The sequence below is a fragment of the Gouania willdenowi genome, chromosome 11, assembly GCF_900634775.1.
Source record: "Gouania willdenowi chromosome 11, fGouWil2.1, whole genome shotgun sequence".
In the NCBI taxonomy this organism is placed as follows: domain Eukaryota; kingdom Metazoa; phylum Chordata; class Actinopteri; order Blenniiformes; family Gobiesocidae; genus Gouania; species Gouania willdenowi.
Genome location: NC_041054.1, coordinates 7,693,038 through 7,765,126, shown reverse-complemented (window position 1 = coordinate 7,765,126; position 72,089 = coordinate 7,693,038). Strand labels below are relative to the sequence as shown.

The 72,089-nt window shown below is 37.3% G+C and overlaps 3 protein-coding genes across 11 annotated transcripts in view; 2 read left to right on the top strand and 1 right to left on the bottom strand.

Annotated features, from left to right (window-relative positions):
* Positions 1–23,113: 23,113 nt before the first annotated feature.
* Positions 23,114–51,141, bottom strand: LOC114472132 (tripartite motif-containing protein 46-like). Of its 8 annotated transcripts, none has more exons than XM_028461247.1 (12): positions 51,115–51,141; positions 38,578–38,839; positions 38,314–38,503; positions 37,279–37,477; positions 35,848–35,994; positions 35,619–35,714; positions 33,909–34,162; positions 31,897–32,018; positions 29,703–30,041; positions 27,225–27,454; positions 25,248–25,315; positions 23,114–24,322 (listed from the first exon to the last, which is right to left on the bottom strand). In XM_028461247.1, exons 2-12 carry the CDS (start codon positions 38,831–38,833, stop codon positions 23,878–23,880), a joined length of 2,346 nt encoding a protein of 781 aa, XP_028317048.1. In that variant the 5' UTR covers positions 38,834–38,839; positions 51,115–51,141; the 3' UTR covers positions 23,114–23,877. The 8 variants fall into 8 exon arrangements, 7 of the variants coding, with proteins under 7 accessions (XP_028317048.1, XP_028317046.1, XP_028317047.1 ...); XM_028461245.1 differs by lacking the exon at positions 51,115–51,141 and adding an exon at positions 43,434–43,703; XM_028461246.1 differs by lacking the exon at positions 51,115–51,141 and adding an exon at positions 42,910–42,981.
* On the top strand, positions 49,230–62,428 carry LOC114472134 (uncharacterized). 2 transcript variants are annotated; one of them, XM_028461252.1, is made up of 14 exons: positions 49,230–49,288; positions 49,390–49,425; positions 50,308–50,438; positions 51,677–51,866; positions 52,806–52,936; positions 53,271–53,400; positions 54,415–54,539; positions 55,189–55,357; positions 56,189–56,319; positions 57,147–57,294; positions 59,722–59,852; positions 60,716–60,875; positions 60,985–61,115; positions 61,820–62,428. In XM_028461252.1, exons 3-14 carry the CDS (start codon positions 50,310–50,312, stop codon positions 61,994–61,996), a joined length of 1,752 nt encoding a protein of 583 aa, XP_028317053.1. In that variant the 5' UTR covers positions 49,230–49,288; positions 49,390–49,425; positions 50,308–50,309; the 3' UTR covers positions 61,997–62,428. The 2 variants fall into 2 exon arrangements, with proteins under 2 accessions (XP_028317053.1, XP_028317054.1); XM_028461253.1 differs by lacking the exon at positions 49,230–49,288 and adding an exon at positions 50,041–50,102 and having other exon boundaries at positions 49,391–49,425.
* A 6,963-nt stretch (positions 62,429–69,391) lies between these two features.
* Positions 69,392–72,089, top strand: part of LOC114472254 (protein S100-A1-like) — a 3,676-nt gene continuing 978 nt past the window's right edge. Inside the window, exons 1-2 of the mRNA XM_028461452.1 lie at positions 69,392–69,581; positions 70,417–70,562. Of these exons, the coding sequence (XP_028317253.1) occupies positions 70,422–70,562 (141 nt within the window). The 5' untranslated portion in view covers positions 69,392–69,581; positions 70,417–70,421. The remainder of the gene's footprint in view (positions 69,582–70,416; positions 70,563–72,089) is intronic.

Here is a 72,089-nt window from a genome sequence, read left to right as displayed (position 1 = left end):
GGAATTTAGGTAAAAAGAGAAATCGGAACATCCTGGTCTCATAAAGCCAGTGCTTGTAGCTAAATACAAAGCAGACCAGCACACTCGTACCTGGTCCTGATCATGGAGAGTTATTGTTTTTTTTACTGTTTATTAATCTGCTGTGCATTTGTGACCTTGAAGAATTTAAGTACAAAGTATTCTAATTTGAAATATTTAGTTTTAAAGATGTAAAAGAGACTGCCCTCTATGGGTAAAACCAAGCTATTACAATCACATTTTGTTATTAGCTGAGAATGGTGTTTTGTGATGTTTGGGGGGCTTCTTACATCACAAACCACCACTGTTGGCTCCACCCCTTCTACAAAAACTAGCTCCTGTGGACTCTGCAATGTATAGAGATGTATAGTGAGTACTGAGTAACATAGCATAGATTGTTGTTTAGAGATTTTATAGTATAGACTAGGCATTGATTAACTGCTCCAGGAGCCACGCCCACAGTCAAAACCTACGGATTTAGTTACTTTTTGTTTATTTGATAGTTCATTGTTGGCAATGGTTAACTGCCATCAAAAGGAGTCTAAGGATGAAAACTGTTGAACCAGACAGAGGGTCACACGGTGACCCTGTGCTAACTGACACGTGTGGTAGACAAAGCCAGGTCCGATCCAAATAACTAGCTTCTGTTAGGCAGAAACTAAAAATGTTGATGCTTGATCTGGTAGAAAAGTGTCTCTATAAATAGTGCATCATATGTTGTTGTTGCAAAGCAGTCCTTATATGGGTCCTTATAGCTATGGTGATGATACCTTGGCACAAACCATCTGTCTAAGCACAGTTGCAAACCATTCATGAAATGCAATTCCCTGACGGAAACAGCAGAATAATGGACACAACATTGTCTGTGATGTTTTGACCTGGCCTTTACATTCCAGAGGTCTACCAAACCTTGCTTACAGGAACTAACGGATCTGCTGCTTGTGTTGTTCCTGTGATAGAGGTTGAGTGTTTGGCAGGAGAGCAAATTATACTTTCTGAATCTCATTGGACATCTGGATACTCTTGATCCAACTTTTCCTGATTAATTCCAAGCATTAGACAGAGTGTAGATAAGAAGAGATGTGATCCAGTTCGGTAAACTTTGCAAATAGCCGTTGTTAACTGTTATCAAAGGCTATGACCAAATGTTAGCCTCAAGCTACATGGCTTCATTTGCGTCAAACAGGAATAGCTTAGCCTAAGGCCATGCCCACAGTGCAGTCCATGCTTAACTAGACAGGACCTGCTGCTCAGTGGACAGCTGGTTCTAGTCTTATGACTTATCGCCGGCGTCTGGTTCACTAAGAGCAAAGTTCCCCGTTTAATTTGTTCACTGTCAGAAGAAAAATGGCATTGTCAAAGAAGCTGTTTTGGGGAGGTAGGGTTAAACTGTGCTCCACTGCTTCACCTGGTGAATAAAATACTGTCAGACACCCAGCGTGCTATTAGAGCAACAGGTGCCGGGGTGGTCTGTGAAGATGCTGAAATTCTTACGTTTGACCCTACAGCTGTGACTCCTGCATGTTCCCACTCTGCAGTGGGATTCACCTTTCCCCTGATGTTTTTAGCAGATCTACAGGCTGAAGGGACTTACTGTTATTCAGGGAACAAATGAGCAGAACTCAAGGGAAGATTGATGAACACCATATCTGGCCATATTGTAAGAAAGAGTGAAGTATTTAAATAATCTTGCTTTTTCCAATTTTAAAAACCAGATGTGTTGAAATTGAAAGTGTGTTGAGTTAAAGCAAAAGATAAAAACACAGCTGCTGCTCGGCTCAGTGATTATTAACACCTGACACTGCCACATGTTGGTCACACTGGAGCTTTAAAGCTGATATCCGGAGTTTCTGAGAAATCTATGTATGATTCTTTTGAAATGCAAAAAAATAACTTGCCAGCCTTTTGCTATATTCCACTGCCGGTGGTCATTCATATACTGTACATCAATGTATATAAGTCCCGCCTTTGTCCTATAGACCCCTATACAAATGGAAACAAGTGCTGTGATCGCCCAGCCAATAGGCTTCAACTTCCTGTTTTTGAGACTGTCAATCAAAGTGAATGCGGGACATCGAGACGTTTCTCAGAAACTCCAATTATCAGCTTTAATGTGTTTTTGCTTATTTAACCAATAATCAAAATGCTTTATTATAAGAATGAAAATAAAGAAAATTAAAAAAATCTTGATCTAACCGTTTTTAGTTACAAGTATACACAACACGTATAAAACACATATGTTTATTTTTTCTGACAGATGTAATGTAGGGAGTGAAGGGTTGGTGAAATGTGGACGTCATTTTATTTTAATATGGTTTTTTGCCCCCGTGACCCTGAAACAAGGAGCAAGCGGGTCAGAAAATAGATGGATGGATGGTTGTTATTTTGAGTATTTCTGTTATTGTTTTGTGTATTATTGTTTTGTTTGGTTTTCATTGAAAAAAAAAAGGAAAAAAAGTTTTGTGTATTTTTGGAGTCTGTGTGTATTTCTGTTGCAATATTGTTCATTATTTCTAATTTTGTGTGTTTTTGTAATAATTTCTGTTAGGATTTTGTGTCTTTTGTTGTTGTTTTTGTTTTTTATTGTCAGTAATTGTGTGTGTGTGTGTGTGGGGGGGAGTTTCTGTTATTTAGTATGCTTATATTGAGTCATTTTGTGTATTTCTGTTATTTATTTATTTTTTTAATGTTTTTATGAAGTCATTTTATGTATTTCTGGAGTCATTTTGTGCAAATACTTTGGGGGCCACACAAAATTGGTTCAAGGGCAGCCAGGTGCCCACGTCTGCACTGCCTGGTTTGTCCTCGCACTGATGAGCATGGCATATTAAAGGTAGGGTGGGACTGGGCCAAGCCATACGAGGATAAACAGAAACTGATTTTGTATCAGAACTGAAGCAATTGGGGGAAAAAAATGTTTATTTTCCAGGATTGTGTGTTGATTAATGGTCGGCTAGTTTCTCCACCCCCTTGAATTCCTTTCAAACAGCAATGATCCCTAACCACTAACCAGTGGACCGGAGTTCATTAAATGACTTTGCAAAATTACAAAGGAAGGTACACAGACAGCTGATGTGACCATGAATCAAAGCAGACACCTAAGTGTGAAGAGCCCACCGAGAGGTCTCCGATTCAAAGGGGGCCTGGCTGGCGAATGTTTTGAGGTTGATAAGCATACGATGATCCCTGAGCGCAGATCATTTAGGGACAGAGAGAGTCTGTATTAAGTTTCTCAGATAATAGTTGTGGGACCTGTGTGCTACTTAAGACCCACTTAATGAAGTCTGTGGCTGCACAAGTGGATGCCGGGTCGGAGTGTGGTCAAGTGTGACCGGCCTTAAACATGTGAGAAAAGCACTAGTCTGGCCCCGGGCCCCTAGCACAGAGACACACCTGTTCCAGCTGCTACTGTGAAGGCCGTAGTGAAACAGCAGAAGAATGCCATCCCATCGTCCTCCGTTTCTCCCTCTTTCCACGCTCTCAATGCTGTCCTAATGAATCACATCACACGGCCTGTGTTTGTCCCACCGGTGCTTTGTTTGTTGACCTTTATGAGACGTCATTACTTATTATCTTCTCCATAACACACCCTACTGAGCAACATCCACTCCCTCACAATGGCCACGTTTACATGAGAGCTTTAATTCCTCCAGAATAATCGTTAAATCCTCTTTAAACTACCTTGTAAACACTTAATTCCTAATGAAAATGGTAATTCCGATCTAAACTTAAATCCGAATTAGGGAGCTGTTTAGTCAGATTTTTATTTCGAATTAAATAATTCCTCGATCTTGTTAACGCTTAATTCTGCTTTAAGTTAATTCTGATCATTCTGCACATGCTCGTACAGTCGCGATGACACGCTGTTGACGACATAATTCAAGATGGCTGCCCAGACTCAAAAAAAAAGTTTGTTGTGGGTTTTTTCCGGATAGATGTGATACGTCTCGTTCCCCTGTCCAGTCAGAACCTTCCCAACCCCCAGACCTCAAACAGAATTTAATAAAGCTGTTTTCCATGTAAACTCAAAATGGAACACTTTAATTTGGAATAATGAATTCCGAATTAAAAAATATCATGTAACCGTGTGTGAATATCTGTCCCATTCTATTCTTCTTGTCAGTGTTATAACAATGAACAACAGGCTTGGTGATGTTTCCCTCTCTCCGTCTGTTCACGCCCTTCAGCCTGACACACAATGTCCTTTAGCATTACCATTATTGACAGTGGAACTAATCGGCACATCGCTATGAAGGTTCCCTTTGGGCCTTTTTAAATTGGACTGCACAATTTCCTTCAACATCCCATAGGCCACAATGGACCTGGGGAAATATTGATTGTAAATGTTTTAATGTGGGTCATGGCTGCATGCACAGGAAAGAGAGGTGATGGAGGGCTCAAGTACAGTATGTCTAGACTGGAAAAGTCTGACCTACTCATCAATAGCTTGATCCTCTGTTTGCATAATTGATGGTAATGTGATAAAAAAGTCTGGCCTACTATCTGCTTACTGCATTGTTTTTCCATGGCAGACACAATTCGAGGAAATGCTCCTGTATGGGTAAACAAATCTGATTGTAAGCAGCAGATGGCATATACGATTTAATTCACCATTATCAGTTTCAGTGCAAACTTTATCGACTTTTTTCACTGATAAGAGGTGGAGTTAATGGACGAGCTGCATCGTGTATTAGATAACTAAGCATGGCAGCATGAAACTGAACATAAAGCGACGTTGGGTAACTAATTACGTCCAATCAATGGGTGCAAGCTCTGTTGACTTCTTACATGATACAGCCTTGGGGGTGTCTCATTATGCAGATGATGTCCTTTCTTGTTCCGGCAGATTAGGTCAGACGCTTGGGGTCGAAGTCCTTTTGTTTTGCATGACCAGAGAAATCACACGGATTTGGTCGTCTGAGCACAGATCCATATGATATTGATTCGTCCTGCAAACTAAATTAGCATATACAGGGTTACAGAGGCTTCACAGTGGAGACCTGCTGAGGAATGACACACACAATGAGTGGCTGTCTTTTCAAGTTTGCAGTTACGTATTGGTCAATCCTAACTCAGTTACCATGGTAACTTATAGTATACAGCTTAATGCTTCGTTCACACTGAATGCGTCTTCTGTGGCGCCGTATGCATCTGCCGCACGAAACGTTCCGCAGATTCCGCAGGATCAAAAAATGTCCCCATTTGCTTCATATGCACGTTTGAAGCGAAGCACCGCCCACCAGCGATATATGCAACTCGGTGAGTTTCACTGCTTGCTGAAGCGAGACTTTTTCTCCTCTCATAAACATAAACCACCAGTGAAAAAAGCCGGTGTGATTAGCGGCTAATGCTATCCTAGCTCAGTGCCGACTTTCAAAAATGAATACTACAGAGAGAACTTTTACCTGCTACTACCACCTACTCGCTGATTCTCCTCCACGCCTAATCCTTCCTAGTCTGGTTCCAGTTATAAAGACCTTGTCATACAGCTCCAGGTGGTCACACACAGCTTCTACTCCATGGTTGAACGGGTGAACAGACCGGTGTCCGTGTTGACGGCCTGATGTCATCATCAACAAAGACTCTGATTGGCTTTCGTCATGCGAAACAGTCGCAGGAGTTCAATATTTTCAACTCGCACGCGCTTGCACGGTCAACGCTCTTGACGTGCGGATACGACCGCACCGCCGCACAGGAAAGATTTTGCATTTGGGACGCATCTATCCATTGACTCTGTATGTAATCTGGACGTACGGCCATTTTGTGACGCATCCGAGTACTACAAGAAAACTAAAAAGTCTAGTACTGCTACGAGTGAGATTTCGAGTGTATTAGAAGTGTGCTAGGTTTTCGGTGCACTAGTGTGTGAAGGTAAAGCTTTGAGTTTTTCCAAGTAACATATTTGAACTTTACTTGTACTACAAGTAACACAAAAACGTCTTCTCGTAGATGACTTTGCTTTACTACTAAGGTCAACTCACACACAAGCTCACCAAAAATCCTTTACGAGGAGAGCAACATTTCTGTTTACATTGTTTACTCGTACAACTCAAAATCTCATGAGTAGACGTTACTCCTCCAGTAGTAATAGTAAAGCCAAAAAAAATCTCTACTAGTACTAGTAGATAAATAAAGTAAATGGGATTATAACCAAATTCAGCTTTCTGATTAGTTGTAATATTTTCAAAAGCCAATGGAAAGCCTGAATTTGCCTTTACCCACCCCCTCATTAGCATATAATGCGCACTAAGAGAATTATTAACACTTTTTTGCTTCTCTGATATGACTAGTGACAGTTTTATTTTCACTAGTAAAGTGTATTCTTGCACTAGTCACTTCTACAGGCCTTTTACAGACCCCAATTAAACATAATGCATCTAGTATCAATGATGGAAATACTGTAGCATCCATTCATACCAAAATTAGTCTGCATTAAAGCTCGGGTAGGCAATTTTCTCCAGATACACTTTTAAAATTTTTGGTTGAAATTGTCTTCATGTCCTGACAAAATTAAGATATTATGTGCTCTGAAAAAGGAATGAAGAAAATCTGTCAACTATAGCAGCTGTAAAAACGAACTGTTTTTTTTTTAACCAATCACGTCTCCCTGCTCGTTCTCGACCCCTCGCATGCATGAGCTCACACTGAAAGCGCGTCACCGCTGACAGAGATAAAACAGAGTCTTTGGTCACGTTTTTTAACATATATGATGGTAAAGTTTATGGACTTGGACTTGATTTTATATAGCGCTTTATCACCACACTGAAACAGTCTCAAAGCGCTTTACAGCTCAGCTCATTCACCCAATCACTCTCACATTCACACACCAGTGGGACAGGACTGCCATGCAAGGCGCTAGTTGACCACTGGGAGCAACTTAGGGTTCAGTGTCTTGTCCAAGGACACTTCGACACATAGTCAGGTACTGGGATTGAACCCCCAACCTCTCGATCAGAAGACGACCCGCTACCACCTGAGCCACGGTCGCCCACAAGTTTAGTGTTTACTTACTGCTGAATGAGACATTAGACAATGACATTTCTACACAATACAAGTGATGAGCTGAGCCCCTCTTTTGCAGCAGCTGTGCGCTTGCATGTGAGTGAGACGGAACACAGAGGGGAGGGGCGAGGGGGGTAAAGGCGGAGCCATCAGGGAGGCTACATTCAAAAATCATGCTCGCTTTTGAAAATCGCCTACCCTACCTTTAAGTTCTTGTCTCCAAACTGTGTGCTGAAGAAGAATGAATGTATCCAATGTTGGGCCTATGATGTGTTGAGAATGGTTAAAGTCTAATAAATATCTATTATTTATTCCGCTAACTGCTAAGCTAAGTCATCCAAAAAGCATTCAACTTGGAGAAGAAATGAAACAACAAATAGAGCTTTTTGTTGTTCACTTTTTACATCAAACTACAACGTGATAGTTTTTGCTCAGACACACATCTCCATTGATGACTGTAACAAGAGAAGGTGAGACTCTCAGACTTGTGTGTTCGATCAATAACAACAACAAAGGCCTTTTTTGTAAAAGACGGCGCTGTTGTTTAACTGAGATCTCCCCTTCCTGTTTATCTCAGTCTTTGTGACTGCATCAGACTGTACGATGAAAGGCTAAAGGTCAAGTATTCAAGGATTATGCATTTATTTTGCACGGTGGATAAGTCCCCGTAAGCTGATTGTGCCGCTCATCCAAAAGCTATGGTTGCGTGTCACAATCCTTATACTCCGTTGATTAGGTCAAAACGCTGCCCTGTGGTCCTGTCTTTCTGGATCCAACATTGTGTCGACGCCCTCCTTGTTCCACTCAAAGAGCGCGACTGCTCGACCTTTGAGAAATCTGACCCCGAGGCTCCTTGCTGCTCCTCCAGGCACCTGCCAACCTTTCACCTTTTCCCCGGGTGAACCCCTGTGAGGTGAGGCGAAGGGGGCGGAGTGGGTTGTTGAAACGTGTTGACATGGTAACATATATATGACCACATCAGAAGAATTGAGCGTTCTTTGTCTAACTCCCCCTTGTGCATTTGGAGCTATATATGCATGTCTCTCGACGTCAGCTGGGGTTTTGTTTTTTCAGTTTTGACGTCCATCGGTTCCCCTGTCCTTTCAGCCAACACAGATTAAAGCAGTTTGTGATGTATGCACAGCTGGGTTTGACACAGCCGTCCAGGAAATGTGTGTTTTATAAATCCTGAAACCTGAAATTGTGACATTTTGGGTTAGCCATGCAGGGCGAAAGGGGGAGTGGGATATAAGGTCCGACTCAGCAGGTTGGACTACAGCACGTGTCAAACTCAAGGCCCAGGGGCCAATTCCAGCCCTTTAGATTTACAGAAACCAATTTAGTCTGCAGGAGAAAGTAAAAAAAACATGACAAAATAAAACATTGAATATGTGGAACTTACCAACTATTTCCATTATAGATGGATTTTTTTAATTTTAAGAGGGATGTTTTATTTTTTTTATCATATTATTGTTGATTTAATGCTTTAACTGCTGATTTTAACATTCTTATTGATTTTCAAACTGTTAAATATTTTTTGTTGCACTTTTTAATCATGCAAAGCACATTGAATTGCCTTCCGTATGAAATGCGTAATACAAATACATTTGCATTGCCTTGCCTAGATATCGCAGTCCCTCCAAATACAGAATATCAATGAAACTTAGCAATATTTGCCAGCGCTTTTGCCAAATTATTTCACAGAATTTCCACAAATTGAATCATTATTATTCCCAAAATCAAGTACATTTTGTTGAAGATCCGGCAGAGACTGACATCTGTCACTTAGTGCTTGGAAATTGTTGGTGTCTTTACGTACTTTACATATCATTTAAAGGTGGAACTGCAAAGTATAGGCATATTATTGTTGAAAAGTCTTGTTTTTTTGCCTATAATCTGCAGCCCACTCGAGACCAAACTGCTCTATATTTCCCCCCCTGAACTAAAATGAGTTTGACATCCGTGGACTGCAGTGTAAAAGCACTCACCGTACACACGGAGCCGCAGCTTGACAAAATGATTGAGCCACTGAAGAGATTTGCACCATATCACACAAAGAGCTATGAGCTATTCAGTTAATGCGACGGGCCCACACCTGCTCACACCATTTGCTACAGAGAATTTAGTCCCATTAGTCTTTCTAAAGACGTGGTCCCACACGTCGGTTTTATGGAAACAATAATATTCAGGTTGTTAACTTACAGACGTATATTTGAGGCTACGCCATCCACAAAGTTACTCCTCAGAGCCAAGTCTCATGCCGTATAGCTCGGCTGACTTCAGAGGCTTAGTTTTAAAAACAAGGCTTTAAGGGATCAAAAAAAAAAGAACCTGAGCCATACTTTTTAGCTCAGAATTACATGATTTCATTCTTCCATTGTAGTCTGAAGACTGTTTGCAATCAAATGTAATTCGTAGTGCATGTTCTCTATGGTAACGGTGCTGGAGAAGTATGTGTTGGCAGACAACAATGTGATCTGAACAATACTTGCAGAACTACGTAGTTTGATATGTTGTAATGTATCAATATATTGGGAAAGATGTAATTGAATATAAATAATCCATCATATATGCATAGTTTTCCTTATCTTTCTTTATTTCCTTTGCAAAGAACTATTTACATGTTCAACTTAGACCAGGGCTGTCAAACTCATTTTAGTTCAGGGGCCAAATGCGGACAAGTTTGATCTCAAGTGGGCCGCAGAGGTTGGGAATCAAACAATTACAACACAAGTGATACTTTGCTTTTCATGTATAAATGTTATAAAAGCATGTATGGAGAGTATATAAGGCAGTATCCAAGCAATAGGTGAAAGGAATAGTGACAATTATATTTCAATTTGGGGAAATTTTGTCAAATAATTTGAAGATTGAGCAGGATTTTAGAAAAATGAAATTTGTTCCAACAGCTTAAGAGTAAAAAAAAAAGACTTCCATCGTGTTATACAAGCACTGGAAACCTGGAGTTTCATGGAATTTGTGACACATTTAATGAAACTCCACTTGAAGAATTGTAAAGTTGTACTTCCAAATAAACCAAAATAAATCTAAATACATTTACAGTGTATTATTTTGCATGGATGCCAATATTTAGGTTTGGATATGACACAGTGATGTAAAATTACTCCTAATAATTCCCATGACAGGTTTTTGTTTTTAAATATTGTCAAAATTCCCGAGCTTAAGATATTTTACACCCCTTTGCATATCCACAACTAAATTATTTAGCAATTTACACAATGATTCATGTTTTCGTAGTCATTTTTACTTTACCCTGGGTGCCGGCTTGGACGTTTAAATGGGCCAGATTTGGCCCCCGGGCCTTGAGTTTGACACACGTGCCTTAGAAGAAGCAGGATTCTATTTGGACAGGATGTCATGAAGTGATGTGCTTGTTCTCTTATTTATTTTCTTATTTATTTTGAGTTGGTTGGAGGTGAAGAGGAACCTGCACATTTCTCTCACTCACAATGATTATTAGTTCTTTTTATTCAGTTCAATGTTTCATTTGTTTGTTTTGGTGCTGATTTCATTATGAGTTGCAGGTGAGGGCAACACCTGAAACCAGTTGCTCTGATTGGCCAGCAGCTTTAAAGCCATGGCTGCGCCGCAGTCAGAGTCAGAGATGCAGAGATGTTAAAAGTGAGGATGGTTTAAGGGTAGGGCAACTATTGGCTCTTGATTTAGTTTGTTAAAATAATTTACTAAAACATACATGTGGCTTATTATGTCTTCATTTTATTTATTATTCCCTTAGAAAACCTTAACAGGGGAACTTTTTAGCCCCTTTTTACCTTTTTCTTTGGCCTTTTTGTAGTGATGGCCAGATGAGACATCATAATACTTTAGTCAATAGCTTTGAGTAACTGTTCATTTCTTGATACTTCATATGCTCATACAACCCCCTACTGGCCACATGTATAAATACAGGCAGCTATATCCCACAGCGTGTGATTCATTTAAAAAAAAAAAAAAAACCGCTTCCCCAAAACAGTCACATGGTGTAGCGAGGCCTCGCTCGCCATCATTTTTGCTCCTTCCCCCCCAAAGAGGCAAGCCTCGATGTACTCGACACGCTTCGTAGCCTCGGCACATTTCAGATCATCGCTACTATTTTTTTAACTTCCTTTGTCCCATTTCTGCCCCTTTTCTCAAAAATGTGACATTTTTGTTTATTCAGATTTTTAGCTTCTTTTGTCAATAAATATCCCTTTTTCTTAATATTTGTAAATTTTTGCAAGTTCTTATTGACACTTTTCTAGTTTTTGTTTTTTACCACTTTCCATCCAAATAAGCGACCTTTTGCCCAATAAATGACACTTGTTTCCTTTATTCTTGACATTTTGCCTCTGTTTGTTTGACATTTTTGCCCTTTTTTACTATTGTTTGCCACATTTTGCTCATTTAAATGACCTTTTTCCATTACATGCCACCTTTTTCCTCCTGTCAGTTTTTTTGCCACTTGACTGCTTTTGGTCCATTTTAGTCACTTTTCACTAACTGGACCAATATGTTTTCAACAATGAATTCCTCTGTAAAAAGTGAGGGGGATGAATTTTAGTTTTTTTTGACAGTGTGGGTTTCACAAGGATCTTAAGAAGACACGAATGCACCCCTTTCTTTTTTTTGCATTAAAAAAATGGCTTGTTTGACAGAATGGACTGTAAATGAAAAATAAAGTCGTATCAACATCTACCTCCTCTGATATAAAGTTATTCTCTGGACTGAGGCGTAACACAGGAACTTGTTGACAATGCTATTTTATTATGTATTCATTTGTGCAATAAATAGGAGATACATGTAAAAACCATTCCCTATTCTGCAGAGTTTGCACCATTCTGTACAAGCGGTAATAAAACTATTAAAGTATGACACCATCTCAGGTTCACGTCTTTTAATGGTTCTTATACAATGTTTTATTTTTATTTTTTTATACAATGTTTTAAACTACACCAGCATGAAGCAAACAAAAGGGAACTTTCACCCTTACTTTCCCAAACAATAGACCCACATTTTATGCTTGAGACTTTTAATTAATCAACTCCTGAACTGCTTTTGTTTTTAAGTTGCAGTGTAAATGCGTAGAGTGCTTTTTTATTAGTTTAGCCGTTGCAGAAAGGCTGTTTAAAAACTTGCACGTGAAACCTACTTGTTTATCTTGTAAAATGTGTTAATCTAATAACTTTGCTCCTTTTTACTACTGTGATTATGTTGTGTAAAGCTTTTCTTTTCTCTTTTATTTTGTCTTTTTAGCAGGATTACGCCAATTCCTCATTACAATTTGAAACAAAGAGGGCGTCTATACATTTGGAGCTGTATGGTTTGGGAATAGAAATATCTTGCAAGCCCTTAAAGCAGTAGTTGTCAAACAGTGGCGTACACCCCCTGGAGGGGCTCGATGTCAAAACATATAAATACATTTTGGCTTTATTACGACTTTATCATTGCTGTTCTGAGATATGATTACATATCTTGTATGATTTATGAGTTATGAAGAAGCTACTGCAACAACCAAATGTCCTTATCTGCAGCAAGCGTGTTTTTTTTTTTTCTTTTTGTGCAATCAAAGCTCGGCCTGTTGTGCTTTTAAATCAAAGTAAATTTTTATATTAAATTGTCACACAGACATGTGAGTGTCTGTTATTGAGTAGTGTAGTGTAAGTATTAGATGAATGATTTCCAGTCAGGTTGATTTTTAATTAATCTCACAGTAAACTCTGCTGTTTGCAAAGCCATCTGCACAATCTAGGGACGATATTTGCAATTTAATAGATAAAGTGAGGAAACATGGTTGGGTACAGTAATCCAACAGTGCTGGATATGTTGCTAGAGTGTAAATGTTACAGTGAATTAGAAGCCTGTCTCCACTCACAGTAACAGTGCACTGGGTTACAGTATGTGGCCATATGGAGCCTGTCTGGCATTACTGTCACCCCTCATTTATTATAGCAAGGAAGATGGCTCTGCTACGCCCTCAAATCCTCTTAGCCAACATTTAGCTGATTTGATTTTTTTTTTTTTTTTTTTTTTCCCCTTTAACCTCCATTCAGATTATCAATGCAATAAAGGCTGGATGTGTTTTATTAATACCATTCAACATGAATGTTTGAGCATTGTGACCCAGTCTGGAGTCATGACATCAAAGTTAAGATTCTATTCAAAAGCAAAGCAAACTCAGAGAATTCAATCCTTTCTTACAGATACAAATGGATTGTCATTAAATTCATATAATCGTCTATAAGAGCCAATCCTGCATCCAGAAATCAAAGCCGATGTTCTTTTAATTCCTGCTGCAATAGATCACCTGCGATGGTTTCTTTTGACGACTCAGCAGACTTCTACTAACCATGGCTCCCCATAAACAATATATTTCTCTCCAGGCTTTAGAAAAACCACACCGTTTTTTTTTTTTTTTAACGTGTGGTTTTGCTTCATACTCTTTGAGACAGTGGAGGTTAGCATTAGCAGCGCTCTGCGAGTCCTATGTGTTCTCCAGATGGCACCGCACTCCGTCTCTTTCAGAGTTGTTGTATACACCATGGATATCTCCCCCCCCCCCCCAGCCTCACTCACTCTCCTTCCCTACTATGGAGAACGCTAAATGATGATCATGGAGATTATGTATTGGTAATTCCTGTCCGGTCTTTTAAAAGAATGCCCACGCTGTGTGCTTAATACTCAGTGGAGGGATTATGCAGACCCCTGCATGTGGTGTTGTGGCTGCATACCTCCAGTCAGACTAAAACCCAATCTGTTACAGATTTGGACTAAAGAAGAGAGGTGCAGTAAACACAAAGGTGGGGGGGGCGAGTGGAGAGCCGCGTGGCGCTATGTGCTTTACAGCATACATTGGCAACTGGCGGCCCGGGAGCCACATGCGGCCCTTGGTCTTATTTTGCGTAGCCCCCAAAACAAAATTGTAATTTGTGAAGTTGGAAATTCTGTGAAGATCAACATAAAACACAAAACTCCAGAAACACAGAAAATGACAGCAAAATCAACAAAGTGTCAAGAAAAGCACAGAAAGTAACAAAAAACCACCAAAAAAGACAAGACGCACTAAATAACTGCTTGAACACACAAAATGACTACAAAACAAACTGAATAACCGCTTAAACACACAAAATGACTACAAAACATATAAAAAAGGACTTCAAAGACTCACTAATACACAAAAGACAGAAAAATACACAAAATGACAAGAACAGAAAAACACAACAGAAATTTGCCACATTGACGAGTAAATCTAAAAAATTAATTCAAAAACACCAAGAAAACACATGACAAAAGAACAACATAATACACAAAACTCCAGAAGCACAAAAAGCAACAGTGAAATGCACAAAAAGTAACACAAAACCCACAAAAATGATTCATAAAACACACAAAATGACAACAAACAAACTGAATAACAGCTTAAACACACAAAATGATGACAAATCATATAAAATAGGACTTCAAAGACACACGGAAATACACAAAATGACAGAAAACTACACAAAATGACAACAGGAACAGAAAAAATACAACAAAAAGACAACAGAAATTTGCCATATTGACGAGTAACTCTAAAAAATGAATTAAAAAAAACACACAAAACGACAACATAATACACAAAACTCTAGAAACACAGAAACCGACAGTAAAATGCACAAAATGTCAAAAAAACTGCAGAAAGTAACAAATATGTATTTTTAAATGATTCATAAAACACTCAAAATGACAACGAACTCACTAAACAACTGCTTAAACACACAAAATGACTACAAAAACAACAACATATACAAAAGGAGTTCAAAGACACACAGAAATACACAAAATGACAGAAAAATACACGTATGACAACAAGAACAGAAAAAATATAACACAAAAGGACAGCAAAAAATTTGCCATGATGATAAGAAAATCTACAAAATGAATTAAAAAACACACAGAAAAACACAAAATGACAGGAAAAATGTGCCACATTCATGAGAAAATCTACAAATTGAATTTAAAAAAAAAAAACACCAAGAAAACCCACACAAAAGGGACCACAAAGACAAAACCCTTCGTTCTTTCCTGTATTAATGGCCATATTTGGTCATTCTTCTAAATCAGGGGTGTCAAACTCATTTTAGTTCAGGGGCCAAATACGGAGCAGTTTTTTTCACGTTGGCCACAGATTTTAGGTGGGGAAAAAAAGCTCAATTTCAACATTAATGTGCCCTAGTTTGCACTTCCATGTATAAATGACATATAAAGTATGTAGGGCACCAACAATATCCAAGCAGTAAATAACAGATATCAGTGCCTGCAGGATCTTCACTTGTATACTGTGAATTTCTGACAAATGTTTGTTTCGTAATTTGAAAGGAAATTGCAAGATTTCAGAAAAAGTTTCAGTTCTTTCCACAATTTGCAATAAAATATAACTCCGGTCGTTTGATATAGGCACGGAAAAAAAATTGTGTAGTTTCATCACAATTTGTGAATTTAGAGTGATCTAAAAAGTAATCTAAAATGTAATTATTTAGTGTTTCGCATGTGTATTAGCATTTTCTTTGTTGTTTTTACTTTCTCCATGATGGGCCAAATTAGATGCTCTCTAGTAATAATAATAATAATAATAATGCATTGGATTTTATATACCGCTTTATCATAAATACTCAAAGCGCTTTACAGAATGAAGCCGTTATTCTTTCACTCCACACTTAATGGTGGTAAGCTACTATTGTAGCCACAGCTGCCCTGGGGCAGACTGAGGGAAGCGAGGCTGCCATAGTGCACCATCGGCCCCTCCGACCACTACCAACATTCACTCAAACACTACTACTACTACTCTAGGGGCTACATTTGGCCCCCGGGCCTGGAGTTTGACACGTGTTCTAAATGCTGACATGAATGCTGATAATGTGGCCCTCAGATCGGTCAATCGCATTTTTGTGGCCCCCACTGTAATAGAAGTTACACATCTCTACTTTTTCTTCTATATCATGAAGGATCAGACCTAAACCTCCAGAGTTTTTTTGTTTTTTTTTTAATATTATCTGTGTGTATTAAAGTAAGTACCTTGGCCTGTGTTTATAATCTTTCTTTTTAAATATCACTCCTTTTGTTCCCCCTCCTACATTTTTATTTTCCCTTTATGTTGAAGGAAAACCCAAATCCCTGTACAGCTTCCCCCGTGAATGTGTAGCCGATTAAACACACATGTGCATTTTCATATTGAAGCTCATAAAAGGTAAACTCTGACGATTTACATTACATTTACATGAGGAATGCTAAGTGCCTGCACATGTGAGGTGGTAATATCTCTATTAAAAGCAGATGGCGACCCCACGACGTATTATTTTCACGTATCACCGAGCGCAGATGTCTTGTTTTAGATGTGTGACAAATTCTGTTGGCCGCATACATTTCTATCAGGAAGCACCGGGGAGGAATGCAACATGTTTTGGATGGAAAGCAATGGTTCTCAAACTGGCGTCTGGGGGTCTTGGAGCTATTGTTTGAAGGTCTCCAGAAATAATTTTACATTTTACATCAAATAAATTCAATTTGTGATTGTAGAGGGAGGGACGGGGGGTGGGGGGGGGGGGTTTAGGGAATGCTTCTGCAGGACAATCAGACACAGCTGTAGCGATGTAACCCATGGTTCTCTCTGCTTTATATTCACTGTAGTTTTCACAGTAGCAATGACATACTTGGCAGATTTTTGGCCCATTGTTGTACTCGTTCACGTATCGGCGAGAACGAGCAATAAAGACGCTCCTGGACGCTGATGTCAGAGTCGGTGTGTGTGGATAGAACCCAGACCCGACATTAATTTCTGCGATAGTGGTGTCAAATTAAACGGCGTACAACTCTCCATAAAGCTTAAGCCAGTGAAATGAATACTCTATTCAGATGATTGAAGAAAGAAACTCAATATAATCTAGTAAAAAATCAATGAAATCACATTTAATGTTATAATTTCACATCAGTTAAACAATCTTTCACTGGTTTTTATTTTAAGTTTTCAAGTTGTTTGTTTATATATTTCTGGAGCTGCTATTTAGTCAATGATACAGATAATCCCCGAGTCACGGATTACAGATACTGAAGCAGTTAACGTGATGCAGTTGAGGTAAGGATTACAACCCTTCCCTGTGAGGGAATCCTGACATAGATAAATTATCTAGAGCACGCCTTCGATACTTCGATAATCGCTGTGACCCCCTTGATATCAATGTTCTCCTCAAATCAATACAAATGTTTACCGCATTAATTCCATTCAATGTCGTAGGAGTCAGTTCAACAGTTGAACATTATTTTAGCCACAAACTAGAAAATAAAAAAGAAACCTTACAGAATAAACTTCCAACCAGTCCAATGGAGGAGAGGTGAAAAGGTCTTCAAGCAAAATCAATATCCAGTTTCGTCAGTTCTGAGTTTCCAGAATCAACATGACCTGAATAGAACCTTCACGGACTCGCCAATACTGTAAAATGTATTTCAGTTTGCTGCATAAATAAACCCCCTTCAAAATAAAATGCAGGGTCTTTCTCTTTCTTTAACAAAGATAAATGCTTGTAAAATGGGTCCGAGACCCACTTTTGGTTCTTGACCCATGAGTTGAGACCCAGAGATCAGGGACTTATTATAGTTCAGTGGTCTGCACATGTGGTCTTTACAGGAAAACAATGGCAATTTTATAAATGTGTGAGGCCAGCTCTACTATACATTGTGAGTCATTTAATCTGAAGAAAACTTAAAGCTGCTCTGGACGATAACTAATGTTTTTTTTAATAACAGATAAATACTTAGTGCCTTTACTCATAGATCAATAAATCAAAGTTATTTCTTCAGAAAACCTCACTTCGACCTACTAATTCACTTCAAGACCATACATAGTTTACATCTTTCCCTTTAAGAGATTCCAAATGACATTACAATCTACAATAAACTGTCATGTATGTGGAAATGCTTCACTTGGGTCATTATTACACATGTTTTGAGATTATCAAATCATTTCTGAATTCTGGCCTCATGTAAACTCAGTGTTAGCAGACGTACTGGACATTTTTTACATTCCTAATCCTGCATTTTGTCTCCTTAATGATAATTCTGATGTAACTTTAACACAAATTAGGCTCAAGTTGATGTTTGCAGGTTTTACTTCTGCTAAAAAAAAAAAAAAAAACTATTTTAAAACATTGGTTTTCTCCAGGTATGTGCATGAAATCATTTTGGTCTCAAGGCCTGATCAATATGATCGACCTGGAACATACGACCAGCGACTGTTCAAGCATGGAACTCTTTTTCATTTCTTGGACCAGAGACAATCACTGAACTTTATCTGATGTACAGTAATTACTTGCCTGCTTTATGTTGTGTGTGCCAATGGAATCCTGTCAGTATTTACTTTTCTGGATATGTCTGTACCCCCCTCCCCCCCTCCCCAATTATTCAATAAAAGTTTTGATTACAAAAAAAAATGATGAATTCTCTCAAAAACAAATGTTGAAGGTTCAAACTGCCATTTGACCCCAACAAACAATTGGTTTCTTGACAAATTGCCATTTAACTTTAACCTAATGTCGGGAAAAAATGTACTGGGATTGGAACAAGGATGTCAAACTCATTTTGGTTCAGGGGCCAAAAATGGACTAGTTTGATCTCAAGTGGGCCACAGATTTTAGGAGGGGGAAAAAAACCCAACTTTAACATCAATTGTGTCCAAGTTTTTAATATCAGTCCCAGCCGGATCTTTGTAACTGATTTACGTGTAATTTAGAGGAATTTTATGAAATTGTTTGTAAAAAAAAATTGCAAGATTTATGGTAAAATTGAAGGTTAATTCCACTATTTTGCCATTAAAAATGACTGCATTAATGTGACACAAACAAAGGAAAACTGCAAGCCCCTAAAAATATTGTAGAGTTTCATTAAATTGGTGAATTTGAGATCTCTCAAACTGGAATATTTTTTTTTTTTTTTGGTAATTTACACAATAATTCATGATTTCTGTCATTTTTACTGTCTCCTGCGGGCTGAATTGGATGCTCTAAAAGGCCAGATTTGGCCTGCGGGCCTTAAGTTTGACACATGTGCCATAGAAGAATGAAAAGAGGACAATGAAGGGAAAACGTGTCCTTCAGAAGTGTTTTTACTTCATTTCTACATGATTTCTTGTATTTCTTTTCTAGTTACGACAGTGATTTCTTTGACGTCGTTGTTGTTCTGGTTTGTTGATGGTGTTCCCTGTAATATGATGTCACTCCGCGTCCTTATTTCCATCAAAGCCACAACATCAACATCCAACATTGTTTTGGCACAACTTTCAATCAGTGACAGTGTTTTTGGGGGGGCACTGGCGTTAGTAGTGGATCAGAACAACTTTTGGATCAATGTCAAATGATATCAAAGGTCAAATGGGAGCACTGGGCGTGTCCCGTGGCTTGACCTTTGAAGTGTGAATAAACAGCCAGCTTTGATTTAGTGCTGGTTTCCTCTCGACTCCTCCTAAGCATTACTCCACATATGTGTAAGAAACCATTTGGCAGTCAACACCGAAGCAGAGACTTGGCAAGTAGCATTTAGTTGGGTTTCATTATAGCTGACCATAGCTCACAGAATGGGAGCAAAGGTTGGTGTGTTGCTAAATGAAGGGCTTTAAATCCCAGATGGTGTGTGTTTAACAGCCGTTAGTGAAGATATCCACTAGACCTTTGGGTTATTCTACTTTTAAAAGGAGATCAGACTTTGAAAAATAGTGAATATGGCTCATATTAGGGCTGTGGAGCGGAACATTTAGACCAGAGATGGTGTAGAACATGTCTGATCCAAGGGCCACGTCATTAAACATTCATGTCAGCATTTAGAGTAATGGCCAATATGAGCATTAATCTGGAAGAGAACAAAGGGTTTGTTTTTGTTATTTTGTATCATTTTCTGTCATTTCTGTGTATTTTTTGTCACTGTTTGTGTTTTTTTTTTTAGTCGTTTTGTGTACATTTGTTGCAGTTTGTGTGTTTTTGCTGTTGTTTTGTGTGTTTTTGGACTCATTTTGTTCACGTTTTTGTCAGTTTACGTGTTTCCTATAATTCTGGACAGTTGTTTTCTTCATTTTGTGTGATTATGGAGTCATTTTGTGTTTTATTATTGTGTTTTTGGACTCAGTTTGTTGTAAATTGTTGTTTTCAATTCAACTAATTTACATCTTTTACGCTATCAAAATATAAAATTCCTAATAAAACACATCCATTGTTGCATGTTGTTGTTGTTGTGGTAATTTTTTGTACTTTTGTAGTTTTTTTTGTGTGTGTTTTTGGAGTCATTCTTGTATTTGTTTTGTGGGGGCCCCCACAGTAGGCCGAGAGCCACCAGTTGCCTATATCTGATTCAGACAACCTTGTGACAGGGCTAACCAGTGGGTGATAGATGTTCTGACCAATCCCGGGGGTCTCGGTTTGATTCTGGGTCATTTATCTCTTTCTATTTTTGTCATGTTTGCATATTTTGATTCCAGACAGAGCTGCTTTTTCACTCTTGCTCAAAGAACGTGCCCAAAGACAGACCACAAGAAGCTCATCAATGACATCCTCCCCAGTATAGACTCAACTGTGGTTACGCTCTCCTGACAGCTGACAGGAATTTTCCAAAACCATTAGACAGCTGTAGCTGGTTCAAAATCCTGCAGCACAGGGATGGACCAGAACAAAGGGATCAGAACATCTCTTTCACTTCCAACATCTTTTTTTTTTTTTTTTTTTTCTGGCTCCAAAGAAGATTTAGAAGCGACTAGGATCAGCCAGTGGTCTACAAGTAACTGAATGGTTTCAATCCACAATACATTAATGAAGTGTTTATAACATAAACCAAAGAGGTCTATGAAAACTAAGGACTTGGGTCAGAAAGTGCATTTAACTCATGCTTTAAACCACATGTGTCAAACTCAAGGACCGGGGGCCGAGCCCGGTCCTTTAGAGCATCCTACTCGGCCCGTAGGAGACGGTAAAAATGACAGAAAACATGAATTGTAATGTAAAGTGTCTGAAATTCACCAATGTAATGACACGACACACATTTTTAGAGGCTTTCATTTTTCCTTTGTTTATATCACGAGTCATGTAGTCATTTTTAATTGCAAAGAACTTTCAATGTCTGGCACAAATCTTGCAATTTCTCGCAAACAATTGCGCAAATTTACTCTCAATTACGCAAGGATTTGTAACAAAGTCAAGAATGTTTTAAGTGAATTGATCTGATATTGAAAACCAGGGCACAATAATGTTAAAATCGTTCTTTTTTTTTTCCATATCAGATCAAACTGGTCCATGTTTGGCTCCTGAACCAAAATGAGTTTGACATCCCTGCTTTAAACAGATGGAGCAAATAAAATAGGACCCAATCAGTCCCTAATGTGCCTCACTTCATTGTTCTTGTGTCTGAGCTTTTAGAAATTTAAAGTCTAATTTTATTTCTGTGCACATTATGCTTTTATGCACATATTGCAGCGTTTGCATTGAGTTAATCTGTTTTTTTCTGACCTAAGTCTCTGAATCATTTCATATCCACACATTCCCAGGTCTTTCTACAGTATGTGTTAATTAGGGGTGGGAACCTCACGATACCATACACAGCTCACAATAACGATTATCTCACAATATGACAATACTGCGATTATCGATATATTGGTCAGAAATCAATCTACGATAATCTGAAATAACAAGAAAAAAATAAATATTAAGTGAAAAAATAACATTTTTGTTTTATATTTCTGAAAGACAATAAATTGAAAAAGTGTCCTATGAACAGTGACACTATTTTAGTGCAACATTTCTGTAAATAAGTGTCAACATACCAATGTTTAGTGAAAAAGAAGAAAAGGTTTTGAAAATAATGAAATAAATCTTAAATTAAAAAAAAAAAAAAAAAAAAGTGATACTTAGAGCGAGCATATTGATTATCGATCGTGCGAAAAAATATCGCGATATATTGCCATATTGAGATATTGTCACACTCCTAGTGTTAATATCTATGTTTTCCTTCACTCACTCATGTATGTTGCTTAAACGGAGTCTTTAAATTACACACATTCATTTCTATCACTACAATTGATCAACAACCTGTCTGAGGCGAGCCCTGGATGGCCCCATGGGGTAATACGGGGCGAGCAAAGACGTAGAAGTTGGATGAATGATTGAATGAAAATCCAATTTTCATTCAATTGTGGACCATGCATTTAACACCTTTGCCTTAAGTGGTGTTCTGCCGGACTTAATCCGGATCATTATGCCCCCCCAAAGCTTTATAAGCACTAAGTAAGTAAGTAATTTATTTATAAAGCGCTTTTTGCAGATAAAATTACAAAGTGCTGTACAGAGTTGTGGTAAAAATACAAATGCAACATCATAATAGATCAATAAAACAAATACGGACATTGATTTTTGTGGAAAATATGTAAAGTATTGAAGAAATGGAAATATAAAAATTGCACAGTATAAAATGTAAAACTATTGCAAGAATATGAAATATAATAATTGCACAGTATGAAATACCTACTCTAATATTATGTTGTTACCCACATGGGGCACATTTGGCAGGGCACTGTTTTAGAGTTCATAAATGTAGTTATACTTAGAGTCTGGTCATTTTATTATTATTATTATTATTATTATTATTATTATTATTATTAATACATTTTTTTTGATTGAATTCATTGGTGTTATTTTATATATGTTTTTTTTATTTTATATATATATTTATTTTATGTATATATTTAAAAAAAATTATATACATTTTAAAAAACATTTATTTTATACAGATGTCTTTGTGGAAAATAAAAGTTATAATTAATATAAATACGTTATAATTGTGCAAAATTTGATCTCTTCCTTTTTAAGTTTATACATGAGATGTTTACTGTATCCAAGGGAACCGTGGCAAGATGTATTACCAAAATCAAACATGGAGGGTGAACGTAGCTTTTACAAAAAGTAAGTTCAGACAACTCCATGTGCTCCTGTTAGTGATTACCTAATGTTCTGCTGCCATCTAGTGGCCAGTTTGTGCAAATAACCCGTCTGCTGTTAAATAAATAAAACGAGGAACTCCCAAGACAGTTATATAATTTAAGTTGACTTTATTCAGTGCTTGTTTCTTCATTCTATCTTTTTTATTTAATTTAGCAAACATTCTGCCAGCAAGTGAAGTTTACACAGGTTTATACTCTCAGCCACACAGTGCTGTTATCGGTCACACTCCTGTGCACGCAGGAACACAAACACTCACAGCAAACTCATGAATTGACATCGAAAAAGAAAAAGAAAAAGAAAAAGCACAAATAGAAATCTGGAAAGCAGTGATTAGCGATGCAGCAGAGGTATAATTGGAGTGTCTGATTACAGTACGACCACTTTCAACTGCTCATTTGCCTCCTATAAAAACAATCACTTTGTTTGGGACCAGAATACGAGAAGGGCAAGCAATGTTTGTGGTTCGAAATAATTAGTTTGCACACATTTGATATTCATATATCTGTGAAATGAGGCAGAAAGACTAAACATTTCAATGGCTTTGACACATATTTGCAGTGGTGCATCTACATTTAGCTTTATAAATGCAAGCAGCATAGCCTAGCTACAAGTGCAAGCGTTAAAGATAATATATCTACATATAAAGTGCTGGATGGACCAGCCACTACATAAGCAAAAAATCCTGCAAAACTGCATGTAACAAAAACTGTAAGAAACATAATTACATTGCATATCTGTTGCAATATAAACCCGTTCCTCGTACGAGAAATCAAATATGAAATCAAATCGCTGAGGTTCTAACGTTTCGCTCTAGCTGTGTAAATACTTCACTATGAGGACATTCCATATTAGCTCATCAGTTGTTCAAACTGGACAATCTGGTTTGAATGGTTACCCGCCTGACTGGAGTCTGATCCGCGTTCCGATTGGCTACCAGCTCCTGCAGCTGCAGCGACCCTCCACCAATGAAACAGAACGCCGGGCACACGGGGCCGGAGCAGTCCACGTGACCTTCCCACAGAGGTCGCAGGGAGTGGGCGTCGTAGAACGTGAGCCGTCCCTTCTCGAAATCCAGACACACGCCGAGCCGGGGGGGCAGTGGATAGGTCAGCCCGGTGGGGGTGGAGGGCCCGTTCCCATTGGTGATGGGGTCTCTGTTGTTGTTTCCATGACTACCCTGGTGGTGGTAGTTTTGTTGAGGGAGGTAGATTTTCCCCATCCCCATGGTGAGGAAGCAGAAAGGAGGAGCTGAGTCCTGGGCGTCCTCCGCCCCACTGTCATGGCCGCTGTCTGGGTCGTAGCTGAAGGCGGAGCACACAAGTTATTAAAAATCATCTTCAGTGGCTATCCGTACCAACTTTCTATCCGTACGCACTGCCCCTCATTGGCCAGTTTAGGTCACATGACTAACGTAAGCCTAACCGTAACCCTAAAAATTGTTGCGATATATAGGGTTACACCCTAACCCTAAGACGCTACATATGTGTACTTTGGTAAACGTATCAATAGCACCATGAGTTGTCCGTACGGCAACCGTACAAATAGACACTTTATTTACTATAGACGCTTAGTCCACCTCACTGAGGTTTTTTGGTGCCTATTTTGAGCTAACATTGGGCTTAAGGTGGGGTACGTCTTAGACCAGTGGTTCCCAAAGTTTTCAGTCCCGTACCCCTTCAGACATTTCCCCTGAAGCCATGTACTCTCTACTCCTGCACACTTAAAATCATACACTGTACATTGTAGCCCTACAGTGAAATTTGTCTCTGATTTTTACCTATCCTGTTGAGGAATAATATATAATAATAAAAAATAATATAACAAGACATATTCATCAACATCTCCCACCAGATTGGTTGTCATTATAACTCACAACATTTTCCTAAATGTCCAAGAACTTAGATGTATACATAGGAAAATATTATCTTAAACAGTTTCTAAGAAAAGCTGCCTCAAACAGAGTACAAAAAAACAAAACAAGGGCAATAACTCCGGAAAAAATATTGGTGCGCTTCTCATTTTCAAACTCCATCAAGGTATTGATTCCATCACATAAAATAATAGACAAATGATTGATATTTAAGGAACAGGAAAATTTTTATTGGTTTATGCAATTACCAGCATTGCCTTTTTTGCTTAAAAAAATCACTATAAACATGAATTTTGTCCTTCATTTCTGCTCTGTCACAGTAAAGTCTTTTCTTATTGTTGTTTTTTTCTGCTCACCGTGGACTGGCCATGTCTTGTGGAAGGTGAAACCACTCCTGTAGTTTGGACTCCAGTCCCACTCCCACCTGTTGGAAACCAAAAACCAAAAATCTCATGTTTCTCATATAAATCTGAACATGTGTTTTTATTTATGTTAGATGTGTTGGCCTAATTTATGATATGCATTGTATTGTAGTATATACAACAATAATGACATCCCTAAAAGCCTTTTTAATACCCCTCAGTCCTTATTGTTGAACTTTTTCTTTTACTCCTGAGTATTTAAGGTGATGAGAAAAACGTATGACACCGAGCTTATACTGAAGAGCTAAGAAAACATCTGCATGTACAGTATCCCTTTAGGATCACCTAAAGAACATGTATGTATTTGCATCTATCTTTGCAGCTGTGGTTCAATCTCATCCACATGTGTTGCTGCAGGGAAATATGGGTTTTATTGCACTCTGGTGTTTGAAAAGATGATATCATATAAAATGCATTTGAAAGACACTTGGTTGCAGAGGGAGGATTGCATTCATGCATGGAAAGATACAATCAGAAAGATTTATACTTTATTATCCCGAAGAGGAATAGTGACCAGGGTCGTGCCCATCATTAGTGCAAAGGGAGATACTGTATATCGCTCTCCAGGGATTATGGGGTTAATATGTCTTGTATTGTTGCAGAATTTAATATAGTATGAGATATACACCAGCAGGTTTGAATTCTAATGAAATATTACGCAGTGTAAGGCAGTGGTTCTCAAACTTTTCAGGCCAAAACCCCCAAAATAAAGGTCCCTGAGAGCGGGGACCCCCACTGTACCTGAAGGTGTTTGAACACAGACATGAACACTGAAGAACAGTCATGTTGAGACAGGGCCTCTATAATGGGGAATAAAGGGGAGAGATTTTTGGGGCCCATCCATAAAGTCAGCAAAATGATGGTTCATTGTTCTATGAATCTGTGATAACCATCATTTAGTTATTTATCTGAATAATATCCACTGTTATCCAGGAAATGTATTATTATTTGTGCCATAGTATATAGTCATCTTAAAGACTTAAATCCTTGTTTTAATCAGAAATAAAATGGGTTAAAAGGGACCAAAAATGGTGGAAAAGGTGGTGAAATTGGTGAAAAGTTACAAATTAGAGTGGCCAAAAACAAACAGAAAGTGGTAAAAAGGGTTCAAAGTGTCAAGTACAGATACACACTTGTTCCCAAACTTATTGAAAAAAATGGCACAGTTGTGGAAATGTGGGCTTCCACCTAAACATTTTTTTTTTTTTTTACGAAAACGTGTATCTTTGGCCTAGTGTTTATTATCATCCCCAAACTTGCTTCAGTTTATGTCCATACATTAGTTCAGTTATGTCTGCATTTGTAGCCTTCCCTATTGACAATTGGCATTATATTTGATATAAATCTCTGGCAGGGGGGGGTTGGCCGGACTACAGATTTCTGTAACTAAAACATGATTTATTGTCACTCAGTATTATATATTTCCAAAATATCACATCATCTGTAACCAATAAAGGTCCTACTTCAATCTGAAAAAGAATTAGCCGTGTAGGTTATGTAGAAGCTTGAAAAACGTTATGTGATTTTTGGAGAAGAGGCTGGGGGTTGTAAAGGTTAAAAGTGGCAGAAAAAAGTAGAAACAATTGAAGTTTAAGTTAAAACTGGCAAATAATGGGCATTACAAATCATGAATGTGGTTAATTTGGCAAAAAAAGCATGAGAAATGGTGAAAATAATGGGTCAATATATGCAACATTAGGTCGAGAAGTGGCAGAAATGGGAGTAATATAGCAAAAATGCATTAAAAGGAGCAAAAATATGGCAAGAAAAAGTGAGGAAAATTTGGTGTAGTTGCAGAAAAAGAGTAAAAATGGTCTCAAATTCAAAAATATTCTTAGTTTCTTGAAGACATTTGGCGATCCACTCCCAGTGTCCCCAAGGTTGACAACCCCTGGTGTAGGGAATTATTACCTTAACAAGATAAGATCCAGGCTCTACTGAGCATGCCCAGTAGTGTCGTCCCTGTGTGATTGCTACGTCCCCCACCAGGAGGTCAGAAGTCAGGTGACAGGAAGTGAGGGCGTGGTCTGCGGCCTGCAGCAGAGACAGACCCGGGACGCTGCGAGCGCATCTCTGCTCTTTGCTGACGACCAGCCGGTCTGCGTGGAGGCCCCAGCGGGAATCCAGGTAGAAGTTTAGCACTGGGAACAAAGAGGAGACGCAGAGACACAGCAAGAGGAAAAAGACGGAGAAGAGTGAGAGGAGAAACTGAGCAGCTGTGTTCACAGGGAAAAGGATGGAATTCTGGGAAAATTCTGGGTGACATTTACAGCCGCAGGGAAAGGGAGAAGCAAAAACAGTGACGTAAAGAGGACCAGACATGCATAAGCAGAGTTTGTGGGGGGCAGAGGGAGCATTCTACCCCCCTAGTGGTCAAAAGTTTTCATTACCGTTTTCCCAAATTCATTATTAATTAAAATGTAAATAATACATACATATTTTAAGTTCCATAAAACACTGACTGTACAAAATATATGAATTCATTTGTTGTTCTTTAAAAAAATACAAGTTATTTTTTGATGCTCGAGTCATGTGTTCATTGAAATGGTCCCAAACTTTTGAGACTTTAGGTTGGTTCTTCTGTTGCTCAACACTGCGCCCAGCAGTTCATGTATGGTACTGCAGCAAAAATGAAGCAGAAAGCAGTCACTGGCCTGATTTTATCACAAATTTCAAACATGAACATTAATTTAAACAGTTTAATGACTTGGTCAGCCTCACAGAGCTAAGAAAGTAAGAAGAAATCAGGGCGGAGCTGCTTTATTCTTGTAAATAAGACATTACGTTTTGTTTTATTTTTTTTACATCAGTTTTACTGTGTTTTGGACTAAATGCTGAGAATCACTGGAGTCTTAGGAAGATTGTGAGACCACTTGAACGACGCATCGATGCAATTTCTTGTAGTCAACATTATCGATTATGTTACTAATCACTATATATTTAATTCTATTTTTTATTTTGCACCCCCCCCCCCCCCCCCCCCCCCGGCAAGAATCTCAAACTCCGCCAATGCAGACATGCGTCTCTTCCCTCCAACAGCAACACAGAGAAGGACATTGAACTACACATTAGAGGACACAGCTCTGCCATTGGGACAGGCTTTGGATTTCCACAGGAAGTAGGAAGGGAAAATGCACAATATCGTAGAAAAACTGTCACAAGGTGTTCACCACTGACTCAAATGAACCATTAAAATGCCAGATCGCCAGTCGATCCCGTGTTGTTAAGCCCAAAGTCTTAACACACTGCAAACCTCATCAGCACTCACGCAGATGTCACTATTACTGGAAAGGAGGGAAAAAAGCCAAGAAATGATTGGGTGCAAATAAAAGGAGTGGATTTAAAGAAGAGGATGCAGAGGATGAGCACAGAGAAAAACCAAAAACAAGGAAATAAGTGGGTTGGAATGAGGCAAAGACCGGACGTGAATCTTACGTTCTGTGGGTTCTGTGGGGGGCGTGTGGGTCGGCAGTGTGTGTGAAGCACAGAGGATGAGATGAAGTGCAGAGCTGTGAGAATGAAACTGTGCATGAGAGGCAGATGTGGAAAGAATAATAAGAAAAAGAGGGTGCAGAGGTAAGTGGATACAAAGAAAAAAAAAAGATAAAAAATGAAATTTTAAGCATTTAAAATGACACTTTAAAGTGTAAATTATTTTTAACCAAGTGGGATGAACTATGGGTTCAAATTAAAACCAGTAAAAAAAACAAAAAAACAAAAGAAAAGTGTGGCTGGTTTGTTTAGAAAAACTTTTTACCACACAAATATTTGAATGCTGACATTTTCCTTAAGCTTCAGCACACACAATAATCTACATACAATATTGTCTGTATAAAAAAAAAACAAAAAAAAACAGTATTCCTACAATAACTTAATTTTTTTTTTCAGATTTTTTATGTTTTAGTTTGTAAATACAATTATTTCATTTTTTTTTTTTTACTTGTGAGAACTAGTAAATGGTAACTAACAGTAATTCAAGTACTAACATCAAAAACAAGTGGTGTGTTTATCAAACTATCACATTTTTCAAAAAAACTTTTAACTTTTAACTTTTGTTTCTATAACAAATTCTTATTATGTTAAGTTCTTAAATTCTTTTTTTTTTTTCCAAGTAACCACATACATCTATAAAAGTGCCCAGTGTGACCGGGTGTTTACGTGCTATGCATATGTTAGCACAATGAACCCCTTAATGCCTGAAATGATACTGTACATGTATATAAAAGAATGTTTTATGTGTGTTTTTGCTTGATTTGGACATTTTTTTTAGTCGATACTATAATTGCGGGGTGAAATATCGCGATATATTGATGCACCCTTATCCTGCCTACATCGTCCCTATTCCCCATTTAGTGTTCAGTGTGACCGGGAGCCGACGTGTGCTCTTACCTGGTGCAGGTGGGGTGTGCAGGTACACCTCCTCACTGTACTCCCCATAGCCCGCCTTATTGCAGCCTCTGACCCTCAGCACATACACACTGTCCATCTCCAGCCTGTCTATCACTGCGCTGCTCCCACTCATCTCCTCCAGCCTCTGCCAGCCCCAGCGGGCGGAGGACAGCCCTCCTCTCATCCCCCCTCTGGATGCTCCCCCAGGGACCACCCCGCGCCGCCGATACTCCACTGAGAAATGCCAGGCGGGGGAAGATTCTGGAGGCAGTCGCCAGCACAGGAAGAGCTGGTCGTAGGCCAGAGAGCGCTGGGTTTCTATGACTGGAGCCAGAGGAGCTGTGAAACAAAGACCGGATCACTTTATACAGATATAGAACATTTCTACTGCATTAGGTTTATACAAAATATCTCAGAGAAAGAAAAACAACTCAATTAAGACTGGAAATTATAATTAAAAAAGATAAATAATGAACAGGAAACATTTTGTATTTTTAATGTGTGTTTTTTGGAGTCGGTTTCTGTATTTTTATTCTACTTTTGTCTGTTATCCGAGCCATTTTGTGTGTTTTTGTTACCATTTTGTCTCTTTTAGGAGTAATCTTTGTGCTTTGTGTTGTTTTGTATGTGTATTGACTTATTTTGTACAATTTTATTCATTTTGTGGGGGTTATTGTTGTTATTTTTGTTGTTGTGTGTATTTGCTTGTCATGCTGTGTGTTTCTGGAGTAATTTCGTTTTTTGTTGACATTTTGTGTTTTTCTTGTCATTTTGTGCATTTTTCTGTGATTTTGTGTGATTTTCTATTCTTCTTGTTGTTCTGTGTGTTGTTAAAGTCATTTTGTGCAAAATAATAATTTAAAATATATATATATATATATATATATATATATATATATATATTAGAGAGAAAATTATGTTGCTGTGAAATCAGGGGTGTCATAGAAATATTAATATTGTGTTACATATTAGTGATGTGTTGACTTAAAAAGATTCCTTGATTTTTCAAGGGTTTTATTATTTAAATAATTTCCATGTAAATTGCAGGACGTTTGTAGAATAATTTGCGATAAAGTGCAGGGTTCTAGAATCATTAGTATTAGTAAGTATCATTAGTATTAGTAAGTATTTGCATTCATAAATGACCAAAATAACATAAAAATATGCAGAGAAAAATTGCGAGCCTGCTTATATATTAGAACATTTCATTGAATTTGTGCATTTGAAGGTCCTGAGATATCTTTAAATGATATTACAGTGATTTTTTTTTTTAAACTATCCTTTTTTGTGCAAATTTTTATTTTGAACTAAATCCTTCCACGGGACAAATTTAATGACCTTAAGTTTGACAAATGACATTCAGACAGTGATCACATGCATGTCTAGTTCATTCACAACAGCTTGAAAATAACAAAATGTAATATTTGGATTAAGATTTGGAGAGATTTGGGGTTTAATAATTATCTACAGTGCAGTAATAATTAACAATTTTAACTACTTTAAAAAAAAATGTTGTTAAATTACATTTCAGACCCTCAAACTAAAATCTTGGAGAATTTCTGGGGTCCCAGAACCCATTTCAGAACTCTAGGGAAGGTACATTATTTCTTAAAATTATTAAATTAAGTGTCAATCAGTTATTTGTGCCTCTGAACCTCCAATTAGCTCAACGTATTTAGTCAGAATCCAATATTACTTTACTCTTCCTACTCCTCTCGTCCTATCCAGAGTCGGCGCCAGACAGTATTAAATGGGGGGGGGCATTAAAGAAAACCCTCCCTTTTGATTATTTCAGACGGCAGATTCTCAAGCTTCACTTCCTGTCCTCCATCTGAATTTTGCGCTCTCGCAATGTGAGTGACGTCACGTGAATCAACAGAGCAGGCCATAGACATATACACATTCTATTGGCTGATCCTAACAACAGCTCTGGGGTGCGTTCAGTAGCACAAATGTAAAACAATTACACCACAGTATAATATACTGTATCTATGGAGCAGACTCCTGTCCGCTGTCGGTGAATGGACACAGTCAGATATCTTTGATTAATATAAAGCTCAGTAGTGGGAAGAGTGTGTGCGGGTGGGGGGAGTACAGTAGGTCAGCTGGTGGGGCAGCGCCCGCGAATGCCCACCCCCATGACGCCGACACTGTCTCCTATCTGTGTGTTGCGCGACTCGTCTTTTCTTCTCACCCTGGATGAAGTTCAGCTCAGTCAGGAGCTTCAGTTCTTTGGAGACGTCGAGCTGAAAGTGTCTAAAAGATGGATCTGCAGCCAGAGAGAAATGTTGCAGGTTCTCGATGCCTTTACTCAACCTGGCACAAACAGAAACGGGGGGAAAATGTGTCAGAAGGACGAAAGGGGATCAGGGATTCTTTCATAAAGCTACAGGTGTTACTATTACCTTTTACCAACCAAGCGAACAAACAAGTCAGTTTGCATTTTGTTTGTATCAGGCCTGTGTGCGTTTCATTAAAACAGAACAAAGGCTTATTGTTACACTTTTTTTTTTTTTTTAAATAGGGTGTGTGAGAGCATGAGGAACTGTTTTTTTTAAACAGAGCATGAAGGAATCCATCACTGTTTAAACTGGGTTGGGTTATCAGTTGACACTCGCCACAGTTAAAGGGAGGCAGATGTTAAAAATGTCAGCGATGCATTCTAATGTTGGTTTAGTGTGATTGTACAGGGAACATGATTAATTTATAATAGACAAACAGGGTGTGGTTGTGCATGTTAACCAGTCAGGAGTATTGATAGAAGCTTTTGACAAAAAGTGGGGCATAAAAATCTGACTTGTAGGATTCAGAGGTGAAAGTAACAGATCACAAGTACTCACGTTACTGTAATTTAGTTGCTTTTATGGGTACTTACAAGTACTGTTTTGAGTATATTTCTAAATCAGTAATTTTACTTGTACTTAAGTACGTTTTAAAAGAAGTATAGTAATTTTTTTACATTTCTATACCCAACCGTTACTGAGTCAGTTATTATTTTTTGTTTTAAAATGATAAACTAACATTGGGAAACTACAAAAAAAATGAAATAACCAGACAACAATCAAATGCATCACATCATAGCTGACGAAACAGCATTGAATGCTGGTAGGGCTGGGCGGTATACCGGTTCACACCGAATAACGGTATATATTTTCGTTATAATGTGACTTTTTAATATACCGCCGTATCGGTGTATTTGATTACACAACTTTCGCTACGCTGCGCCGCGTTTCAGACCGGACCCTTTTCAACGTTGCACTTCTAAATAAGAAGGTAAACAGTAGCGCTCTGGTGTTTGTTACGGTGTAAAACATACGTGTCAATGGATCAAAAAGACACAATTGAAAGCTCTGAAGCTGCATGTGCCTGCGTGCGCATGCCTCTGCTACAGGAGAACAACACTCACGGACACGGAGGCACAGTTAGCTTAGCATGTCGGCAGCTTGGCAGTGATACACAAAAAAAGAGAGCAAAGGATCACAATTTGTAATTCCTAGAACGTGGAAATAATAAGTCCTGGTGGAGCTGCAAACAAAATGCTACCTTATTCACCATAACAAACCACCATAGCACTGAGTATGCAGCATTTAAAGCTAGAAATCAAGCTAATGCTAAAGCTAAGCTAGCGTGGGCTGCTGTTATTCTACAATATTCACTCATCATGACAGTAAAATAAACCATTCTAAGTCAATCTACTGCAGTGATTCATCTCTCAACCAATGCTGTGAATGTCATATACCGTGAAACTGTTTGAATTTTGAAAAATACTATGATATACATTTTTGGTCATACCGCCCAGCCCTAATATACTGGTTATTTTCTCAGTTTTAGAGTTCATAGATTTAGCTACACTTTGAGCCTGAGATTGAATTCATTGGTGTTATATATTTTTTTAAAGAATTATACACTTTGCCTGTGTGGAAAATAAATTGTTCCAATTGTGCAAGATTTGCACTCTTCCTTTTAAAATGTATACATGAGATGTTTACTGTATGCAAGGGAACCGTGGTGAGATTTATTACCATAAAGAAATTTATTTTTTTTACTTTGAGTACTGTTTAATTGAGCTCATTTTTACATGTACTTGAGTATTTTATGTATGACTTACTTGTACTTGAGTACAATTTCTATCAAGTAACAGTACTTGTACTTGAGTAGGATACATTAGTACCTCTGTAATTAAGTGAGAGTCCAACTAACACAAACCTGTTGTGTGTTTGGCGAGCCGCCTGCACGAAGCAGGGCTGGTCGCTTTCTTTCAGCAGTTCTTGGGCGAACGCCATCAGCCCTGCGTGTTCCATCAGGCTACGTCTCTCTGACACTTGGGCGGCCAGCGCCTCGCCTCGTTTGTGCCGCGCCCCCTCTAGAGCCAGAGTGAGTGACGCATGGCGTTCAGCCAGAGCGGCCGTCAGATCCCTGATGCTCTGAGCCAGCTGCTCTCTGGCTGAGACACTGTTTACCTGATGATACAAAAGATAGTAAACACTGCCACTGTTTTTACAAATGTGGCCTAAAACCTTTGAAATGTACTTATCAGAAGATTTATTATTATAACGCATTATTATGCACTGTATTCATTCAATTGCCTTTTAAAATGGGACTGTGTTCCGCCATCTTGAAATCATGTGATTGATGACATCACATGGCCCCACTGCCTGTAAACATCCCATTGTTTTCTATTGGTGTGAATCATTCAGTCTGCTTGTGAGATAATTTAACAGCTTTTTCAGTCAAAATGTCAACGTGTGCTGCTTTTGGTAGCTCTAAATAATCAGAAAAAGTTAAAGATGTCGATGTAAACCTCTTTTGTTTACCAAAAGAGAATAAAAACAGTTGCAATCACAGGGGGTGACAGTTCCAACTCTGTGGTTTGGTAGTATAGACAAGGAAGCAGAGAAGAAGAGCTCTCCTAAGGCACCTTTAATCCCCCTTAAACGGTGCACAGCTGACGCTCTGGTGGCTGAAGTTGACAAGTAAATCCCGGACTGTTGAAGGAATCCTACCCAAAATGACTTGGTTTGTGTGTCTTAAACAGTTGTGAGTCTACAACTGTGTTTATCTTCTTTCAGTAAACAAAAAAGGATTACATCATCATGTTTCACCTTTTCTGTTTTTTTAGAGCAACACAAAAGAAGCACAAGTTGTTATTTTGACTGAAAAAGCTGCAATATTATCTAAAAAACAGGCTAAATGCTTCACACCAATAGAAAACAATGGGCTGTGTACAGGCAGTGGGGCCGTGTGATGTCATCAATTACGTGATTTCAAGATGGTGGAAGACCGGCTCTAAAACTGTAAGGTAGTCCCATTTTTAAAAGGCAGTTCAACAAATATGGTGCAAATTAATGTGTTTTTGTTTTTTAGGTATACTGGTAGATCCAGGGGTTCTCAACTGGTCTCACCCTGGGACCCACATTTTGCCACAGTCATTAAATCGCTTTTTTTTTTAGAATTCAGTCAACCAAACTTAGTTTTTCAAAAATAGCTGTTGAAAACACGTATATATAATCTTTTTAAAATATAAATCTATGTATTTCCCTGTGTAGCATGCATTTCACAGCGTGCCTGTCAAAAGAAAAGTTTCTTTCAAAATAAGACAAGTCCAACTTGAGAGACATTAAGTATTTATTTATTTATTTTTGACTAGCTGTCCATGAACCATCCAGTACAGCTCCGCGACCCACTTTTGGCTCCCGACCCACCAGTTGAGAATCGCTGTTCTAATAAGTACATTTCAAAGGTTTTAGGCCACATTTGTAGAAACTGTGGAGGATCCATTCAAATATAATTTCCCCATAATACTGTATTATGTGCCTCAGTGTTTAAGTGTCTAAGTTAAAACATGTTACTTTAGATATTTTACGCCATCTGTGCTGAAGGTTATTTCTCGCTCAATCAAAGAACTGCTATAATCACCTCAGTCTGAGTGATGGCGCTCTCCAGCTGGGTAATCTGACCCAGGACTGTGTCCTGATTGGCCAGAATGTAGTTCATCTCCTTTGTAATCTTCTCCTGTGAAATGACCAGCAGAAACACAACAAAGACAAAAACACAACAGCTCAACAGTTTGCAACTTTAATTCCCCCCTAAATATACATCTTTCCAATCCTTAACAGCCGTTCTAGTTTATCTGTGTTAGTCGTACCTTTAACGCTTGGTACGCCTGTGTTACTGGGAGGATTTTGTGCCCCGTGTGGATCCGCCGCAGTTTGCAGAGAGGGCAGAGCAACCGCTGACAGGTCCTGCAGTAGAACTGCAGCTTCTCCTGGTCGTGATCTGGGCACGTCAACACCTGAAGGAACAGCAACAATCAGTTGACTAGCAGAAAGAAAGCGATGGCCATTACACACACACACACACACACACACACACACACCACAGAAATGACTAATCAATCTCAAACTCATCATTTACTCTAACGAAACACTGACTACCTCAAAGATAACTCGCCTCAAGCAGGATTAAATAAGTCAGACATGGGCAACTCACTGGCAGAGTGAACAATATTGTACAGACCCCAAAGTAAACTACAAAAATGACAGCAAAAATCTATCATGACTCCAAAAACATACAAAATTACAATTACAATATAGAAAAACATAACAAAAACACACAAACTGACAAAAAATACACACAAAAATGAGTCCAAAAACACAAAATGACAACAAAAATTCACAAAGTGAGTCGTAACACAAGCAAAGTGAGTAGTAGACAAACAGATTGAAAAAATACACAAAAGAACAAAATTGGACCAAATTAATCCAAAAACCTTAAGAAATAACAGAAAAAATACAAAAGAAATAAAAGCATACAAACCCTTTGTTCTTTTCTGTATTAATGCTAAGTAAGGTTATTCCATTTTTTTTCTTCTTTTTTTTTTTTTTAAAGTAGGGTTATTATTCTATTTTTTTTCTTCTTCTTTTTTTTAAAAAAGTAGGGTTATTATTCTATTTTTTTATTAAAGTAGGGTTATTATTCTATTTTTTTTATTTTTTAAAGTAAGGTTATTATTCTATTTTTTTCTATTAAAGTAGGGTTATTATTCTATTTTTTTTCTTCTTTTTTTTAAAAGTAGGGTTATTATTCTATTTTTTTTTTTTAAAGTAGGGTTATTATTCTATTTTTTTTTTAAAAGTAGGGTTATTATTCTGTTTTTTTTCTTCTTTTTTTTAAAAAAAGTAGGGTTATTATTCTATTTTTTTTTTAAAGTAGGGTTATTATTCTATTTTTTTAAAAAATAGGGTTATTATTCTATTTTTTTTTAAAGCAGGGTTATTATTCTATTTTTTTTTTTTTAAAAGTAGGGTTATTATTCTATTTTTTATTTTTTTTTTAAAGTAGGGTTATTCTAAATGGTGACATGAATGTTGAAAACACTGTATTTCTGAAATGTGTGATGTAATGACTTGGAATTGCACTGTAAACAACACTGTGGCTTTCATTAGGTCAGTTTTAAAGGCCTCAGAGATTCATGATAAATACATGATTTATGTGTAAAGTTCAGCTGAACTAAACTTCATTTTGGTGCTACTATGTCATAAGCTCCACCACAGGCGTATTCAGGCCGTCCCAGTACCTTTGGTCTGAAGTTCAGCGTGGGCAGGATGTGCTCGTGTTGTGCCCGTGGCGTCCCCCATGGATGGTACAGCTTGAAACACTCGTTGCAGAAGTTGGCTTTGCAGTCGCCGCATCCTTTGGTGGCCTCCAGTGTTTGAGGAGGTTTACAAAACTGACACAACACAGCCACACTGCCCAGACTCACAGTGTGTCTGTACCTAGTGATGGGGGAAGAAACAGAGGCTTTTTAATGTAGAAGAAGTCATAGTAACACTTTACCTGAAGTTTTATACAAAAGGCTGACATTACGCTGTTAGCCTTAAGTATAAAGCCTTATGACATATTGCTAAATTATTGCACATATCGCTAAATTATGACACCGTTTGCAAAATTATGACACATGACGCTAAATAATGACACCCATCACTAAATTTTGACACTTTTTGCTAAATTAGGACACCTTTCACTAAATGATGACACCGCTAAATTATGAGACATATCGCCAAATTATGACAGATATCGCTAAATTATGACACGTCACTAAATTATGATACCGTTCGCTGAATTAGGACACCTTTTGCAAAATTATGAGACATATTGCTAAATTATGACACACATCACTAAATGATGACACCTTTCACTAAATTATGACACATATCGCAAAATTATGACACCTTACGCTAAATGATGACACCTTTCGCAAAATTATGATACCTTTCGCTAAATGATGACACATATCACCAAATTATGACACCTTACGCAAAATTATGATACCTTTCACTAAATTATGACACATATCGCAAAATTATGACACCTTACGCTAAATGATGATACATTTTGCTAAATGATGATACCTTTGGAGCTATGTTGGCCTTTTTTGGGTTAGGTGGAGGGATCTAGTGGGGTTAGGTAGGTTTAGGGTTTAGGGTTAGGGTAACAAACGACTCTTAATGACAGCTTCAGTGGCACCTTATTGATGCTAATGTGTTATGTCGTAATAATGACAGCATAATGTCAGCCGCGCATTCACGCTGATGATTTCAGAATGAAATACCTTTCAACTATCCGCTCCAGGGTGAGGTTACGCAGGCAGTCTGTCAGTCCCTTTTCTCCCAGTTCAACGTTTCTCCCACACGGACCGCAGGGAAACATCATGACTAAGGGCGGCCCCTCTTTACGCCGTCGCCCTGCATACACTCCATGCCCGGGGGAGCGTTGCATGGATGGTGACGGAGGGTGGGTACCTGAAAATAAGTCACACCCTCACTATGATCCCATTATGTGTTGAGAAAGAAAGGTGTGATAGATGAGGTCATACCTGAACGCAGCACCCGGTCGATGGGACGCTGCTCAGCTTTGGGCGTGGGTCTGCGCGCCTGTCGGGGGGAGCGTGTGTTGGGCGTGGAGGCTGGAGAGTTGGGCTCTGGTGGGAGGTCTGGAGCAGGGTAGCCATTTGCAACCAAGACCTCGGAGGCACACATGAGACACACGCTGTGCTGACATGGCAACACCACAGGCTGCTTGACTACGTCCTTACACACGGGGCAGTGCAGCTCGTGCTCCAAGCTCTTCATGTTGGACTGTGGACGACAAAGAGGGAGTGACTTTCCACCAATCATGACACGAGAAATGAAACATAGCAACAATGAACAAACATGAACAAAAGGCAATTAAATTAAAAAAATAAATGCCAGGAAAACCCCCCAAAAAAAACCCGTCCACTATAACAGTTAAACTTTATTTGACGAAAACAGAGCAGAAAATAAACAAATAAATAACAACAGATGATTGATTATCACAAAGTAGTAAGTTTTTGGGACCTGGAGATGCTATAGATCAGGGGTTCTCAACTGTTTTGCCCACATTTTGTCATTACACAGTCATTAAATTGCGACCCACTTTCTTTTTAGAATTCAATCAACCAAATCTAGTTTTTCAAAAATAGCTGTTGGAATCTATTTTAAACATAGATCTATATATTTTTCTGTGAAACATGCATTTCACAGCATGCCTGTCAAAAGAAAATGTTCTTTCAAAATAAAAGACAAGTCCAACATGAGAGATATAAAAAATGTATTTATTTTTGACCAGCTGTCCACGACCCACCCAGTACTGGTCCGCAACCCACTTTTGGGTCCCGACCCACCAGTTGAGAATCACTGCTATAGATATTATACTAAATTGTGACGAAGTGGTAACTGTATATTGACTATAAAGACATTATTATGTATTTATCTATTTATTGTTTTTGTTTTTCTCTGAAATAAATGAATAAAAATATATTATTTACAAAATGGTGGTAGTGTTTTAAACTAGATCAGGGGTGTCAAACTCATTTTAGTTCAAAGGCCAAATAAGGAGTCGTTTGATCTCAAGTGAACCACAGATTTTATGCTGGAAAACAAGTGATTTCAACATTATTGTAAATAATAGTTTGTATATGTATACAAAATATGTAAAAACCCAACAATATCCAAGCAATAAGTCACAGATATCCGTCCCAACAGGTTTTTCACTATAAATTAATTAAATTAAATTAATTTCTACCTAATTAAGAAAAATGCTATTTAATAACTGAAGCAAAATTACAAGATTTTGTAAAAATTTTTAGGTTTTTTTTTTTTTTTCCAACAGTTTAACATTAAAAATGACTGCCATCATATGATATAAGCATTGTTGAGTTTCATTTACACATTGATTCATGTTTCCTCTGTTATTTTGACTTTGTCCTCCGGGCTGAGTTTGACGCTCCAAAGTGCCGGATCTGGTCCACGAGCCTTGCGTTTGACACGTGAACTAGATGTTTACCAGAGTGCTCCACAGTTTGCATTTTCTCACCAAAAAATGTTTCCTCCTGCTTTTATGATGTTCCACTAAAAACTCCCTGTAAAGTAAACGACGCAATTTCATTTCAGCAACCTTGTGTTTTCACAGAAATGCCATTTTGTATTATTAAAGATCAGATTATCCACCATGACAATCCTGCAGCTTGTTTTTCAGCCAAAAAAAAGTTCATGTGCGATTGCAACGGCAGTGCAATGTGTTCAATAAGAGTCAACATTTGATTTGCTGCCTCTGCAAAATAGAAACATCTGCTGCTGTGTGGCATCGAGCAGGATCGTCACTAAATATGAATGAGGATCAAACATCAATTATTTAAACACTGCAACCTTTAGATAGCAGCTCAGTCAGAACACAAGCTCTGAGTTCACATAAACCGTTTCTTTTTTTATTCAAATTTACGTAAGTTACATGTGAAATTAGTGAAAAGAATTATAACGACAGGTAATACATGTCTATGGGAATGAGTTGGGGTGCACAGCCCTCCAGAATCTGCAACCCCAGGACCAGGGTTGGGTGCAAAGGCTTGAGAAGTGATTTTCCATCACACACTGTTGTATGTCAGGCCTTGTGGTTGACGTATGATGGATTTATGATACTGTATTGTGAACCACCTCATGGTTCTATGAATGTTGAGGGCGGGGCAGAGAAAGACAGGAGCAGCTGGAGCTGAAATCACAGTTGGTTTCACACAGCGATGACAGTTGGAATGACCTCATTAATGACCCCATTAATGAGTGACTAGTAATAGGTGAAAGAATTACAGCCTGCTTAGTGCTGCACTGATTAATAAATCAGTTTGTCAGCTATTATTCTTCCTATTATTTTATTATGAGGCGTATTTGGAACTAACATTGTGCTGTATGTCAGTGTTTCCCAACTTTTTCTGTCACACGTACACCCCGAGGCCTCTTTTCAGATCAGGAGAACCCCTTCGTCACTCCAATTCAGTAACCTTTCTTGTTTTATTTACATGTTGTTACTATGTTGGTCTCTGAAATCTCTTACAGCATGAAAATGTCAACCTGTACATTTAACGCACACTAAATATCAATTTCGTGCATCACAATTATTGTACATCAAATAATATATTTACCTCCATTTTTAGTAATTGTGTGTAACATGTTAGTAACAATTTATTAGGATATTAAGGCCACAATGTTGTTTATTCCATTAATGCTGTTTATTGTCAACTGGTGGAAAACATGTTGGATGAGCATGTACAGTGTCTGAAATAGGCTTAAATATGACTCAGCATGTTGGAAATAGATTCATCAATGTTTCCAAGTGCCCCCTGCAATGTGTTAAAGTACCCCTAGGGTACATGTACCCCTGGTTGGGAACCACTGCTGTATGTTAATCAGGAACGTCTGAAGTTAAACTTTAGGTTTTATTTCATCTGTACCGAGGAAGACCGCACACACATAAATAGTTTATACACACACAAAGCAGTAATTGGTTGTGCATTCACCAACAGACATGTGTTATTTGCATGTTCTCAGGTAACATTCACTGGTTTGCTGAGTACTCTATATAATGTCTGATAGAGCTGGGACGATGTGCACGTGTCCCAATTTGATTTTATCACCATACTTGGGCGCCGATTTGCTTTACATTGCGATATTGATTTATTGAAATAAGATAATAGCACATGGAGGTAGCGGTACGTGCCCTACACTATACATGCAGTGAACCTATGACCACATACGCCGACACGACATGGTCAAATAAATAAGTAAATATATAAATTGATTCTGGGAAGATACAGTATATCAATTTGAAAATTTAATATAGTCGTGAAAAAAAAATTGTGATATATCGTAAATCCATATTTTCCCCCACCCCTAATCTTTTATTGCACAAATTAAGTACATCAACTAGTTTTTTTGTTATTGGAAGTAAACAAAAAATATCGGAGGATTTTGAAATAACAAATACAATTCACAACAAAATTCCAAAAGACTATACAAACGCATTCAAACATATTGGAAATTGAGGTTTAAAGGGTCAAATAATATAGGGATGTATTAGATATTAGATACATTTTTGCTATTGTCTCACAGATATTATTCACCAAGCCTTAAATTAAATTATAGCTAATAGAGACATTTTATTTTTTATTTTTTATTTTTTTAATTCTCCATGCATTTTTCCTGTGTCGTCCTTTGGCAAAAGTTGAGTTATTTGGTTTTTCTTGATCAGCGACAGTTGTGCATTATTTCCTAATTATTTAGTCACAAACTGTACTCATAAAGTAGGAGCTTTCCCACTTTACATGGAACAAACTCCTTCTTTTTCATCTCAGATGTCTTTAACACACAACAACAACCAACAGAGTCTGTATGGTTCCCTTTTATAATGTGATGTGGTGATGTGATGTGAGCATCAGGTCAGTTTGTCACTGCAGAGCGTAAATCATGCAGATTCTGCATAATTAGCAGCTATGATCATTAAAAGGGAGGCGTTTCCTCATCAGCAGCACTAAATACTAGTCACATCATTCAGTCAAATGGAGTAAAACATTTCAGAGAAGGAAAAAGTGACCTTGACCTGATCTGTCAAATTGGATGAATAGACATTCGTTCATGTTTCTTCACTGTCTAGATTCACTGTGTCATTCCCCAATGTCAGCACCGGCCTGGATGTCTCCATCTGCTCCTCCATCACATTCAGGCTAAAGCTCTGCGTTGCTGCGGTAACTGAACACAGCAGGAGGGGATGCTTTTCAGCCTCCCGGTGATGATGATGATGATGAGGATGATGATGATGATGCTGAGGCTGAGGCCTGTGGGCTGCTGGCTGCACTTACCTTCACCTGGAATCTGGGCGCCATGACAGTAGGCTGTGTGTGAGCGTGTTTCCAGCAGAGGAGGAGGAGGAGGTGGAGTGGGGTGGGAGGGGTGAGGGGGAGGTGGGGGGTCTTTCTACGGGCTGTGTGCACACTGTGCACCCGCAGGCCTTGCCTCAGTCCATCGTGTCTGAAATCCAACTATAGCCTATGATGTGCTATTTTTTATTTTAACCCCCTGTGTGCCGAATCAGCAGCTCCCTCATCTTTGCATCGCGTCTCCATGGAAACGCGCATCCTATCACACCCACGAATGAGAAAGTCTGTTTTCCCTTCTGCTATTTGACATCTGCGATGTGTTTAATTATTATTATTGTAATAAAGAAGCTGGTTGTAATTGCTGTTTCTCAGCGCACACACCGGTGCTGTTTATCAAAGCCGCACATGCTTTGGTTTCACACGTTTCCCTAACGTACAGTGTGAAAATAGGCTACAAACAACGACATTTCCGTTCACCGGTGGTTAATAGGAGGATAAACACTCACGCTGATCCGAGCCAAAGCCTCCATCGCAGACGTGGCCGTTTTAAAATCCATTTCTGCCATTTTTAGTGCCGTCGTCCGCCATCAGTCTCCATCATCTGGTTGTTCCCAGTGTGTGTTGTTGATCCTCTTCCTCTGATCTCATACCAACAGGAAAACCAGACAACTGTGGCTCCGCTTTGGTCCTTTCATCGTTTGCTGCTGATTCCCAAAGACGCGCAGACGGTGGGAACGCGCGTTACGCACGTAAAGAACAAGAACGTACGCGTCATTCAGCGGGTTAATATCAATGAAATAAATAAATGTGCTTTTGGTAAAGCTGTTCCATGTGTGACCATGGTGAAAATAACAGATGACTGATGGTGGTTGAGTCCTCATCCCGCCACCTGCCCAGAGGCTGGAAAACCTGCAACCTCAGCATAATGTCCAAAATCTATAGATATAAACACATGATCAGTTACATCTGAAATGAACCTAATTATGAATAGGCTCATCATATGGTTAAATGTGTCATTAAAATAAAGTATTTTGAGAATACATGTTTTGTGTTGTTGACATGTCTCATGTTTCAAATGTGCTATATATATATATATATATATATATATATATATATATATATATATATATATATATATATATATATATATATATATATATATATATATATATATAGCTTCTTCTTTCTTCTCTCGACGAGGACAGTCGCACTCTCTGTTTCTCCCTCCCTTCCATTCTTATCTCTCTCCCAGCTGCTGCTTTGTCTGGTCTTGTGAGCCTAACAAGAGCCTCTCTCTGTAACTCATCCAAAACCGGAATAATGGAATTAATTAGTTGGTCTCTCAGTGCTATCGATCAGATTTTTTCGACGAAAAGAACCTGGGATGGTGAACCCCGATGTCTAAGCGGGACGTTTGCGGCTGGATACACACTTGACCCTTGGCGAGTTGTGTGTCTGTCCATCCTTTCCGTGGAAGACGTGGAGGACATCTACATGATTGGAATAATGATAGTAGGCATGCTGCTGATCGGAGCTGGTGGCTTCCTAATCTATCGAAAAGTCCGTACTACGCTTGCGACTGTTTTGGAAAAGCTGCCGGTGATTTCTGAAGGATGTAGCAGCTGCTCTGAACACTCAGACTCATGTGTTGATAAATATCAAAAGCAAGCTGCTTTTGGATCGTCTACGCGTTATGGATAACAACTGGGAGAAGTTGGAGACCCGGCTTGGAAGTGGAAACTAGGCCACTCATTGGATTACAGCAGAGAGACCCAGGACAGAAGGCTATTGGAAATTGACATATTCTGTATCAAATCACATTGTTTATCTCCCTTTAAGCTCCCCAGCTAGCCAAGGCTAAAGCCAAGGTTGTCTCAACTCTTATCACCAGGAAGTTTCTGCAGACGGCGGCTCTTACCCCCACTCCCTCCCCCCGCTCCTTCCCTACATTCCCACCAGGAACTGTTGATGCTGAACTTTTCCACACGTCATCTGGTTATCAGTAACGCAGCTACAGGTCTTCAACTTCAAATGCCTCGTTGGCCATCTTTCCCCACCTCCCATCCGCAGCTGCATGGAGGCGTGGTTGCAGCGCCCATTGGCAGCACGCCCATGTCCCCAAATGGCTGGAATCCTGCTGTTCTTCCCACCTGACGCCCTCCCCCAGCCAACCTCCAACCCAAACCTTCCCACATGCCTTGTCTCGAGTTGTTTGACTGTGTCATGCTTACATTTATGTTTGCGGAGGCGGTTTTTTTCCTGGTTTCACACTGCTTTCTCTGTTTTGGGAAATCAGTTTCAAACTGGCAGTTTTTTTTTCCCCCTCACCCCTCCTCTCCTCCTGTTGTTGATCCCTTTTTCACCTAAATATGTGGGCGCCGCAAATGGCTGCTCCGGTGTGTTGATGTGTCTTCTTTCACTGCAACTACCAAGTCAAATTCCTCGTATTGTTCTAAACTGTACCTGGTCAATAAAGCTCTTCTGATTCTGATTCTGATTGTGATATATTAGAACAATGATGACATGATTTGGTTTGAATCTTAGACTGCCATGAATTGTCCGTTTCTGTTTAAGCGTTCTATTTGCACAGAGTGGAACATTTTGCATTTTAATTAGGAAAAATCGCTGTTATTGTTCATTTCATTTATTTTATTATATTCCTATTGAGTTGAAAAGGTTATAACCAGTGTAAGTTCAAGTTCAATTTATTTGCCATTAGTAGTGAAAAAAACCCACATTGGAATACTTATGCAAAAATCCACCAGTATGCACCAGAGACAGCAACAACAAACGCCAAAATAGACTAAATAAAATAACACAGTAAAGGGAAACATTTGACACTATGAAATGAGGCGATAAAAACACACCCTATTTAAAACAATACAACAATAAAAGTGCAAGAACAGCCTTCAAAGTGCTTTGTTCAGCCTAATAACAGCTTGTGGGAAGAAGCTGTTATTGTGGCGAGATGTCCTGCATCTCAATGAACTCTATCTTCTCCCGGAGGGAAGGATCTAGAACATGGCTTTACCAGGGTGGCCAGTACCAGTAAATGTAGTATGTCCAGAAGTAAAGTCAAATATAAGCAGTGATATTTTTCCAATAGTATTTTATTTTGTGTTTTTCCCTCACCAGAATAATGTATCATATAGTTATTGTGAGGCCATTATCACCTGTCATATTGTATCGTTAGCTCTATCTATTGCCCCATCCCTATTATTTTTACAAAGCGAGGCCTGGTGTTTGTTGACTCTTGCTAGGAAAACTTTTATTGAATCTTTTTCACTCTCTAATTTTCCTGGACAGTTCTGATCGTTTCTATATTTCTATATAGTTTATTAGCCTCTCCATAACCTGAGTCATGCTTTTAGTGAAGAGCAGTGATCATGTGTAGATGTTCTATAACAAAAACATTAGCTCTCAGTTCCCCTCATTATCTTACCTTGTCTGCAAACTGATGATGATGCTGACATTGAAAGGGTTTTTTTTTTAACAGGTCAATGTACCATTCAGTGAGGCGTATTCACATATTTTATGTTCTTTCCTGTCGGTGTCTTCATTGTCACTCGAGGGTGAGATTCTTCCATTGTCTTTCATGTGGGACAGGCTTTGTGCTGCCATCTCTTTGATGACTTATGAAATCCATAATTATCATGTGACAGTTTGAAGTTTGCGTCTTTCAATCACGTTCTTTGATCATAAACTGGACTGACGGCTCAAAAGAATTTATTTTACAGCCAAACTCATTTCAACAGTAATCCATCATTTCCTAAACCAGCTCCTCGTGTTCACATTTGACACTCTGAGAAACATCAAAGACACTTTGTTTGGCGTGCGTCAAAGACACTTTGTTTGGCGTGCAGTCAGGGTAGGCAAGGTAGGCAGTGCCAACCCAAGGGTGAATTGATATTTTGATTATTTGTTTTAATTATAATATAATGATAAATTATTTGTTTTTCCATTTCCAATAGCCTACAGTACCTACAAGTTTGAAAGTGTCAGCATTTTGCCCAAATGACTAAACATCGCTGGTCTCACTACGCTAAGTGGAAGGAGGAGGCCACACCCCCTCCCAAAAGCACACTGCTGATCTGCCTCGGTTCCCATAGTGTGTTTTTATGTGTTTGTGCATGTGCAGTTAGTTCCCCAAGATGAAAACCATTTACATAACCGTGCTACGCTAAACGCTATATGTACGTTCAGAGTGCATAAGTGAATAGATATCACGTGACTGCTGCTGCTACGTTCTCTAGCTAGTGGGCGGGACAACACTACAGGCAGGATGACAGCGCTAGAGATGATAAAGTAACTTTCTTTTAAGGAAAAAACAACAGCTTTTAAAAGATGGGAGACCAACACCTGAGCTACCAGACCTTCAGCAAAGGAACAATTTACTTTGTGAATGCTCCTCACTGAGGATGTTCTGAGTTGTTGTTGTTGTCATTTTCTCTGTGTTTCTGTGTTTCCAACACAAACAACGGATGCGCTGCTGCGTCATGAGATATATCTTGTTGGGAGTGTATGGAGGCTTTATTAAATAATTGTTTATGTTTATTTAATGGTGTTTTACGATGTTGATTTTGTTAGATGGATAAATTCTTGTTCATGTGGATCTTGTTGGGTTTTTTGTTTACGATTATGAATTTTTATATTTTGATAATTGATATTTGTTGTAAATTGCGCTATACAAATAAAGTTGATTTGAATTAACACTTGCCAGCAGAAACATATGGAATTGTCATTGGTGTTGACATTGGTGGTCTGGATTTGCAACGCCCTGCCTACCCTGCCCTAGTGCTCACGGCACGTCACTGATTGTTTGTAAAAAAAACAAACCTCATCGAACATTTGCATAAACTGCCTTTTTCACATTCAGATTGAATGAACATACTTCATTGTTTTTTGTTTTTGTTTTGTTTTTTGCATGAATATGATAAGAAACATAACCTCCAATAGGATGCTTTACATTTTAGACCAGAGATGGGAAACTTTGATCATAGTGGGGGCCACGAAAATGTGAGTTTTTGATTGGAAGGCCACGATATGAGAATTCATGCCAGCATTAAGAATCTAACACAGGGGTCTGCAACCTGTGGCTCTAGAGCCTCATGTGGCTCTTTGACTCTTATGCAATGGCTCCCTATAGCTTTAAAAAAAATATTGAAATAAAGAGTTATTTTCTTACAGAGGCTATTAATGATTAATGACAAATAAAATCATGCTATAACAATTTGTTAACCTTAAAATAAATCACATTGTGCAGTGACTCAGCACCTTCCTACGTCACCTCCTGGAACATCTACAGACCTTCAACTTTCCTGCACCTGTGGCGAACCTTAAGTTTTAAATCCCTGGTAAGATAATTAAACCAACAAAAACACTATTCTGGAAGAAAATACAGATTTTAATTGTGCGGGTACAGATTAATTTAACCGCCAATGTGCCAGCTAAATATGCACGTTTTATGTGTGGCAAAAAAAATAGCAATTAACATGTGTTGACATGCGTTACTAAACTTCAAGTTACTTTTCTGCCCCTTTAAATTCGTCAATTTAAGAAAATCTTCTTTATATAACATTGTGCTCATGTAAACTGAGATGCGTACGAATTTGAAGATGCAAGATACTGTTTTATTGTTATTTCTTGACGTTAATTTATTTTATTTTATTTTATCTTAAACTGTTTTTAAGGTGCCATTTACATGATCAATATAAATCAAATGAAATCAAACATAATTCTCTATCATTTGAACTGTATAGAATTTAATACACTGTACTGTCTTCATTTAGAAGGTATTTTTACGGCTCCAGGAGGACTTTAACCCAGGTGAGATGAGGCAAAATGGCTCCTTTGAGAGTAAAGGTTGCAGACCCCTGATCTAACACATTTTGGGGCAGATTTTTGTGTTTTTTCACAGATATTTTGTGCATTTTTCTCTCATTTTGTATTTTAAGTGCAATTTTGTCTATTCTTCTTCTATTTTGTGTTTTGTTGTCACTTTGTATATTTTTCAGTCATTTTCTGTGCTTTGAGTCATTTAGTGCATGCCTTTACATTGGGTCTGCACAAAATTAGACTGAGGGCCACCAGTTGCCGATGTCTGTTCTACTGTTCTAGACTTTATTATATATCGCTAGATTCTGAAGCTGCTTCTCAACTCTTCATTTGCAGTGCATTTATTTTACAATGACTGCAAATAAAAGTTTGATTGATTAGTGCGTGACATGTGTGACAGTGCCAAGTTTAAGCAGACCCACCTGGTTTCTGTGGGTGTGTCAGTACTGGGGGGAGGGGGGCTTTAGTTATAAAATCCTTCGTTGGCTGCTATAATTCCACTCTGCAAGCTCGCCCTTGAATCCAGGTAGGAGCAAATATCTTTATATAATAATGGAAATCATAAAAAGATCTGCACTCAAACTTTTTGTTGTGATTGTATTAAAGGCTTTTCTTTCGGATTTTCAGGCTCTTTCGTCACAGACGCTGACACACATTCCAAAAGTGAGTCTTCACATTGAATCGTTTCAAAAAAGTTATTGTATACTACACTGTAAACTTCAGCATTTAATCTTATTGTTTAGGGTCTGCAGCAAATGTCTCAGTGATGTTAAAAATATATATGAAATAAATAAATCTTTTGAATCTTTGCATTGATGAATTATAGGTCAGACATGAACAACAATTTTTTTTTCCCCCAGCGAGTTTTGCAGTTTTTAATTACCAATATCATTTTAAATTGAAATATTATAATTTTCTGTTTTAGTTTCCTATGGGTGAAAGTATTTGGATAGAATGATAAAAAGAAACTATACGAAATGTCGTTTTACCGCTACTCATGTGATAAACTGTGGTATTATTATGTTATTTTTTTAATATGTTATATTTATCATATATTAACATATATCATTTATTATATATACATATATATTATATGTTTTGTTTTGTTTTGGGGTTTTTTAACTTTGTAAAAGCACTTTGAGCTGCATTCTTAGTATGAAAAGCACTTTTAATAAATAAAGATTGATTTGATTTTATCTGTTACTTATTTTTCATGTCCTAATTCTTTGAAATTGAAAATATCTCTTAATTTGGGTCATGCATGGCTTGTTTTTAAAGGGGTGATTGTGGCTCCTGAAACTGAATCAGTTGCCCTGCTTTAGAGCAGCGATTCTCAACTGGTGGGTCGGGACCCAAAAGTGGGTCTGTAATATGCATGTTGCAAGAAAAAATATAGAGATTTATGTTTTTAAAAATGATATATATATATATATATATATATATATGTATATATATATATATATATATATATATATATATATATATATATATATATATATATGTGTGTGTGTGTGTTTGAATTTCTCCTTCTCCTTCTCCTTCCAGCCATGGAGGAAACTCTGTTGATGCTGAAAAGCACATTCCAGGCCTATGCTAAGGTGGATAAATCTAGGAACACCCTGACTATTGCTGAGATGAAAGAACTGGTTGTGAAAGAAATTTTCGAAGGGGACACTGTGAGTAAAATCTGACTTATCCGTATCTGCAAATATCATTTATCAACTGTTTCTATGGTCAATTGATTTTAAAATGGTCTGGATATTCATACAAATATATAAGTTGTGAGCAGTGTTGGGAATAACTAGCTATTTTTGTAATATATTACAGTAATATATTCTTTTTTGAAGAAACTCAGTAGTGTAACTCATCACAAAAGTGAAAAGTGGTAATGCATTACGAATTACAATTAAAGTAAAGTTACATGCATATTTATTTGAAGTGCATGTTTGCGTTGCTCTATCACTGTTTGAAATTATTTGAGGAAAAAAGATGAGCATTATAGTTAAATATAACTTAAAGGTGCAGTCCGCAACTCTCAGATCCCTCTCTCCCCCTCCCTCCCTCCCTGCTGCACTCTTGCCCTGCCTCCAAACTTTCCAAAGTCCCTCCCTCAGAGGAGCTAACAAGCTAATGTTAGTCCGACAGCAACATCACAGTAATATGACATGCTCTGTTAAAAGCATATTACTGCAGCACTTCTCTCTCTCAATGTGCACACACCTCAGCAACACAGTGTCACTTACAGCAGCCCACACGGAGGCTGCTGCGCGCACACGAACAACACATGCACTACAGAGTTCTAGTGTAACAATTACAAATCAAAAATAATGTAAATCAAGCAGCAGTATTTACCTGTCAAGACGGCGCTCTCGCTCTGGGGAAGGGGCGAGGCCTGTGAGCAACAGCTGTCAGACAGTTCATCAAACACAATCCTGCTCGGCTCTGATTGGTTCTTTTTGCTCGCTCGTGGTGCATTCTGGCAATCTGCCAAAGGCCGCAGGAGCAGTTTTTTTTTTTTTTTTCACACAAACTAGTTTGATGTAAAGCTGTCCTTACATAATGACAGCTTTAGCTAATATGACAAAAGGCATTTTTATAAGAGTTGCAGACTGCACCTTTAAGGGGAACAAAAAAAGAGTATTTGAAACAAAACTCAGAGCAATGTTATTCAAACACTATCAGTGTAATATAATTAGTGTCCTGGACCAAAAGTAACTCAAAGTAGTTTAACTCAGTTACATTTTAAAAAACAGTAATATTGTAAAACAAATATATTAAATTTTTATCACAGTAACTAGTAATATAAATATATTACACATTTAAAGTAACTTACCCAACACTGGTTGTGAGTCAAAATGTGATTCAAATTCAAACAATTATTGTCTAACCCATACTGACTTTGTCCCAACAATAGAAAATGATGGAAAGCCCAAAGATGGAGGATTTCATTAAAAGGTTTGATAAAAACCAGGACAATAAAGTGGACCTTGCAGAGTTTCTTCACTTCACTGGAGGGTTACTTCGTTTATTAGCAAAAATGGCAAAAAAGCAGGCAGGCGATGGCAGCTTGCCCCCTCCTGCTAGTTCCAATGAGTACAACCCAGGTATGTAAACACAGATTTATTAAATCCTCTGTTAAACTTTCTCTTCAGGTCAACTCAACAGAAAAAAATTTGCCATCTATTAGACACTGTAATTGTGCAAATATTTATTAGTGGTTATTAGAAACTTTCTAATTATTTCATCTCGAATAATCTAAATTAATCGCATAATATTTGACACAGGAAGCAACATTTTTCCAATTGAAATGGATTTTGGTATATGACTGAATCAATGAAAACAAATGAGCTTAAACAGCAAAATTAGTCGTAACAAAATGTCCAACATGAATAAAGAATATTATGATTACATTGTTTGCAAAGCACAAACTTAAATTTAAGTAAGCTATAGTCGTGCATTTCTGGATTTTTTTTTTTTTTTGTAAACTTTTGAAAACAAATGTAAACAAATCAAGTTTTTGTTTACATTTACAATGTAAAATTACAAACATACATACAAACAATAAAATTATATTGTACGAACAATATCATATCATGTTTGTACAATATGCTACATTGTTTGTGCAATATAAGTATGTTGTTTGTACAATATAATATCATGTTTGTACAATTTAAGTATATTGTTTGTACAATATACTATATTGTTTGTACAATATACTATATTATTTGTACAATATAATTATATTATTCATACAATATAGTGATATTTAAATATATTTTCACCTGTGGCAGCTCTACGCTTCCGTACAAAATAATTAAAATATCTGTGGCATGAAATAAATAAATAAATAAACCAACTGATGAAGCTGATGAATTTAGTTTGAAATTGTCTTTCTGTATCGCAGTCTGTGCATCAGTGTTATCGGTTTACTGGGAGCCATACCGCGCTGTTTGGAGTGCAAAATCAAATAAAGCATTTAAATGCGTTATTTTTAAGTAATGAATTAATTAGCTTCATACAGTTTTCCTGTTTTTTCTCTGCAGGTGTGATGAAATCACTGCTTCTGCTCAGAGAAACATTTGAAAAATACGCTGAAAAAGATCAAGCCAAGAAGACTTTGACAAAGCCCGAGTTGGAACAGCTGTTGAAAAAGGAATTATCTCAAATGAAACATGTACGTAACATCTCACGTTCCTTAATGAAATATCACAATGTTGAATGAAATGAGAAATACACAACAAATGTGTTCTTTTTGTGAGTTGTCTGTTTACTCAACCATGTTAAAGGCGGTAGGGATTAAGATTTCCTCTTTTTTTTTAGCCTTTAAATGCCAAATGCAGGTTAGCACACACAGATATTGGCTATAGCACTGTATATAACTTGTTTTTCTAATATTCAAATCAAGGGATTTCTATATTATTATTTATTATTATACATTATAGGATTCAACCTGTTTAGAAAAAAAAAACAGTATCTGATCAAAGTCTGAATATTTTTTTCAATATCAGGCAGCAAAAAGCAACCACAGGATGAACGCTCTCTTTAAAAGCATGGATAAAAACAAAGACAACCTGGTGGACTTTCCAGAGTTTCTCAGATTCATTGGTCGGATGTTGTGGTACTTCACAAGGATCACAGGTGTGCAGAAATCCTGACATACATTAGCATTTCTGCTTCATTTCTTCTTAAAATTGATTTAAAACTTGCTATAAAAATACTTATGAATCTGGACTTTTAATCATTTTCTTTGTGCAGCATTTTGTATGTTAAATTACAGTCATTTGTTGACATTTTTTATTTAAAACTGTATTAACTTAATGTGTGGGGGGGAAAAACATTTAAAAAAAGTCACTTAAAATACACTATATATTATATGCGTTATAGTGATAAGTCATAATTCTTCAAATTTGGGACCACTTTTCTCCCTAAATGCAATGTAACTTGCAGGAAATCTATGGGATTATGCGTGAGAAAGCAAAGGATTTTAGAGAAGAAATTAAAGTTATTGCGATTAATTGAAATACAAAATTATCACAATTATGGATATGCAGAAAAAAGACCCTGCATGTTTTGGGAGTTTAATTGAATTTGTGAATTTCAAGTGACCAATGATGATTTACATAAATATTTACGTTTTAATTTTTACTAAAGAAAATCGAAACTGCTGATTTCCACCACGTCCTTCGTCTCTTTAGCGCCCTCTATTGACGAGCCACTATATAACAACACAATCAAACACTCAGGTGGATTCACAAAAGATTTAGTGCTATTAAAACGTGTGCAAACGTCACTCCACGCACTAATAAGGAGAACAAAGCCCAGGGAATCAGGACTCAGCGTCAGAATGCGCCCTTATTCCATTTAGCTTGTTTTTCTCTAATGAATATGCATAGTAAATATGGGAGGAGGAAATGCAAATAAAGTTATCCAGGGGGAGCAATGCGATTCATGAAATCTGGAACTGTTTGCGGTGATAGTTTTAGTACCAGAAAATAGTAGTTGCTGCAATCTTGGTGAATTCTGGATTTCGGGAAGCAACTTGATTACCACTTTTTATTTCAGATGTTAGTGAATCCGCCCCTCAGTGTTGATCTTTTGTTTTAAATGTATGGAATAAATCTATGTTTCTACACATTTATCTCTATCCTCCAGGCCTGGAGAAATCCCTGTGTGTGCTCGAAGGCACATTTGAAAGCTACGCAGTGGAGGATCCAAACAAGGAGACTTTGACCAACGCTGAGCTGAAGGCTCTCATGAAAAACGAATTTTTTGTTGAGGTAAAATAAAGTATACATCATGACCTTTCAGTGTCCCTGAATGCTAGATGATGTTTGGAGGGATTCCTAATCCATGACTTATAGTAAAAAAAAAACCCAGCTGCAATTACTTATACTTTAGCAGATAAATAATCATTACAACATCTATTTAAATCAAACATCTTTAGTTGAGACCCTCAAGCAAAAAAAAAGTGATAAAACATGAGAATACAGGGAAAACAACATTTGACCATAAGTCAATAAATCAAACTTGAGTTTTTAATGTTAATTTAAATAATGGAGAAGAAGATGACAAGTCAATTATTATCATTTAACGTATATGTTAACATATAAAGACAGGTGTATATCATTTTACATAGATAAGGCCGAGGACCTCTAGTGGTTTATGGGATTCTATGCAATTGCATCGTTCGCATATAGCCAGAAACGGCTCTGGTGTCGTATTCAGCAACTGATAACATGCCTTGAGTTTTGAAATAATAAACAAATGTAACATGCATGTGTATATGTTTTTCATGCTATTTTTTATTTTTCATGCTATTTTTATTACGCTGTGATCCTTTGCTGCTGAAACACATCAAATGTCCCCTTTGTGGGACTAATACAGATTTTATCTTTATGCTACAAACATGTCTTTTCCTAACATTAGGAGACCAAGGACCAGAGCCTGATGACAATGATAGATTCCAATGGAGATAAAAAGGTGGACTTTCCAGAGTTCCTCAAGTTTTCAGGCATGTTTTTGGCGGTGGTTGCAGAATGTAAAAGAAAATTGCCAGAAAGCTCAGACCCTCCCACTTCTTCCACAGAGTGCCAAGGTATTAAAAACTCTTTTTCTTTCTTCAATAATCCTGTAGGTCGGGCCAGGCGATTCAATCTGTGTATCATTTGTTTTTCATTATGTAACAAAAACATGAAAAACAAAAAAAAAACACTCATTATTTGATTTTTGTTTGCAAAACCAAAATGAAAAAACGGAAAACGCCTTGTTTTTCAAATTCAAGCTCTTTTGCTTCGCTACAGAAAACAAAAAACAGAAAACGAACACCTTTATTCGTTTTCTACATTACCCATTTGCCAAAGTACGTGACCCGGAAGTGTACTCTCATCCGACGCTAACAGTTATGCTAACGGCAGTTCGGCATGACAAGATCGCTGCTTCCAACTGTGCATCCGAAACATGTCCTTTTCGCTTTAGCTGGTGTTGGGCACAGAACCTCCTCACGGACATTTCAGAGGATTTAGAGACTCCTACGTGTTGCAGAGCTAAAGATATCTCGGAATGTGTAACGCTTCACTTCCGGGTCACGTACTTTAGCAAATCGGTAATAGAGAAAATGAATAAAGGTGTTCGTTTTCCGTTTTTTGTTTTCTGTACCGAAGCAAAAGAGCTTGAATTTGAAAAACAAGGCGTTTTCCGTTTTTTCAGTTTGGTTATGGAAACAAATATCAAATAATGAGTGTTTTTTTTTTTCCGTTTTTCATGTTTTTGTTACATAATGAAAAAAACGAACGAACGAATGATACACGGATTCAACACATATCAGGACATTAATTTGAGCATTGTCTCTGCCTGTTTCTGTGATCTATACAATCTTTAATAACATATGGATCATGGAAGTTCTCATTCCTCCGTTGTCTTTCCCCAGGCATAGAGAAAGCCCTCTGCCTGCTCCAGGAAACCTTTGAAAAGTACGCTATATGTGATGAAACCCACAAGACCATGAATAAGGGAGAGATGAAAACACTTCTTATGAGAGAACTACACTCAAGGAACAGAGTGAGTGATGTGTGACGTGTCAGTGCGTTCTAATGTAAGCCTGTACAGTATGTGATAACGCTCCATTAGATGTGTTCAGTGGATTATATATATAGTAGCATTATGTTTTAATTCATGCAAGTTTGGAGCCCCCCTCCTGTAAACCACAGATTCTCAGTTGGTGGGTCGGGACCTTAAAACGGGTCATGAGGCCTGTTGTCAGTGGGCCACAGGCGTTTGTATTGGCAAAAAAGTTTTGAAAGAATTTGGTCTTTTCTCAACCTCTAATGATATACATTATTTTGTTTTTGAATCATCGTTTCTCCACTTTAATTGTTTTAAGTTCCCTGGATGAAAAAAAAAAAATCTAGAATAAATTTTCTTTTTTCTTTTTTTTTTTTCTCTTGTAAAGCACCAATGAAATGAAATCTAACAGCTCCTAATGCAATGAACAATGCCAATTTAATACATATATTATATTATATCTGAACCATATTTTGGTGTTTATTACAGTTTTGAACTTGAACATTTTGAAAGTGAGTCTTAATGCCAAATAAGTTTATAATTACAACTGTGAACAATCTGGGGAAAAAGCGGATAAACAGCTGTAAAGGCGATAAAATAAAAACTGTAGTTAATGCGGAATATACCTAACTGTCACAACTCTGCGTGTTTTCGTCCAATTTTGGATTTTTATTTCTAATTAAATTAATGTAATTGGAAATCTACATATATGTTGTTTTTGAAGTTAAAGTCATTCCCGTGGTCATGAAGAGATCTGATCGCCACATTCATTCATTCAGTGCATTAAAGATGATGACCAGGTTTCAATCTTCATCCAACATTAGGGGGTGGAGGCCAATCGGAACATCGATGCTCTTATTGCAGAACTAGATGAGAACCACAACGACAAACTGGACCTGTCAGCGTTCCTCAAGTTTTGTGGTGTGATGTTTATGATCATTGGAACGTGTGGAACCAAAGTGCACATCAATGGTTTGTACACACGCTCTCGTTTGAAAAGCAGCCTACATGTTTTGATTTTAATTTCCTCTTCCTGATAAATTGTAGGATTTGATTGTTAAATGTGTCAAATGTCTCAGTATGAATTCGCTTCTGCTTATTTAGCAGATATAATTAAAGTTGTAGCACTAAATTTACTAATCTAACACAGTAGACAAAAGTAACAACTAGGGATGCACGATACCACGTTTTAAACCGATACCGTATCAATACTTCAATCTGAGTACTTGCCAAACCCGTGTACCGATACTTCTACCACACACACTCAGGCTCAATGCAATAAAGTTGAAGACAGGTTTTATTTTCTTCTCTGCTTGTTACAACAAATGTTGATATATTAGATTAAAAAACTTTTTAAACTTACATTTCAAGTGAAAAAGAAACGTTTTATGTGAAAATAGTGCAGAATTTCTACTTTTGAATACGATAAAATAAACTCAACTTTCACAATAACAAAACAATAATGTTACTATTGCACAGTGTCACATTTGTCTCCCCCTGGCGGCCAATCCCATAAAATACAGAATAAATTACAGGCCACTATTGCATTCAATGAGTATCAGGTCTTGTAATAGGTTAACTTTATCAAGTACTAGTATATTGCAATTTATTTATTTACAAAAAATACATCATTTTGAACAGCAGGTGGCATTACACAGACGGTGGGTGTTTGCGATGAAAGGTATGACGAAAGATCATTAAGTTATAGCTGAGGAAAAACAACCAGTAACACTTTCCTTGATGTTTTATACATAAAGCTGACATTATTTGTCATTAGTAGGGATGTAACGATTAATCGTAAGGCAGTTAAAAATCGATTCATAGGTACCACGGTTCACATCGATGCTCTGAAAATTGAATCGCAGTACTTTTTTTAAGCAGCAAATCCTTCCAGAAGCGGACGTGACGGGCGGAATCTGCTACTGTTTTCTTTCTTGCCGCCATTTACTGTTAAACATGCTCATAAATGATTCTTTACTCCTTTAGCACCGAAAGAATATCTGTAATATTACGTGAATATCTGTAAAAGTCACGTTTTTCTATTAGCTCTGTCTGCTAGCATAGCTTCTCTTCTTCACTGGTGGAATAACTGCATGCCAACCGACCACTGGGTTACCAGCGCCCTCTGCTGGTCTAAACAAATATCTGACGTAAATACAGTAAAATGACTGTTTTTTTTTTTGAAGTTCAATTGTTAAGGCACAAAATACATTTTCAGTTGCACTTTTAAAAAGAAAAAGAACTATTATGCAGTTTTGAATTGTTTACTATAGAACCAGAATTTAAATTAATAGGTTTCTTCTTCATTTGTATTATTCCTTTATTTATTTCATTCAAGATTTATTTTTAGTTAAATTGCATCATTTTGAATAGTTCATCAAGGGATTCTTTTGACAATGAAAAATAAAAGGAAAATAGTACAGTATTTTCCCAAAAAAAATAAAGGAATATTTTTCAGTCATTTGTCAACATTCCCATTTTGTTAAATAAATCGTAAGAAAATCGTATCGTGAACCCAGTATCGTGAACCGAATCGTATTGGGAGTTGAGTGAATTGTTACATCCCTAGTCATTAGCATTAATAAGGTGTCATGAAGGCTGTCATTAAGTGTTTTTTGCTATATTTTTTTTGTTTGTTTGTATACTTTATTATCTCACAATGGAGAAATTGACTAACCATTCCTTGGGGAACAGTTGGCAGCCATTTTTGCGGCGCCTGGGGAGCTGTTCGGGGTTTCATCTTAAATCAGTGAAGAGCAGTGAGCATGTAGAGCACATGTGTCAAACTCAAGGCCCTGGGGCCAAATCCGGCCCTTATGATCATCCAATGCGGCCCGCAGGAGAAAGTAAAAATAACAGAAAACATGAATTATTGTGTAAATTACCAAATAATCCCATTTAATGAAACTCCATAATATTTTGGGGTGGTTTGCATTTTTCCTTTGTTTACATCACATGAACGCAGTCATTTTTAATTGCAAATTGTGGAAAGAATTTGTAATTTTGCCACAAATCTAACTCCACAAATTAAATCTAAATTACAAAAAAATTGGTAACAAAATCAAGAATTTTTTAAGTGAATTGAACTGATATTGAAAACTAGGGCACAATGACGTTAAAATTGTTCTTTTTTTTTTTTTTTTCCAACCTAAAATCCGCAGCCCATTTGACATTAAACTGGTTCGTATTTGGAACCTGAACTAAAAAGAGTTTCACACCCCTGATCTAGACTCCTATGTTAGAAGGTTTGGTCAGTCTGACTCAGGTGGAGTTTAGAGGATAAAATCAACATTTATATAAGCTGTACCTCATTTTCAAATACCATAAAATGCAGGATAGATATGTGCAATAACCTCCAAAATTCACACGTTCACATTTTTCCATATTCTCTTATTCCAGCCCTGGAGGAAGCAATGTTCATGATCAAGGACACGTTTGAACGTTACGCTAAAATGGACGAAACCAAGAAGACTTTGACAAAGTGTGAGATGAAGACTCTCCTTTTAAAGGAATGGATATCAGAAGAAGGAGTGAGTACAGTCATTTCTGTAATCCTGTAGCACGTACAGTCGTGAATTAGGTGTGCTAATGTAGTTTAAAAGCCAACCAACAAACATGTTTCAGATTTCGCAGGTAAAATCTGGACGAAAGAAATAGGAAACTAGCGGCCTGGGGGCCACATGCGGTCCTCAGTTTAATTTTGTGTGTCCCCCAAAACAAATCACCCAAAAACTATAATTAAAAAAAATTGTAAGGGATATGATGGCCAACATAATAGCAATATTAAAAACAGCAGAAAAATGCACAAAATATCAACAATATCACAATGTAACAGCAAAATCACAAAAATTCTAAAAATACACAAATGGACTTCACAACCACTTACTTTAAGCACAAAAAAATACAACAAAAACAAACAAATGACAACAGACACACAAAACAACCACTTAAGCACAAATAAATTATAACCAAAACACACAAAACAAGAACAAAATTACAAAAAAATGACTCCAAAAACTGCACAAAATGATAAGAACTCTGAAAACAATAACTAATACCCACAAAATGACAAGAAGAATTCCCAAAATGACCAAAAACTTGACAAAATAACTCCAACAACACAAACAAACAACTCCAAAAACACACAAAATGGCTAAAAACTCACGAAACAACCATAAAACCACACTAAAAAACATCAAACAAAGACAAAATAATTTGTTCTGTCTTGTATTAATGCTCAGATTGGTCAATGAATGTTGAAAATGTGGCCCTCGGATCAGACAATTACATTTGTGTGGCCCCTGTTGTGAGAAAAGCTGAACCGAGCAAACAACACAAAGCTACACGACCTGAGAATTGTTTTCCTCCTCTACCCTTGCGGTGCCTGACCCAGGCTGAAACTGAGGAGGCAGAGAAGGTGGTCACTGCTTGCACTGAAGGAATGGATCTCAACACGGACAACAAGCTGGACTTTTCTGAGTTCCTGGTGTTTGTTGCTGGTCTGCTTCTGAACCCCATAAAGAGCCGAGAGCACCCAGAGCAGTCCACCTCTGGTGAGGTCCAATGTTAAAAAACAAAACAAATCAAATACATATTTTAATGTTTCATTAGATTGGATTTTTGAAAATGTCATTTACATGCAGTAACTTCCTCTTCTGTCAGGCCTGAAGCAGACGCTGAAGCTGCTGAGACGCACGTTTAAAAAATACGCTAAAGAAGATCCAACCAGGAAGACTTTGACAAACACTGAGATGAAAATTCTTCTCGAGAAAGAGTTTTTGGGAGCAACACAAGTACGTCATTTCAAACATGGAAAAAACAGATCAATACAATAATAAATCATTTTATTCAATATTGTACAGAAGCTTATTGCATTCCACAATGACGAAAAACTTTTGCTTTTTTTTTTTCTGAATTGATGAGATAAAAATAAGTCAAAAAAAAGAAAAAAAAAATAATTAGGAGAAGTTTTTCTGTTTTTCTGAGTTAATGAAATAAAAATATGTAAATGAAAGAAAATTGGTGCTAATTTTCTGTTTTTGTGGGAAATATGTTTTGTTTTTGATGAGGTAAGTTTTTCATAGGAAATTCAGAAAAAGTAAAAATATTTTCAACAAAAACTCATCTCATTCATTTTGAAAAACCGCAAACAAAATCCTTGTTTTTTTTTTTTTTTTATCTTATTTTTCATATCAACAATTTAGAAAAACCAAAATACATTTTGGATTAAAACAGAAAAGCAGGGTGATATATTTTTTTTTTTTTCATTTACTCATTTTTATCTCATCAATTCAGAACAAAAAACCACCTTTTTTTTCTTTAGGAATGCAATACGCTTCTGTAATATTGCACATTTTAGTTTGAAAAAACTCACATTCTACACATTGAGTGTCAGGCCACTGGATGGGTCACATGTGAACAAAATCAAACAATTAACACAGTTTACACCAATCACGACACAGTTTCTAACCAAGTCTAAATCTTTTCTCAACTGTAGGCGGAGATGGGCGACCCAGAGGTTGATGCTCTTATTTTGAAAATGGACACCAATCAAGACAACAAGCTGGACTTCACTGAGTTCATGCAGTTTGCTTCTTCGCTGTTTTTGATCGTGTCTGTGTGTGGACGCAAACTGCAGGCCTGTGAAGAGCAAGAAAAAGCTGCTGCACAATAAGAGAAGAAACATGTTTATTCCTGTTAAATATACACAATGTGAGGCTATAATGGGAAATATATTACAAAGTAAAGGAAATGAATCATCTTCTTTTAATCTTAAACACTTGAGTCCTGCACTTGATGTTTTTAACCACATATTAATGGTAATATTAGGCCAGTACACAAGGATCAGATTTGGCAGTGAAATTGTCCTCATTTCTAGGAAAAAATGAAGTATTTATAAAACATATTTCTAACCATTTTTGTTTTTTAAACCAGAAGATAAGATTCCTAAAATATGTTGTTGCCAGCCATTCATAAGGTTCCTCCTGTCCAACACACTATAGAGCAGCGTTTTTCAACCTTGGGGTCGTGACCCCATGTGGGGTCGCCTGGAAATAAAATGGGGTCACCTGAAATGTCTAGTGATAATAAAATATTTAAAAAATGACTGATTAAATGTATTTTTTTTTTTTATTAAGAATAACCTTCCCAAGTTCCCTGTTAAGCCCTTAAAGAATAAATAGATGAATAAAAAATGATAGTATAAAAGAATAATAATAGAACAAATTATTTAAACACCAGTAATATACATAGAATATGTATATTACTATGTATATACATATTAATATACATATTCTATATGTATATTAATATACATTAATATGTATATACTAATATACATAATAGTATATATACTAATATGTATATTAGTATATATACAAAATATATTCTACATATATTTTGTAGAATATATTTATAAAATCATATATATTTGTATGATTTCTACAAAAATCATACAAATATATAATGATCTACTAATCAATAGTGACAATAATATCACAGAAAAAGATACACAGTGTAGCAAGAGGCAGAAAGCTCAACCAACTTAAATCATTATTATTCTTTTTCCAATTAAAACACTACATACATTATCTAACAACTGTTCTTTATACTTTCACTTTCTCAAATATAAATCTAGTTTTTTTTTTTTAAACAATATATCTTATTATTTGTAAAAGAACATGTTGAACATATAGCACACATCATACATTGGGAATAAAAGAAAAAATAACATCCATAAGGACAAAACACATCAAATGAAAACAAAATGACAGTAAGTTAAAAAAAACACACTCAATCCCTTCAGACATTGATACAGTACATTCTACTTTTGCCCCAAAAAGTCCATCAGTGGAAAGGAACCAGTGCTTTAATGGGTCCATGTTTTTTTTACCATCTTTCATATTCAACCAGAAACTCTTGGCTTTGGATTTCTCTTTCCTTTCAGGGCCTGTGTGGAATTTTCCAGTTACTCCAGTTTCTCCCACCATCACAACATGGCTGGTAGTGGAGAATGTGAGTGCGCTGTCAGCAGCTGCTCAGCAACAAACATCCACTCTGACCTGTAATTAGGCAGCAAATAATGACTCACATTTGGAAGTCCATGTAAACTCCACACACTGACTAACCACAGTGAGGTTTCCTCTGCTAACTTTAGACATTCCAATCAATCTAACACAGGCCTGGAGGCTAGGAGAAAACCCTTTGGAAACACAAGAATAACCGAAGCCCGAGTGAGATTCGAACCAACAACCTTCTTCTACCCAATGCTGAACCTTGTTTTCTTTCAAAAACTTTGGAGACTTTTGTCATATTTGCAACATACTGTTGATCAGAGATGGGAAAAGTTTATCAGAGTTGGGACCACAAGAGATTGTCTGACATTATAGAAGAAACACTAATAAAAAAACAGAGGCTTTTGTCTATTTTTCTAGTTATTTTGTGTGTTTTTGTTGCCATTTTGCAATTTTTTTTTATCATTTTCTTGAGACTGTTTATTGTTTTGGGAGTTTTTGTAGCCATTTAGCGTATTCTGTTGTCTGTTTGTGTGATATTTGATGATATTTTGAGTTTTTGTTGTAATTTTGTGTATTTTTCTATAATTTTCTCCACACCGTTTACTTTTTTTGCAGTCATTTTGTGAACTTTTTCTATCATTTTGAAAGTTTCTAAAGCCATTTTGTGAATTATTTTGTCCGTTTGTGTGTTTTTCTGTCATTTTGTTGACATTGTCTATGTTTTTGTACTATTTTGTGAGTTTTTATTGTCATTTTGTGTATTTTTCTATCTTGACTTGACTGTTTACTTTTTTGTGTCATTTTGTATGTTTTTCAGTCATTTTTTGGTATTTTATTTTGGGGCCGCACAAAATTAGACCAAGAGCCACATGTGGCCCTTGAGCCACCAGTTTCCAGCATGTCTGCTATAGATGACAATAATTACTAACTCACAAAATTCATATCTTGATATTTCTTTTTCTCAAAAAGGTGATATAAAATATAAATGTCAATATTTTTGTTACAACAAAGTCTTCCTCAAAAAACCGTCTCTGGAGGCCATCTTTAATGACAGCCAGCTGCACAACGTCAACATGAGAATACTATACTGCTAAAAACAATAAAGTTCCTTCACTATATAATAAAATACTAGCAGCTGCAAAATGTACACAAATGAACCCTGGAAAAAAAAAAAAAAAAGGCCAGAAGGAGGAGTGAGGCGGTGCAGAGAGGAAACTATTACATAAGCTTTAAAATAAATCTATATCCATTTAAACAAATATTGTCTTTTCCTAAATCTTTTATGAAAAAAAATCTCATTATATCCTCAATCTTGATATATTACCCAGCTCTACTTTATACATTTTTCCCCAATGAGTAAATCACAAAAATACCCACATATGATACCTAATAAAAATGTAATTTACCATTTTTCAGACCTATTGATCATCTGATTTCAGTGCTGAGTGCTAAACTAAAGACTAAGATCCTCTAATGTAGCTCAAATATTAACAGTGCAGTGTTCATAATTCATGAATTAACTTTCGGCAGCTTTTATTGACCGTTATGTGAAATAGAAAAAAGAGCGCAAACAACTGCAGGACTTAATATATGATTTTTTTTTTTTTTTTTTTTTAAATGTTTAGGTTTTATTTAGAAATGACATCAAATGCTGATCAGAAATAATCTATGTAGTAAGTCAGACTTTGAGAAAAATGCATTAAATATTGGTTTTATTAAGTGAAAACTGTTTAGTACAAAATTGCATTAAAACCAACATTTGCTCCCAATATTCAATCTGCTTCATGATCCCAGCATATGAGGCGGATTTTAAAGAGGGATCAATCACGTGTGGAAAACGCCTTTTCTTTCTATCTCAGCTGAAAACTGTGGTAAACAGAGGCGTTTGTGGCTATAGGCAGACTATATGTATTTACACAAGGCTCCATCAGCCACTAGAGGGCCCCAAAGCTGAGTTATCAGTTTCATCTGAGGAGAAGAAAATGTACCTGTAAATTACTGTATCTCTAATATGCTGTGAAAAAAAATCATGTTAAAATCATAAGCTGTGGATAATGTTTTTGAGGAATAAGTCAAAATAGTTGGAGCTAAAAGTTGTGCAGTTTATTGGGAATCATTTTTAACATTCACGGCAGCATTTAGAAAAAAGATCAATCTATTTTGTGTGTTTTTCAGTATTTGGGTTATTTTGTGTGGGATTTGGTGTCATTATGTGTGTTTTTGTTGTCAATTTGTGTATTTTTTTGTCATTTTCTGAATTTTTTTTCTGAATTTGTGCATTTTTAGTCATTTTTTTGTATTTCTGATGTTGTTTTGTGTATTAGTCTCTCATTATGTGTAAAATGTGTTGGCATTTTTTTTTTGTACATCTGGAGTCATTTTAAATATATGCTTTTATTTTGTGTGTTTTTGTAGTTATTTTTTGTGTTTAAATGGATGTTTTCTGAGTCATTTTGTGTATTTCTGGAATCTTTGTGTTTCTGTTGTTACTTTGTGTACCTTTGGAGTTATTTTGTGCATCATACTGGGCTTTGTGTTCCTCGTAAGTTTTTGAATTACAACGGCCCAGGGGCCGCATTTGGCCCCTGGGCCTCTGATAGGGCCCCACAAAGCTAAAACTGTCTGCTGATACAGTGTTGTTTTGTTTTTTTACATATCTTTATGTCAAGGATCAACCGTAGCAGTGGAGGCAGTCAATAAGGAAACCAGGCTCCAGGTTTTGATGCATCAGTTTATCTGTTTATTTTTTTTTTTTTTTTAGTTTGCACCACAAGCACAGTGTACCTCTCCATTCCACTCTCTACTGAACAGAATGAATGTCCTTATATACAGGTGTACCACTAATTAGCCTGTACCAAGCATGGGGTGACATATAATGTGCATATTAAAAGTACAACATAAATATTTACACAAACACTTCCTCACAGACATTATCACAAACACTAACCCTGTATTAATATCATTAATCTTATTTACATCTCCTAAATTATTAAACTACATATTTACATTGAGCTACACACATCCAGCTCCCCTGTTCCTAGTCTCTGCTTGGTCTCTCCCACCTGGAACTATAAAATGGTGTCCAAAAGCCCCGGGGAATTCTTTTACCCGAACACCTCAGGAAAGAGGAAGAGAGCATGCACAGGTAAGCTTTGTTGAAGATCACATTTCAATCACATGCAAAATACCAGAACATATTTAATTTTTATCTTTCATGTCACTGCTAAGTTATTTATCAATGAACTGAAATGTATTTTCTGTGTTTATCACTAGATGAATCCTGTGGCCTGAACCATGTGCTTCACCATTTGACCAATAAATTAATTAAACCAATACAACAAAAATGTCTCTTAATTTCATTAAGCACTGCAGTTTGTCACAGTATTACAATTGACTTTTTTTTTTTTTTAAATTACAACAGTTCATAAGTGTAACAGTCCATAAGTAACGTCACCTCGTCGTTACACTTTATTTTATTAAAATCTTCCAATGTTTTCACCAAAACCGAATATTTTAATTTCAATTGATAAATTCCTAAGAAATTGAGCTGAAAAGTGAGCACTGAAGGAGATTTAAGCAGGTCCTGTTTAAAAACATTCTGAAGATGTCATTGTTATTGTTTCATAAATCATTCAACAGTAGCAGTAGGGTAAATATGATTAGTCGGGATAAAGGATACAGCGTCCTTCTTCGGCTTGATCAAACATTTGCTCTGTGACTAACTGCCTCATCTCGTCTTTCCATCTTCTGTACCAGCGATTCTCAAGTGGTGGGTCGGGACCCAAAAGTGTGTCACGGACAGCTGGTCAAAAATCAATAAATACTTAATGTCTCTCATGTTGGACTCGTCTTTTATTTTGAAATAAAATTTTCTTTTGACAGGCATGCTGTGAAATGCATGTTGCACAGGAAAATAAAGTAGATTTGTTCTTAAAAAGCTTTACAACAGCAATTTTTGAAAAAACTCAATTTTTGATTGGTTGAATTCTAAAAAAAAAATTTAAAAACAAATATCACGATTTAATGACCGTGGCAAAATGTGGGTCTCAGGGTGAGACCAGTTGAGAACCTCTGCTTTAATGAATGGTTTATGCATCACAAAATATAGCTGATATCAGGGTATAAATAAGTAAATATATATGTATGTATGATTTGCTAGTGTGTTTTTCAACCACTCTTAGAATTTCTAGTAATTTCCCATTATTCTAGAAATATTCCCATTCTAGAGTGAAATAAAATTAAACTAAAGATGCATTAATTGTATCCTGTGGTGAACTTTTGTCATATTATGGGAAATGTTTGTTAGTTTTAGAATTAAAAAAAAAATGGGTTTAGGATTTATAAAAGTATTAGTAAGTAAAGTAAATGTTCTATTATTATTTACAATTTCCAAAACCTTTTGATGCTTTGGTTGAGTTAGTCACCCATATCTACATTAGGGAGCTTTTGCAGTCTTGTATTAATAGGTCAGTCACTTTACACAGTGTTTGTGTGTAGTGGCCTATCAGGCTTTAAAGCACACTATTTTTTATTATAAAGCAGGATTTTGCATTGGGCTGATGCATGTAAAAACTGTACAGCTTGAAATGAAGTCACAACTTGTAATTTACTGTACAACATTGATTTTAAGGGATCGTAATGGTCTCTGCTTGAAATAAAATGTTCTTTGGACAGGCGTGCTGTGAAATGCATGTTGCACAGGAAAATGTAGAGATTTTCTCTTAAACAGCTCTTAAACAGCTATTTTTGAAAGAACTAAATTTGGTAGGTTGAATATTAATTTAATGACCGTGGCAAAATGTGGGTCCCAGGGTGAAAACAGTTAAGAACCACTGCTCTAATAAGGGTTTTCACGGCGCGTCATCAACCCGGAAGTCGCCATTTTGGAGATAAGCAGCCGGTTTACAAGCAGCTCACACATGAGCAAATCCCGAATTTTGAGATGAAATGGTGAAGGATTGCCGTGTCTTTGGCTGTGCTAATCGGTCAGAACGTGAAAAACTTGTGGAGTTTTATAGACTACCAAAAGTCCTAACAGATCAGGGAAGAACAATGTCTGTATTTTCTAGTCAGTAGTTCTACATCAGGAGAGCGGTGACGGGAGACTCGCTCACCGTTGTTGCACCAGTTGTTATTGGTGTTTATGCAAACACCTCATCTCCCGTCTTACATTTAAATCCAGCTTCAGGTCGTCCAGTTTGTTCTCCAGTTAGCGGACATCAGAACACAGGATGGAAGGAAGCGCCGTTGTCTGAGTATTAGCTCTTAGCTTGCTGGCTAGCCCCCCTCGGCATCCCTGCTCCTGCCTCTGATCACACCGCTTACGTCTCCTCCGCTGGTACGAGGCTCCGCTACTCCTTAGGCCACTGGACATTGTTCTTCCCTGATCTGTTAGAACTTTTGGCAGTCTATAAAACTCCATGTTTTTCACGGTCTGACCGATTAGCACAGCCAAAAACACGACAATAGTTCCTCATTTCTTCTCAAAATTCGGAATTTGCTCGTTTGTGTGCCGTTTGTAAACCGACTGCTTATCTCCAAAATGGCGACTTCCGGGTTGATGATGCACTGTGAAAACCCTCTATACCCAGTTATCCCTATCTCTAGCAGCTATCTAGCATATTAACTCCTAATGTGGCACCAGAATCTAACAGACAAGGGCGTAACTGAAGAAAAACATCACTCACAGGGAAAAAATGTCAACTTTTCCAAAGAACTCATCCTGGGTGGAGTTAAACCATGGGGCTTTTTTTCTGCTCACGTGTAGAATTCAGATCATTTTACTTCTAGTTTTTCCTTCTAATCTAAAACACACGTGTCATTGCAGTGTTTCAGTTGGTTTCCTTTTGTTTGATTTGAGTAAATCTTCTCCATTTCTGTGTCAGTGAGTCTTCTCTGGGTCATTTTGACTTCCACTAGTGTTGTCTCATCCCTGCAGTGCCTCACTTGTTCCAGCATGCATTGCCTGCCCTCTCCACTGCCCACAGTCTGTTTCCTGTGCTACTCCCTTCTTCTGTTGCTCCACCCCTTTCTCACTGTCCTTCTCCTTCCTGGTGTTGTCATGCTGGGTGTGCATATTAGTGAACCATTTGGGCTTCTTTGAGAGTGTGTGTGTGTGTGTGTGTTTTATTGCCTCTTCTAGGATTTATTGTCTGCTGCTGACTTCTGACTCCTTTTCCTACCAAACCCAGTCGAGGACTGAACACACTGCTGTGCTTTTCGATTCTTTCCTTTGTGTTGGAGGTAAGATTGCTTAGAACCTCGAGTTCCTTCTTGAAGATTACATTTTTTATTTTTTTTGTTTAGATCAAAACACAAATTACAAAACCTCTGTTTCCAGTAGCTTGGTTGAAGCAACTGAACTTTGAAGGTGTTTTTTTTTCATCTCTCAGATTCTTCCATGACCTTTGTGGAGCTTTCTTTAATGCATAGCTCCTGTAATCTGGATTATATCAATGCTATTTTATCATTAAAGTGCCATGTAGTGATGCACAGAGTTTGCATGTTCTCCATGGGCGTGTATCACTAGCCTTCCTCTTTTTTAGAGAATTTTCCTACAGGAGTGAATGTGTGTGTGATTCTATGTGTCAGCCCTGCAATTGATACATGGATGGATGATGTTTATCTAAAATATAGCCAAATATCTACAATATTTGAGTCAAATGCTTGTTTTTCACAAGTCCAGATGATGCTAAATGACCTTTTCTTTGTACATTTTAACACAGCACTCTTACTTTACCCCAATTTGACCCTTTCTCGTGGGTTTTTTTTCTGGGTGTGGTCACTTCGTGTGCCTGTACACACATGTGTTCACTGCTGCCCTCTCCCTTTGCTGCAAAATCTTAAACATTCCAGCCCAACATTTTTGGAATTGCTCCAGCTTTACAGTAAATCAGATCCTTGCTGTTGTTGTTAAGCCGATCCCTTTAAGACCGGATTTTTATAAATAAATACCACAGGGGATGATGGTGACAGCTGTTTTACTGTAACTCAAGTTAAAAATAGAAAAAGACATTGAAACGAGAAACGTAAACAGCTAAATGTGTCTCACAAATGGGGTTTTTTTTCCATCTTTCAGCCATCATGCCGTCAGATCTGGAGAAAAGCATGGAGGGACTGATTCTAGTGTTCCACCGTTATGCCTCTGAGGAAAACGGCCGCTACACAGTGGGACGGGACAAGCTTAAGAAGCTGATAAAGTCCGAGCTGCCTGGTTACCATCAGGTAACTTTAGCCACCAGAGCGTGTCAGCACACTGTTTAAGGGGGGATCATTCCAGCAAGATTGTTTTCTTTTCTTTTTGGAAATAATATGTAAGTTTTCATTTATGTAGACGACTTTTTTTTCAGGAAATTAGATCGACCGATATGTTTCGACTGTCAATTGTCAGTCTTCCTCAGAGGCGTGTGCTGATTGCTTTGATGTGGCGAAGATTAGTTAATAATCACAGACTGTTGAAGACACACAAACTCTTCGGATAGAAGGACTCCAAATTAACAAATATATGAACTCATAAGGACACTTCAAAGAGATCAGCAGATGCCTCTGAGGAAGACTGGCAGTTGACAGTCGAAACAGGTCAGGAGATCTAATTTCCTGAAAAAAAGGTCTGAATAAATGACACATTCTACATTATTTCCAAAGAAAAGACAAAATGACCTTGCTGGAGCACAGATTGTCCTCTAAAGCAGGGGTTCTCAACTGGTCTCACCATGGGACCCACATTTTGCCACAATCATGAAATCGTGATCCACTTTGCTTTTGCTTTTGTTTTGTTTTTTGTTTTAAAATCCAACCAACCAAATTTGATTTTTCAAAAAATAGCTGTTGAATATTGTAAATAATCTTTTTTTAAACATAAATCTAGATATTTTCCTGTGCAACATGCATTTCTGCAACATGCCTGTCAAAAGAAAAGTTTCTTTCAAAATAAAAGACGAGTCCAACATGAGAGACATTAAGTATTTTTTTCAATTTTGATCAGCTGTCTGTGACCCACCCAGTACAGGTTCACGACCCACTTTTGGGTCCCTACCCACCAGTTGAGAATAGCTGCTCTCAAGCTGCTGAAGACCTTTTTGATCAGACATTCTGTATAGGATAAGCCTCATGGTTTATATAAAATCAGATCAGTTGCTTGGAAAAAAGATGTAAATGGTTGAAATTGTGGCTCAAAAGTTTGTTTTAATCTCCACTGTAAACATTCCCTATTAACATTGTTGGAAAAGTTTCATGCATTGCATTGTGGGATGTGGAGTCCTGGATGCATAGAAGTGTTTTTACTTAATTCTTTCCCTGATTTATTGTGTCTCTCTATCAGACTAGGAGCACAGTGATTCATTTCACACTATTTTGTTCTAAATTGGCTGAATTCGTATATTTTCGTGTAATCCCCAAAATAAACATTCGCCATTGTTTTGCTCCAACTTTTAGTTCATGAAAACACCTGAAATGTGTTTGGAAGTCACTTTGGCAGAGTTTTTTAGCGCAAACACAAGAAATCACAGTAAGAATGACATAAAAACACTTCTATGTACTCGTCTACAGCAGGGGTTCTCAACTGGTCTCACCCTGGGACCCACATTTTGTCACGATCATTAAATCGTGACCCACTTTTTTTTAGAATACAACCAAACAAATTTAAAATAGCTGTTGAAAACACACATATATAATCTTTTTTAAAGATAAGTCCAACATGAGAGACATTGAGCATTTATTTATTTTTGACCGGCTGTCCGCGACCCACCCAGT

Bases quoted from the DNA above. Each gene is read 5' to 3' on its own strand.
- LOC114472132 (XM_028461245.1), bottom strand. From the start codon at position 43,493: ATGGCAGAAATGGATTTTAAAACGGCCACGTCTGCGATGGAGGCTTTG. The intron at 37,478-38,313 runs GTATTTCATTCT...CCCCATCACTAG, and splicing joins CTGGAGCGGATAGTTGAAAG to GTACAGACACACTGTGAGTC. The intron at 24,323-25,247 runs GTGAGCAGAAAA...CTCCGCCTTCAG, and splicing joins CAAGACATGGCCAGTCCACG to CTACGACCCAGACAGCGGCC.
- LOC114472134 (XM_028461252.1), top strand. From the start codon at position 50,310: ATGGAGGAAACTCTGTTGATGCTGAAAAGCACATTCCAGGCCTATGCT. The intron at 50,439-51,676 runs GTGAGTAAAATC...TCCCAACAATAG, and splicing joins AAATTTTCGAAGGGGACACT to AAAATGATGGAAAGCCCAAA. The intron at 54,540-55,188 runs GTAAAATAAAGT...TCCTAACATTAG, and splicing joins AAAACGAATTTTTTGTTGAG to GAGACCAAGGACCAGAGCCT.